Here is a 60083-nt window from a genome sequence, read left to right as displayed (position 1 = left end):
GATCTAACTCAGGTTTCTAACATTTCTTAGTGAGATAATGAGAAACCTCTTATAACACATGAAAAAGCATGTAATTCTAAGAGGAATTCAACGCTTATTTGATGAAAATCGGTTTTGAAATGGCTGTGATATCCAAAATAGAGCTATCCTGATAAAAGGTCGGACCCACCTTTTATTACGATCGCTTTGTTTTACTTTGTGTTTGGATGTCTCAGCCACTCCATAACCGATTTTTATCAAATAAACTTTGAATTCCTCTTAGAATGGTTAGCTATGTATATGCTATATCAAAAGGGGTTTCTTGATATCTTGCAAAAAGTTGAAAGCCTAATCGTCATCTCAACCAATACTATAGCATCCCTTTAACATTGGTGCATTAAATCAACCCACATATTTGGGCGTAAACTTTCCCATTGAAGGGATGGTATAGTCTTGGTTGAGATCTGGCTTCAGGTTTCCAACATTTTTGGTAAGATAATATGAAACCCCTTATGAAATATAAAAGAGCATGTAATTCCAAGAGGAATTACAGGTTTATTTGATGAAAATTGGTTTTGAAATGGCTGAGATATCCAAAACATAAAAACTAACTTATAAAAGGTGGGACCCACCTTTTATTAGGGCATCTTTGTTTTACTTTGGATATTACAGCCATTTCAAAACCGATTTTCATCAAATAAACTTTGAATTCCTCTTAGAATGATATTCTCTGTAACATTTCATAAATGGTTTCTCAGTGTCTTGGAAAGTTAGGAGCTCAACCCTCATTCCCACCAATAAACATTTATGATCCCTTTAATATTATTACGCGTATATAAACAGGTGAAAAAACAATCGAAATGTTATCCACTTGTGGATACATGGGAATTTACAAAAACGTTTCTTGGAATATTCAGACCAAATATCAAAATATGCAACATACAACCGACATTACTGTTGTTTTTTTGTAACTCTTTCACTTAATTCCACTTCGATTTCGACTTCGATTTCGACCAGTTAGCATTATAATAATTACTGGTTGCAAACCTCTGAAATAGCTCGTGAAGGGCAATTCTACTTGTTTATGTGATAATGCACTTTATTAGTTACAAATTCAATGTTTACAGAACAAATTTGAATATACTGCTTTATGATTTCACATTACGTGCAATTTTTCTATTTTCTTCTTATTTTGAGTAAAATACAGTGTGTAGTGCATAGTTTAGGTAGTCGATATCGTATAACTTAGAACTATCTAATAAATATTTGGCGGCCATTTTGGCGGCAATTTTAGATATCTAAAGATCCTCAAGTGTACACAACTTGCATTAACCAGATTCGGATTCAGCACCCTAAAACATTTCATTTTTTTTTCACCATTTACAAAGTTTAGATTGTGGCGGCCATTTTGGGGGCCATCTCATATATCAGTAATTATCTCAGAATTTTTCAGGATGCAAGAGTTGCATCAACCATATCTGGATTCAGCACCTTTAAAAAAGGGTAGAAATATTTAGAAAAAAAAATCTGCTGACGGTATAAACAAGGGTTCAGATTCTCTCACCTCTCACGTACAGGTTGATTTTGCCAGTTCACTTCATACAAGACTGACAAGAAAGCAGCAATTCTTCAGGTTCAAATCTCTCATTCAATCAACTCTTATAACCTTGCAGTTCTTCTGAGTACGCTGTTCATTAACTGAGCATTCTTAACATAACATTTGCCACAGGCTTTGACTATGGATTATGATTATAATATTGTTATAATCACACAAGTAGGAAAAACAAAATGCCAAAGACTCTATGTGTACTGTTTAATCTCAGGTCAGTGTAGAAATGTACAATCTTGTGAATATGAGTGACAGAATGTGGTGTACAGCATATCAAATCAAGTTCACTGAACCAAAGCTGTAGGCACTTGACACAATATCATTACATTTTCACATTTCTTTTGAGGAGGAAAAAAAAGTAAAATTATAACTGAAGTCTCGTAGAATAACACTTTTAAAGTATTCCTTTAGTCAGCCTGCATCACAAGTAATACAAATATGAAGACATGACAAAGAAAGATTGTTTGGAATCGCATACCGAGAAAACACAGTCTACCCACAATGTTATACGGATATATCGTGGTCAAGTTGAATGGTGTATTTTCGCACGAATATTTTCTTGCCGCAATGACCCAACTCTATCTTTCCTAAATCAATAAACGACCCAGTACCAGTATCAGTATAGTGTGGAGACTTACACTGCCTATGGTCTATATCTATTAACATGTACTGCTGGTCTTAAAAGTGGCAGTATCCCATTCTCAACAAGTGCTTTAAAATTTCATTGAGATCCTATGCATCACATCTGGATCTAAATTTACGGATATAATGTAAAAATACAATTCCATGCCATTTTCAAGTTCACTGTCATAGCGTTTACTAAAAAAAAAAAAAAACAACAGTCAAACTTCACCGTCGTAATCGGACACAAAGTAAGAAGTTAAGGAATATCTATATCTTCACATGGTACAGCCCTCTCTTTCACTAGCTTTATATCGCTGTTTATTGCCCAGGAATCACCTTACAAGATCACTGTTTGACGATCGTGTCTCAGCTTTATTGCAGGCTAAAGCTATGTAGCCCTTGGAAGACTGCACTAAGTGCAACCAGAGGTTTACATATTGTGCACGTACATTAGGCTATGAAGTACAATACTCGCCACTTAATACGTAATCGCAATATTTTCCAGCAATCAGTAGGATTTTGAGCCCTTCAGTCCCAGACGTTCAGTGAAATGTTGGATGCAAAGTCCATCCTTGCAACTCCATATATCTGCCAGTCAGTGTAAATTTGGTACTAACTCTAGTACACGATGGACCTATACGGCATCACAGTGAGTAACTCAGCCATGAACTACGATGTGACAACAATACCGCTCCAGCTCACCTGGCTGCCTGGATTCAGTGACACTGACCCAGATGTGCATTTCTTTTGACAGGGATTCTTTGACTTTTGATTCGTTCTTCGGTGACCGCACTCTGCAACTATATACGGTATACCAACAGTCTATAAGACTGCGTTCACATAGAAGTATTCGGTATTCGGTATTCGGTATTCGCTATTCGCTATTCGGGCACCGAGTACACCATCACCCGCACCGTTAACTCACCATCCCATGCAGTGAGGATTTCTTCCTCCTACATCCCAGCAAATCTTACTAACAATTTCTAAACTGCATCAGAATGTCAGTCTACATCCTTATTTTTGCTGAAGGGCAAATCCAGACCAAAATTGCCATTATTTCATAAACGAGAGACGGTATACGCTGCAAGAAAATCCAACAAGCTCGATTCCCACTTTGCTATACTATTCGCAGCTATTCGGTACTTTCGAATAGTGCCCTCTTATGTGAACCGGTGTGAGGAAATCCTATCGTTCGATTCAAGCTATTCGCGTGCCCTCGAAAACGAGCCCCAAATACCCGAATAGTATACTTCTATGTGAACGCAGCCGTAGGCTGGGTTCACATAGAAGTATTCAGTATTCGGTATTCGGTATTCGGTATTCGGTATTCGGGCACCGAGTACACCATCACCCGCACCGTCAACTCACCATCCCATGCAGTGAGGATTTCTTCCTCCTACATCCCAGCAAATCTTATTAACAATTTCTAAACTGCATCAGAATGTCAGTCTACATCCTTATTTTTGCTAAAGGGCAAATCCAGACCAAAAGTGTCATTATTTCATAAACGAGAGACAGTATACGCTGCAAGAAAATTGAACAAGCTCGATTCCTACTTTGTTATACTTTTCGCAGCTATTCGGTACTTTCGAATAGTGCCCTCCTATGTGAACCGGTGTGAGGAAATCCTATCGTTCGATTCAAGCTATTCGCGTGCCCTCGAAAAACGAGCCCGAATACCCGAATAGTATACTTCTATGTGAACGCAGCCTTATGGAAAGACACTCTTCACCTGTGAACCACACTGCACCGACTATTATTGACAACTAAGCACACAAGCCTACGTGACCGTTTCACGACGAGACATTCATTCAGTCTCCAATATGACTGCCAAAGGGTCTTTTGCCGTAAAAACAATTAAATCAAGTCACAGCAAAACATTATGTCAACTGTTATCAGAGTCATAGGGGATGAAGCCATCCTTACCATGGTCGAATAACAAGCCTGCAAATGATTTCAAGATTCAAACTGACAAACAAGAACAAGTAGAATTCTGGTCCTAGAAGTCACCAATGACAAAACAATTTAAAGAAATTGAGAAACTCTCAAACAAAGTTTCCCAACAGAACAGACAAGATCCATTATGTAAAAGTTGAAACACCACTTAGATCTTCAGGAACAGTACTCCCTAACTGCCTACAATTTTTTTTTTTGTGCAAATGACATCAAAAGAACTCTTGATGGTCTTCAAATGACATTGATATTCATTGATATTCACTCTTGAATTATCAAGGAAATTCTTAAGTTATTGGGGAAGCCTTGAAGACTTGAATTATCACGAAATTCTTGAATTCTTGAAATATCACGGAAACGGCGTAGAAATGATGCTGTCAGATGCCAATTTTCAAATTATTGCTTGTTCGGTCGCTTATCACTGCTTATGACTTATAGTACAGCTTCCTTATAAAAGTGCATGTGTATTACTTTGTAAGTCTCTTAAGATAATACAGTCAACGTTGTAATTTTGTTCAATTAAATTGCCAATTCTTGCTGCCTTCTGCTTCACAGAAACTGAGTTCTCTACGTTCCTTCTGAACAGTCTTCAGAAGCACCTTCTTTACGCAGCTTTTCCAAAAAAAAAAAAAATCTAGCCTCAATCGGGAGGCCCTCCTTTCAGTTGCTTTGCTGTGTAGATGGAGCTTCCTTGTCCGGATTACATCCAGGGTGAAGTACAGAAACTGTGAGGGCTGCTCCGGGTTCATCTCCTTGCATAATTTCTTGACAAGGCTCAGAGGAAGCAGGTACGTCTAGTTTTGATTGTTCGTGTGCTTCACCGCTGACACGTCATCCACGAATATCGGTGCTGCAGAATCGATGCTGCTTGCATCGACCGTCCTGCCGGCCACTTCTTCGCTCGCCCGGAAAGGTTCCTGCTCCCTCTCTCTTGCCACGCGCTGGGAAGGCGGACTATCAACGGCGTGCGAGAATTTCGTGTAGGACTCCTTGGCGTTGCTCAGAGAGTTGACGGAAAGCGTCAGTTGACCGTCCGGGTTTCGAGGGATCTCCAATTTGGAGTGCCTGCCGGAGAGCGAGTGCAAGACGACACCAGCTAAGGGGTTTCCCGCCCCCTTCTGGGTCTTCTTAAGGAACAACGGGGTGCTACAAGGATTGTCCTCGTGACCTGTCTCCCGTGTGAGGGGTCCCCTTGACTGCAACACCACAGTAGTAGAACTGGGGTCGCATAGTTGATCGTTCTTGGAGATTCCTAGCTTGTAGCGATTGACGATGCTTCTGTTCACCGGGGCTAGTTTGGCGATTTCTTTGATGTCAACCAGTTCTCTCCGCATCCTAGTTAGCTCATCCTGGTTGTGTGGAGGAAAAAAAAACAACGAAAGAAAATGAAGAATCATGTACAGAGAAAATTTACCTATTAACAGAAATGTGGGTAAACATGAGAATAATTAAAAGTAACTGGGACGGGGGGGGGGGGGGATTAAAAATCGAGAAATTATAGCTTTATGCAATCTGCCATGCGATTAATGATAAGAAATGCACAAATGCGACAGAACTCGGAGTTTCCATTTTAATAGCCTAAGTGAAATCACGATCGTACATTAAACATTACACGAAAAACAAAACACCTTAAGTAGGTAACATTATGTTGATATACAGTGTACTTATGAAAGTATTACAGTCCTAACATAAAGGTATCTTTCAATAGTATTCAATTTTATTCTATGAATTAAGCGCTTTCAAGAAACAAAATTTCTTTAATGCATCATTTCCATTCTTGCTCGGCAATATGAGCCCAGAGTAATAAGTGTCAGGTTCCAAAGACATGATTTTAACAAAAGGGAATGGTGCTATTAGAGAGACGTGGGGGGAGGGGGAGGCATTAAAGGGATGGTTTAGTATACTATTGTTGGAGATCGCGGAGATGAGGATTGGGCTTTTAACTTTTTGCGAGATACCGAGAAGCCACTTATGAAATAGTACAGAGCAATACCATTCTAAGAGGAATTTAAAGTTTATTTGATGAAAATTGGTTTGGGAATGGCTGAGACATCCAAAAACAAAGTAAAACAAAGTGATCATGATAAAAAGTGGGTCCCACCTTTCATTCAGATTGCTCTGTTTTGCATATCTCAACCGTTTCAAAACCAATTTTCATCAAATAAATGTTGAATTCCTCTTCGAATGACATGCTCTTTCATATTTCATAAGAGGCTTCTCATCATCTCACCGAAAAAATGTCTTAATTAAAGCTATACGATCCCTTTAAGCACTAGGTGGACTATAGCAAGTGCACCGGAGGACTGTACAAGTTGACATCGAATTTTCATATATGACCGCCTTTTGTGTGGCTTTTCCAACGGAATTTTTTTGTAGGCTTATCTCTTCCGACTGTCCTGAGTCGTTTTTGCTTTTTTTTTTTTTTTTTTGTTGGGGGGGGGGGGGGTGTTTTTGTTTTTAGTAAACATGTCCTTCTTGTTTAATACAGTACATTTGGTGAAGAGATGTGTTCCCAGTCCAATCAGAGCCTTTCAATAGTCTGCTCTGATGATCATGGATGTCTCCTACATGGATCCGGTCCTGCGATCGGATCAAGGGACGTCCAGACGATATTGGACCAAGAGAGGATTCGAGGTATCGATAATAGGACCACGCACTCACCGATACTTCTCGATTTTCATATGTGAACTCTATCTTGTGTTCAGACGTATCGATGGTGAAGACGAGTGGAGTTTTCCTGCCGCTATTACTGGCTGTCCCGTCTGACTGTGACTTCTCCGTCTTTATCACTAAAACAATCTGCGAGGAGTAAGAAAAAGTCAGGAAACAAACACGAAAAAATTAATCTTAAAAGACACATACACACACACACACACACGCACATGCACATGCAATCAAATAGACGGCTCGTCACAGGAGCAACCCTGCGGAAAAGAACACTGTGTCCCACAGTGTGAAACACAATGAGAAACACAGTGGGAAGACGTTGCAAACGCAGTGCTGAACCTCTTCACATTGCGTTTTAACGTTATGAACGCATTGCGAATCATTACAGTGTGAATCATCAATATATTCACGGTGTGAAACAGAACATTGCTATGTGAACTCCCTGCGAAAATCCATACCACAGTGTGAAATCATCTTCACACTGTTAAATTCGAGCGTTTTCACACAGATGACTATGTGAACACATTGTGAACACAGTGTGGGACACTGCGTTCTTTCCAGCAGGAAATTCAGTGTGCATGTCTCTGCAGTTTGGTATGACCTATGTTGACTACTCGAAATCTTCTGCAATTTTCCCTTTTAGGCACAGTACAAAAACAAAAAGGCACGGATTTTACTCAAAAGGATCGAGCGACTAAAGTATTAACTGAAAGAGCCTAAGTGAAGATGCACTGCTCTGGACGCTGAAGAAGTATTTTAGCTGGAGATATACATTAGTAATGATCTGGTAATGATTAAAGAAATCGTACAGTTTTGGTGGAAACTTAAAGTTTGTAACATTTTGGTGCAATAATGAGAAACTTCTTGTGAAATGTGAAAGAGCGTGTAATTCCAAGAGGAATTCAATGTTTATTTGATGAAAATCGGTTTTGGAATGGCTGAGATATCCAATAGAGCGATCCTAATAAAGGGCGGGGCCCATCTTTTATTGCAATTGCTTCGTTTTACTTTGTTTTTGAACGTCTCAGCCATTCCCAAACCGATTTTCATCAAATATACTTTGAATGTACTTTGTACTGTTTCATAAGTGGTTTCTTGGTATCTCACAAAAACGTAAAAGCCCAATTCTCATCTCCACCAATACTATACCATCCTTTTAAACATATTTTGTGGTGGTATCAACACCATTTTCAGTATCATTATCAACATCTTCCTAATTTCTATTTCTATAGATACTGATATGATCATGACCCTGAGCAAAACCTTTAGGCCCTATAGAAGACGAAATATCTGAACTGAGAGAACGAAGAGATTCAGAAATACGAAGAGTGGAAACGGTCTGACCTTTGACACGAAGATAAGGCACGTCATGACCGTGAAGGTGAGATGCACTCGAGAAAAGTCGATGAGAAGAGAGGAGTCCGGACCAGATACCTCCTCTGGTAAACTGTTCAAAAAGAAACAAAACCCATGATTAGTCAAAGGCACTACCGAACTCTCTGATGCTTGATCCCATTTCTCTTTCAATCAAGAGACGATTGAATTATGCTGTAAATTGGAATGTTGTTCGCTTATCTGAAGGTTCGTTCATCCGAAAATGAAATACGGATCGTGTCTCAGAAGGTTCGTTATTCCGACACATGAAAATTACATGTTCGTTCAGTCGAGAGTAAATTATATGTCGATTCTTTAATCGGTACATTTGGATCGTTATTCCGAAGATTCGTTGGTCCAAAAATGAAATAAGATTGGCTAATGGGAAACTGAATAGAAGATGCGTGCTAACGAACCCCGTGAATCAAGAATCTTATTTCGTTTTTGGATAAACAAGCCTTTGTGGTAAACGAACTTTGTTTTTAAAAAATTCATCTCCGGATTAGCTAGTCTTCAGAAGAACCAACCTTTGTGATAACAATCTAATCTTTATTTTCGAATCTTTATTTTCGAATCTTTATTTTCGAATAAAAAAATAAGGTTGTTGTTGTTTTAATACAACAACCTTATTTACAGCTTTCGGATTAACAAACTTTTAGAATCAAGAAGTGCAACCGGACAGCATAAAAAAGCAAATATAATTAATGCGATAACCTTACACCTCCCGCTAACACAAAACAGAAGAAAAAAACCCAAACTACAATATCTCTCTGTCTAGATTTCAAGAAATATCGTTGTTGCCGGTTCTTTATTTCGTTCTTTCGACATTGCTCGATCGAGGCAATTAGGAAGCACGTAAATAATCATCCAAACGGCCTTCCTCCAATCACAGGCTGGCAATGTCGAAATAGATTGAGCTTTGGCTTTAGTAATCTACGTGGTCGACTTAGCATGCTGTGAGCTGTGAGTCAGTGATGTGATATAATGCCTCATTTAGCATTATTAGTGTGCAGTATTTTGTTTGGAATAATGCGTTTTACGCAATCGAACATGATCACAATAACTTTATTTTTTCACAGGCGACTACATTTTTGATTCTCATTATCACCTTATTTTGTCAAGTTACATTTACAAATATGTTCTGTTTATACATTGCATTCAATTTTCTCTGTTATTTTGATTGAAATGAAGATGTATTTAAACTTAAAGTTGATCTTCAAAGGGAACAAGTGTCATGCTCCACTTTGAAGTCGCAAGAAGACTTCGCAAATAAAGGGTAAATTTACTGGCCGATAAATGAAACACTACACTTTTGTCATTTCTTATCGCGTGTATCAGAATGTCTGGTAAGCGATAATGTGGTCATCTTTCCTGAGCTATATCACTTTCCCTCCCCGTTTGTAATATTTACCATGAAGTTGTTTTATCTCCATGGTTATAAATGGCTCTTCCAGATGATTTTCCCCTAGCCCAGCATTGCTAGGTACCCAGAGACATCAACAGAAAACAGGTTGTCTAAGTATGTCAAAGAAATGGGTATAGGACCTGGGCGCATTAGTTCCTGCATGTCCTGTATGAATTATTCACTCATTTTCGCCACTAGTGGTCAAAGCAGCGTAATTTTGAATTCACCCTTTGAAAATAAAATAAAAACACCCTCTTATCTTTCCGGTGATCTGATAGTAGTTGCAGGCACAATCGCAATATCTTGAACTGTCACTCGAAAATCGGTAGGACATCACGTGGTTGGTCATATAAGGGTAAGTACTGATTTCTTAGATTTCCAATGCACGAGTCCTCACGCACACACGCAGTATGTTCGTATTAGCTATACATAATCTCTAAATTATGTACAACATTCATACATGGTAATATGTAATAACTCGTGCGTGGTATCCAAGTATAGAGCATTTTTCAACTTCAATTCTAGAATTTGAAAGAGGGCTTTTCTGCTTAAACCTGAAGTTCAAGGTTTTGAAGACAGACTGGAAATTATTTTCATCCGTAACATTAGAAAATATAGACCTACAAGTTGTTTGATTTTCTCTGAAATGATAATTCCTCATGATTGTGCGGATGTTGATATTTAGCATTTCTTTTGAGGCTAGTATTCTCTATATCAAAGCGAACCTCCCTTGAAATTCAATTTAGCTTTATTTGGTAGAGGAAAGTAATGAAATTTCGTACTCCTTTGTGCAATATGGCCCCGTATTATAACGAAATAATATCTGACATAAGTAGCTGCTGTGGGAAGAAACAAAAACTCTCGAATTTTAACAGAAATAGCTACTAAATCTGCAACTTTCAATATATCAGTATGTTTCTGTGATAAAGATCCTCTATCCAGAATTAGGGTTAACGACAATGCAGATTCGTGGCAATCGTGGTGCAATAAATAGTGATTTTGTAGCAAGTTTTTTCCCACACATAACTATCTTTGGCAGGATACAGTATTGTCATACTGCTCTCTTGCGATATAAAGCATTCCAACAACATCAAATTACCACTGTACCAGCTTCAGTGAGCTCTCTTGACTTTGCTTATCATATTATGTGATGATGTCGCCCCACTTTTCCTTTCCCTATACCGATTCACATTATTTGCGCTACTCTGACTGCAGTGAGTAACAGTGACTTTGCGTAGAATGCGGAATAAAAGTTCTTCCATTCATTTTTCTCCAGTATTTATCTCCGCGTTTCATTATGGACGAATAGAAGAACTGATAAATAAATTGGTGAATAATGCATTATTTCCTGTTACTCTATCTCTGTCTTTACGTATTCATCTACTCTGCTATTGGTATATTCAGCAACTTTTCTCTTTATTCAAGATCAACGGTCATATAAAACATGAAATATCACCACCATCAATGAGTTATACAATCCAAAATCCTAATAAGTTGAGTTTATCCTGACGTCTTAATTGCCTTATCTTAAAGACAGGCAGACGAGATGGTTTTATGGCATCAATACAACCCAGCGATTGTTGACTTTTTGCATAAAAGGGAAGCAATATAACCGAAATTCTGTTTACGTTCTTAAGACTGGTCGAGTAAAACCAAACAAACTGGTAGGCGTTCGTCGAAATTGGACGTAAAATGAGACAGTTATTGCATTCTTTAGATTTATCGCGTCCTTATTAGAGTGATATTAGTAAATCTAGTGCGCCATTAAGAGGAAGCGATAATAGCATGGCCTTTCAAATCTCCACTGAGCTAATTAAGTATGCTCTCTTGAGATCATTTTTTTTTTAATATGAGATAAGTTCTGCAGTTTTATGCATTGTTATTAAACAATACAATGAACTTGCCCGGTTGTTTTAATGATTATTTTGTAACTCATAGAAGCCTAAAACCATCTACCTAGACCTACTACTCGAAATTTACATAACTTTTATTTACCTTTTGTGGAGTGATATTATTTTTTTTTTTTGGAATTGCTATTAGATACAAAGATTCTGTTATTTAGAAATAAATACCATATTTTGGGTTTTTATTTCAACCTGTTAATGACAACATAAGTGCAAATGTTATTGTCGTCATTATACCTTATAGGCGATCATTTGTATCAGCCAAGATGTCACTATCTTTTTAACAGCCCTAACTTCACAGGAATGATAGCAATATGAATGAATGCATATTTACATCACATCAACGTTCATGAAGTCAATGTCATATAACTGGTATCGTACTCTCATTGAATTATCTGACAGAGTGGAGGGAAAAACGTTGTCTTAAATCAACCTTCAGGGGCGGATCCAGGGGGGGGGGGCGCAACCGGCGCACGCCCCCTTTATTTTTCGTTCAAAACAAAAAGAAAAAAAAAGAAAAAAAAGATGATATGAAACCCGAAAGTGGCACCAGAAATATTAGTCACGCCCCCCCCCCCTCCCCTTTACAGAATTCCTGGATCCGCCCCTGACCTTGAGATGTATCTCTAGGCTTGTGGGAAAACTTGAATCTCAATTATATTAAGCAAGGAAATTTAAGCACCCTTCTCATCCGTCGGATTGAATTACTGCATAGGCCTACATGATAATATTGTAGAGTACACATATCAATGAAACAACCTCCTCTAATATAAATTGGAGGAAGATTGAAAAAAAAATGAAGAAGATGAGTACAGCATAGTTTTGGTTGAGACCTAATTTCAGGTTTCTAACATTTTTTGGTGAGATAATGAGAAACCTCTTATGAAATATGAAAGAGCATGTAATTCTATGAGGAATTCAACGTTTGTTTGATGAAAATTGGTTTTGAAATGGCTGAGATATCCAAAACAGAGCAATTCTAATAAAGTGTGGGACCCACCTTTTATTACGATCGCTGTGTTTTACTTTGTTTTCGGATGTTTCAGTCATTCCAAACCCGATTTTCATCAAATAAACTTTGAAGTCCTCTTAAAATGGTATGCTCTATTCCATTTCATAAGCGTTTTCTTGGTATCTCCCAAAAAGTTAAAAACCCAATTCTCATCTCCACCAATACTGTACCATCCCTTTAATGTTAACATGGCAGAGAAAGATGAATATTGTATTATCAATGTGTATTCACCAACGAAAACGTCTGATAAAGACATATTTTACAAAGGTTTAATTTCCTGGGTTAACGTTTGAGATATTTCGAAAAATAAACTAATATTTGGTGGGGATTGGAATTGTGCTCAACATGGACAGTTAGATACGCAAGGTATATCCCATCCGTATAAACCCCCAAAAATGGTTTCTAAAATTTAGCAAAATATTGGATTTGATAGATATTTGGCGATTGGTTCATCCAATTAAGAAACAATTTACATGGCGTCAGTTATCGCTCGGTCTGTTTTCAAGATTAGATTATTGACTTATTACGTCATCTTTACGATGTGTTGTTCAGAATACTGATATCAAACCATCTGTTCGTTGTGATCATAACGCCATTTCATTGAAAATTAAGATTTGTGATACTACACGGGGAAGAGGTTATTGAAAATTGAATAACTCTTTATTGTTAGATAAACTGTATAGGGAATGTATTATAAATATGATTGGTAAGATGCGTTTTGAATATCAAAATTTTGATTCACAATTGAAATGGGGGATGTGTAAGATTAAGACAAGGGAATTTTCACAAAAATATGCAAAATATAAGCAAAAAATAAGAAATCAGTATTTGATTAAACTTCAACAAGATTTGAATATGATTGAAAAAAAAGTTAATGAAGACCCTACAGAGATAAATATACAAGAAGTAAGAAGAATTAAAATGAAATTAGAAAAAATATATCGAAATAAATGTAAAGGTATTTTTGTTCGATCCAGAGAGAAATGGATTGAAGGAGAAAAATCAACGAAATATTTTTTGAGGTTAGAAACGCAGAATGCAAAGAGAAAGGAGATTAATGCTGTTTTGAAGAAAGACAAAGTTATTGTTGATGAGAAATGTATTTTAGAAGAGATTTATCTATATTACAGCAAATTATACCACTCAGACAAGTTACATAATTCTTGTAAATATCTGCAAAATTTGAATTGTGTTACTTTGGAAGAGAATGACAGTTTAAGTTGTGAGGGAATCCTTACAGATAAAGAATGCTTTGAAGCCTTGATGTCGATGGAAAATAACAAATCCCCCGGCAGTGATGGCTTAAGTGCTGAATTTTATAAGATTTTTGGGTTTATATGAAAGATTTATTGTTAGACAGTCTGAATACAGGGTATAGAAATGGTACATTATCTGATAGCCAAAGACACTCTATATTAACACTGCTGTTCAAGAAGGATGATAAACGAAAACTTGATAATTGGCGCCCAATATCTTTGTTGAATATTGATTATAAAATAGCTACAAGGGCGTTAGCGAAACGTTTACAAAATGTTATTCCGAAACTAATTTCTTTTGATCAAATGGGTTTTATCAAGAAAAGATCTGCAGTAGAAAATATAAGACTTGTACAGAATTTATTAGACTTTTGTTCACAGACAAACTTAAGGAGTATTTTTATTTTTCTTGATTTTAAGAAAGCTTTTGATAATGTCGATCATGATTTTCTGTTTGAAGTTTTGAAACGGTATAATTTCGGAAAATCATTTATTCAGTGGATCAGAACTAAACACTAAACAAAGAGTAAGTTCCCCCTAAAACAAAGATCAATACTTTATGAATCAGGAACCTTTGAGGAAATCTGAATACAGGATCATGTAGCTGTAGCTCTCGGCTACCTTTCATGTGAAATTCAGCGGATATCACTGGGTCACGCTTGAGTGAGCATGACTTAAAGTCAAAATGATCACTTTTTGAAGTTCACAAGTCCAATTTTGCAACTTTGATTTGGTGATATCGGAACGAATTTCAATTTCCCAGGATAAAAAGGCATGCAACGTATAATTAATGTGCTTCCTATCGTACCATGTGACTTGTGCACAAAATTTCACGGTTGAGTGAACACGGGGTGAACATTACCAAAATGGCCGATTTGCCATGTTTCTCGTAGTAATTTCCATCAATTGAGATTGAATTCGGGTGTTGAACAGTTTTTATACACAATTCACGTAATTTCACGGTTGAATGAGCACATTATGAAACAATGATTTATCTTATTTAAACCATCCAGCAGGTGTTGCATTGATCTTCTGCATTTAAAATCAACTGAAAAACATTTCATTATTGCGTTTAGGACCGATGTAAATGTCTCAGTGATCCTTGACATTCCTTCAAGATTTTACACGTCAAAGAGTACATGGTGCCGGAAACCCTCCTTATAATTCATGTCTACCTTTGATTAAATATTGAAGTATTCGTGGGGAAATTGGTCTGCCTTTAGTTTGATGAAATCCCCTTGTTGGAGCACAGATGAGAAATTATGCAAATTAAATCTTCAGGCCTTTGTTCTCGCTACTGAATACTAATTTTGGCATTAAGTTCTTGATCTTTGTAAAGTCATGAGGTCATGCATTTACTCAGAGGGAAAATAAATGCAATTAATCATTGACATGGTACCAAACTTCACTTTTGTTCAACATCAATATCCTCCCGTGCTGCACATATGCACTGAGATTCGGGAGACAGATATTGATTGTGGTGAGAAACATGTAGTGGCCTTTGTGATGGTGATGATAGTTAAAAAAATGTTGGTTGACTATTATGCGATTGTTATGACTATATAAGACAGATTGGGGAGCATCTGCACTCACTTTAGACTCTATCCACTAACACCGCTGAACACGTCTTCAAAACCAACCAAATGTAAATCTTATGGGAATTTCAGCCACGAAAATGGTTTTGACCTGCACACTGCACAACTTACGTGATCACTGAAGCATGTCACAATGTTATTCTTTATCGAAAAGTTATCTTTTTCATTGAAATCAGAGTAATTTCCCAACATATCAACTAAAACATTAAAACAATGAATATTTCTTATTATACAGGGCAAAAAAGGGTTTTCCAGCCCCACATGCTCATTGAAGCGTGACTAAAATGTCAGGTGATCACTGTATGCACAGTGGTATTAAACACAATACAAAAAGCAGTAAAACAATTGATTTCAGTGCGCAAAATTATTGCAATTCTTACTGCACAATTTAAATTGTTATTTTTCTTTGTTTTTAATGTGCTCATTCAACCGTGAAATTACGTGAATTGTGTGTAAAAACTGTTCAACACACGATTTCAATCTCAATTGATAGAAATTACTACGAGAAACATGTCAAATCGGCCATTTTTGTAATTTTCACACCGTGTTCACTCAACCGTGAAATTTTTTGCACAAGTCACATGGTACAATAAGAAGCACATAAATTATAACCTTGCATGCCTTTTTATCCTGGGAAATTTAAATTCGTTCCGATATCACCAAATCAAAGTTGCAAAATTGGGCTTGTTTAAGTCATGCTCACTCAAGCGTGACCCAGTTGATCCTGTATTCAGATTTCCTCAGAGGTTCCCGATTTATAAATTACACAAGTTTGTTTTAGGGGGAACTTACTTTTTGTTTAGTGTTTATTTACAAAAATGCAGATTGTAAGGTTTTGAACAATGGTTGGTTGTCCAGAACGTTTCCAATTACTAAAGGGGTTCGGCAGGGATGTCCTCTTTCTGCATTGCTGTTCCTTTTAGTTGTTGAAGTACTTGAAATGAAGGTACGAAATAATGATAACATCAAAGGTATATGTATTCCCCAATGTGAGCAGTCAAATTTATAAGAAATCAAAATATCTCAATTGGCGGGCGATACAACGCTTTTTGTTGATTCTATCCAATTCTATACCACGTGCACTTTTCAAATGTTGGGTAAACACGTTGATTTACGTAGATGCCAAACATTGAACATGGTGCAGAACATCTGTGGGTTTCTCAGATTTGTTTATATATATATATATATATTTTTTTTTTTGATCCTCACGTCTCTATGGAAACCTGTTCCAAAAGATATTTCCAAAAGATATTTGAAAATCTTAACCGACACTTAGGAATTTTGATTTATGATATTCTTTATCTGAGTTTCATTCAATATCAGGTCCATGTTGACAATGAAATTAATATGAACAAAAAAAAAGCAGCTGTATTCTTCTTTATTGTGCTGCTAAATCATTTTTTCCAAAATACAATACAATATAATGAATTTTGTATTTTTTTCAAATCATACCATGTTTATATAAGAGAAATGACATGAAATTCTGCATAACTCTGAGAAAAAAAGGACAGACGTCAGAATTGCGCACGCACACTCACACAAACTGAATGATCGCGCCGAATATGTTGATGAGCGTTTCATTGTAGATGGAGACGCTGATAAACCTGGACTCGTTGAACGATGAGGGCGCTTTCCTCACCTTGATGCACAGATAGATGCCCCAGCCGAGCAGTAAAAATTCACCTGGAGATGATACGAGAGAATTTTACAATGAAGAATACACAAACAAACTAACAAACAATTAAGCAAACAAACGAGCTTACAAATTGAAGTCGCTTATAGCACTCCAACAAATAGAGAAAGAAAAGAAATCAGCTTGACAGAATGTTCGCAGTTTCATTCAGTTTCTGGAACACTAGTTTCCATGAACATAACAACTTTGTTATGTCGTGCTTATGTCCCATGCCAACGGAGGATCTGCACCCCTCTTTTCTTGTCTATTCTGTTAGCTAAAATCAACTTGAGCACGTAATGGTGTTGCACTCAAATCAAATGACCCTATCTTGCAGGAGCATTACTGTTGTGTAAGAGATGTCCCATACACAATAAGTCGATGAAATGCAAACATGTTCATGCAATTTTATCCCTTTAATGCACTATTGCTAATAAAAAACAAAGCAAGAACTTTCTTTGCTGTCTAGTTACAGAATACCCGCGATCTCAACCTCCCCTGCCAATACTAAAAATGTAAACAACAGTGTAAAAGTGCAAGCGCGTCAGGGAATGCGTGCATAATGTTCATTACTTGTCGTTTGCTTGTGCTGATGGGTTGGTACATAAACACCGCAAGAGCAAATTGGTTCGTTTATTTGGTTTATTTCCCCTAAAAAGACCAAACGTCAATTCTCCTAAAATTGCGTCGGCTTGGAATCTGGGATGCTGGTGGAATCATCTTATGACCATTTTTTTTTTTTTTTTTTTTTTTTTTTTTGGTCACAAAGTCATACACCGCTTCAATCTGGTTTTGCCTTCAGGCTTGTCAACAGCAATTCTGTCTAAAGAGACCACGACTGACGTAAGATAATTCGAGCCTTCAGGCTTATAACACACCATCCGCTAAAAGAAACCACTGACTTTAAATAATATGAATAGTCGACAAATGCTGAAATTTATGTAAATATTCCATACAAGACTAAAATGAAAGAGAAATTTTGTAGATGTAGCAAATCACCTTTAAACAGTAAGAAAAGTAAAAGCATTCATTCATCGTACGGTGATTATTATCAATAACATCGTCATCATAATCATAATCATCACCGCAATAATCTTCAATACCGTATTATACTGAAGAGAGAAAAGAGGTAAGAAAAAAATATGGAAATGGAAGGAGAGACATAACAAAAAATAAACTCATACGAAAAAGAATAAACAAGGTTACTAGGAAAACAAAAATTTTCGACGGCAAAGGTGCAGACGTTTTTGTTTTGACATATTGACTTTTTCAGAAATGCTGCTTTAATACAGAAACCATGTGTGTGTGTGTGTGTGTGTGTGTGTGTGTGTGTGTGTGTATGTGTGTGTGTATGTGGTGTGTGTATCTGTTGAATATCCACTTTGCGTCGCAACCCAGTTATTCTGCGTTTAGGAGATGGTGCCAGCACGCCAGCCAAATTGCCCAGTTGAGTGTAACAAATATGTCAATTAATTGAAATGTGACTGTGCCTAGTGAGGTAGGAAAATTTTTGAAATGGGCTGTCGGTGCTCAGGAAAGTGAACGTTTCAAAACCGCTCATATACGTGAAGGTGAGTCAGTTAGAAATAAAGTCCCATCATTTTGAAGTTGTCTTGTTTGAAGTATGAACATTTAATCAGGGGTTTCGTGATATGTCTTGGTAGAATTATCCTTCCAGTATTTCTGGTACCCTTTTCATTTGGATCTTTGCATGCATGACTGAATAACGGACAATCTTAAAGATTGTAAAATGCAACCAGTAAACGTAATAACAATTTGATGTAGAAAATTAGTCAGTATTTTTTCCCCGGGCCCGGGGGGGGGGGGGGATTATTTTGATTGACTTACCCCCTTGCCCGACGTAGTCCCATGTATTACGTGAGCATTCGTAGAATTTCAGTCCATCCTCCTTGTACCCCAGTGTAGGCGTGGATGGATCCAGGAACGTCCAGGCCGATAGGTAGACGGCACACACGGCGAGCAGAATACCGATGCGCGCGTACAGATTGTTGTCCGTGATGCGGACGGGCTTGGCGCTGCGCACAGTGAAGACTTTTGTGATTCTGCAATCGTCGCAAACACATCGAAAAAAGAACAATGTAACAAAGAAAAACAATTTAGGGCCTACTTAGCCATCGACACGCACATACTGGGATACTTCAAATTTGATCAATGCTCATTCTAAGGTTGTGTATATGAAATACCCTCAATCTTACAATACTTACTAGTATTAACGTAAACAAAACAAAAAACACGTTTTCCTTGTCTCCTTATTTTCTATTGCTTTTAATACTTATAAGTCGAATTTCTCCTAGATTACGTGCATAATTACAACTGTTTCAATCCCAAGAGATTTTTATTCAAGCCTAACTGTATCCTGAAAAACAAAAAAGAAGATTCATTTCATAAAAGGAAGCACATGAAATGGAAATGTTAATGCTTTATTTTTACAGCCGTGACGCATGCAGAATTTTATCTTGCTTTCAGGAATGCCAAATAAACGGCAGTGCTTTTGATTTGACGCGTATACCCAGCACTATGCTGTCATTGGGGGATTTCATTCTTAATTGATTAAAGGGACATTCCAGACGATTTTTATAATTTCACATCATTTAGTACATAAATCGACAACTCCATGTACAGATTTGTAGAATTTATTGTGGTTCTTCAGAAGAGAAACAATAGTTTGAAAAACCTTAAACAAATTACACTGAACAAGGATGATGACATAGGAGGTTCACATATTTCAGAAATGTACCAGTGTAATTTCATTACAATATAACCGCTTGCTTGCAAGTTCACCTGTGTATAATCTATGCATGCCTTCTTCTTTTGTGCTGCTTCCTTGAGCCCCCAACTCATGTATTCTTATGGTGACTCTGCCATGTCATCTTCCTTGTTCATTGCAATTTGTTTTAAATTTTGAAAGTATTCTTATTCTTCATCCCAATTATCACAAATTCTGAAACTCTGTCCTCAGTATAACTAATTTATAGTTGTTCAAATGTAAAAATCTGAAAATCATCTGGAGGTCTCCTTTAAGTTGGAGATATAGATTGGTACCTCTTTTCATAATCACACCGTGTGAGTTGGACAAAAATCAATGAAAATGTTATATTGGACAGGAATAGCACTGTAAAGTTCAAATAAGAAACAGCGCGGACAAACAAAGTACGACATCGAAGCAAAGCACGATTTCTCAAGATCTGTTCATTTAATACGCCCATTTTGGTACCTATTGGATTTCATTCCGTCTGGACTCCAGACAATAGCAGACGTAATCAAAGAGAATGAGACGCAATGCATCGACGTGTGTACATTGTAACTATACGCTTTAGTAATAAGTACGAGGTTCGGTGAGGTATAAATTTTCTATAAACTTTGCACTACCAAGCTGCCAATATCACTTAGTTTCCTCCCAGTGAATGTTAGTGGAATACGACTGCACATGAGGTCGTCGGGAGTATTACGCTTTCTTATCAAATATACCCAACAAGTCCGTCGCAGAATCGTAACACAATGGTCACAAGAATACGATCATGCACCAAACTAGCTTTCTTTTTGTTTAACCACACGAAACATTCGACGTCAAGCGCGCTCATTGCCATGGTGACGGCCGAAGTGGTGGACATTAATCAGTTAATTGCCTTACCTCCATGTCTTGTAGAGTAGGGCACCGTAAGCGAGACAAAAGCCGATATAGCGACACCAGTTCAGAACTTGACAGGTAATGATGTTGAGGCTTAGAACCACAGCCGCAATCGTCTAAAAGATACAAAGTCTTTAATAGTCAACGGTTCGTGCCATTCTTTTTCGGGTACACATGATATATAGAGGGGAGACATTCTTTCTGTTTCATGTTTTGTGTGCTTCTTTCAGTGTTAAGGGATATAACATATTTTTGAGTTGTGGGTTCGGGTTGTTTTTCTCATCAATCTTGATTTGTATACCACAAATAGTCTCTAAAAACAAAACTCGTACAGCCATAGAAAACATCTCTTTATAGCTGACACACAATTTCCCTACCATTCTTGTTTAATTTCTATCAAAAAAGAAAAGTACATTTATTGCTGTAACCATTAACGTCATCAAAAAGGTGCATGCCAGAAATAGATTTAATGGCTACGAAGTGAAAGTAACAACTCTAAGAATATTTAAAATAGATTGTGTTTTCTCGGAATGTTATTCAATTCAATTCAATCAATTCAAACATTACTCCGAAAGGTTCACGGTTCGAATTCAACAAACAAACAAACAAAATAGATGTGCACTTCACAACGAAACTTCGGAACTATAATCACTGAGCCTTCGGTATATCGCACCTTTCTTCCACTTTCGGATTAACGAACATTCGGTCTAAACGAGGCAGATTCATGTGTGTGATATTAACACTTTCTATGCCAATGCCTCAAATGTGCACAAAGTGAATACACAAATTTATTGACAGGAAATGAGTGCGGCACGCAGAAGGTTAAAGGAGCTGTTTTTGTCCATTACCTGACAGTAGCAAATCCCGGTACCCACGAGGATGACGTAGAGTAATCCGGGACTCGCTGCTTTGAAAACCTGAAGACATGAAGACATAAACATGACAATGACATACTCAGGTGCAGGAGAAGGCAAAGAGGTTGTAAAGGATGATGTATATATGAAGAGTTTGTTCGCAAGAACCGATAAGTCCATTTTTGAAGATTTTGAAGTACGGTCTCTGTCATAAAGTAAAAAATAATACCTTTTAAATGATATATTGGTCACTACATATAAAGGTACATTTTTGAAGTTATGGTCAAAAGAAACAAAAAATTTCTTATTATTCTCTTTATTTTTCTTGACCTTTAATCGCAAATATCTCCATTTGGCAAATATGGACTTACCGGTTTTTGCGAACAAACTCTTCATATATATATATATATATATATATATATATATACATACATACATACGTGTGTGTGTGTGTGTGTGTGTGTGTGTGTGTGTGTGTGTGTGTGTGTGTTTGTTTCACCTGCTCACCCTGTTCTCTCTCAGCCGGTATGTGTAAAAGGCCAAGACGAGGAGCATGACCATCCCAAGGGTGTTGACGGCGAGTAGACTCCATCGGAGGACGACGTTCGGCTCGGCAAAGCATGGACTAGCATCCACGCAGTCCTCGCACCCATCCAGGCAGGGAAAACAATCGAATGCACTGCATTAGAGGTGAAAGAGATTAAACAAATATTAGCTTGCACTCAAGACAAAAAAAAAAATAAATCATGAGTCATAATAATGTGTTTCAAAATGAATTGGTTAGGGTCCATGGTTGAAATGTGATTATGAGCGTTCATTGGCAAACCTAAATATAATGATCAAACGTAAACCTAGATGAACGTGATGAGTTAGGGCGAGTTAAAACAAGGTGGAAAAATGTATGAGTGTGTGTGTGTCTCTGTGTGTATAACGTGTATCATGTGCGTTTGTAATAAAAACCAAGATAATTGAAATTACTGTGCACAGCTTATTTGGCATAGCACGGGCAAGAGTAAAAAAAACTAATGGGCGGAGCTGAAAAATACCGAAACACCTGATTGTACAAATCATTGAGTATTGAAAGTAGCTCGGGTTTGATGTTAATATAATGAATTATTGTAAGGTAATTACATCATCGGGAAACATGCATCAAACTGTCCCTTTACATCGCCATTTCGCCATGATTGCTCTTTCGCGTAATTAATTTTGTCTCAATGTTTTTCGTGTGTATGAGTTATATATGTATGTATGTATGTATGTATGTATGCATATGTATGTATGTATGTACGCGTGTGTGTGTGTGTGTACATGTGTGTGTATATTATATGTGTATGTATGTGTGCATGTATGTAGTATGTATGTGTGTGTGTTCAGGCATGACAAACCATGGAACCCATCTCAAGGCCATCCATTGCTCCTAATGACTTTCAGCTTGATTACCCGTATTTACATTAATGGTGATTAAACCCTCGATAAAATTCCCACTCTACATGACGGATTTTCAGGTGACATCGAAAATAGACACCTTCACTCCCGATCGGTTCATCCATCAGCGATTTGTTACGTAACATCTCATTTACATTTGTTACGGACAAGTAGGAAAAATCAGGAAGGCTGTGTGAGACGAAAAACTTGCGTCTGTCCATTAAACCGTACAACGCTCTTTTCGATACACAGATGGTTAATGATTGAAGTAATGCAATGTAACGATATCGGCACTCTTAAGAAATAACACACACATATTCTTCACAGAAAAAAAGTACTAACTCTGAGATTGAGATGAAGAATTAGGCATAACAGAAAGGATATGCTATGAAAGCTGATTACGCGTGAATGGTAAGATGATTTTACATTATTTGAATACTAAGATGAACATTTTATAAGAATTGCAGTTCAGTGGGTCCCTTCGTATTTTTTTTTAAGGGGGGGGGGAGGATAAATGTTTATTTTTTTTTGATTTTTTTTTTTTTAGTGGGCCAGACTGATATTGTTCTTCTATAAACGATAATCTAAATTCCTTAGAATGTATCGTTACAGTTTCCTCCTTTAATTTAAGGCTCAGTTGACAATTCTTAAATGAAGTTGACTTGAATATGTACTTAATTTTCTGTGTGTGTGTGTGTGTGTGTGTGTACGTGTGTGTGCGTGTGTGTGTGTTATCAAGCGTTATCACTTTACATTTGTATACGCAGTATAATTCCTCATGTCATTTTGTACGATGATCTTGGACTCACAGGCCACTATTTTTTTTTAATCTTTTTTTTTCACGCGATGGAAATTACAAGGTAAGATTGATTTAGAGCAAAAATGAGGCATCGGCACATAACTGTGTGCTGAATCACATGTCGCCTCGCGGTTGTCATCATTTTACGCCCTCTTTTGTCTCGTTAGGTATTTGTCTCGTTTTTTTCTTTCTCTCTCCCTCTCTCTCTCTCTCTCTCTCTATGCTCATGAATTGTGTATGACATCCACTTTAACTGCGGGGGGGGGGGGGGGGGGCTATTGAGTAATCGGTTCAAAATTTCCGAACGAAAGCTAACTGTATTAACGTCGGCGGTTTTATTTCTCTCTTCTTCTTTTTTAGTCTTGTATGGAATATTTACATAAATTTCAGCATTTGTCGACTATTCAAAAGCCTTACATCGAATATATGTGCTTGTTGAAATTCCAATCTCTTTGGTTCATTTTCAGATATAGATTAAAAACGTAATCTTCATGTTTGTGTTTTTGTTTGTTTTGTTTGAGATTTTTAGCAGTAGTAAAGCATATTATAAAATGGGTTCAAGAATGTAGCCAATTGGAAGCGCTGAAATGAGTCACGTGTGCGTGCATTAATTTCTTCAGGTATGCACTAAGAAGAGTCTCTCTTCCACCTCCCTGGCCTGACGTACGTCACAATGTTTTACACTAGCAGTGCGCACTCAATCAGTTGTTACAAGTGCGTCACGCGCTACTATACGCGTTGTCAATCCTGAAACAACTTCTAGTTCGGGCCGCGGGCTGCCACAACAGCCGGCGGCCTTTCTTGTGCATAACAGTACGTGGCGTACGTATACTCTTATACGTACGTACAGTACTTATGTGCGGGATTTCCGAGTGCGACGTGCGTAAATGTTTGGGACGAACATCTTCGGACATCTTGACTTTTGAGCGAGTGCTACATGTAGCTGACTGGTATTGACCCACAAAGGTACGTGAATAATGCTGTTAGTTTTCGACCCATTTTATAAAACAAATGATGCACAGGATTATTTCGTGGCGTTAGTGAAGGTGCGGCGCGCTCGAGAGTATTGACAATGGTGCGACATGCACGAGGCGCAACACACTCTATCCTGTGCATCATTAGTATAGTGAAGACTTTGATCGAAAAGAGGCTTAGGCGCCATTTTTCAAACATTTTAAGGTGAGGTCATCAGAAGATAGAGCAAGTTAAAACCTTTCCAATGATATTTCACTTGTAGCATAAAAAGGAATATTCTGAAGTTATGGTTATGAACATCCCAAATTTTCTCATTATCTTATCTGTTTGTGATTTTCGCAGGTTTAATCGCAAATACCTCAACTTTGCAAGAACGGAGTTGATTCGTTTTTCCATCAAACCCTTCGGTTCAACCCCTTACCTGTCGTAGAGATTGTCCTCTCCGTAGACTTTCTTATTGTACTCGGCTTCTATGACACTTCCGGAAAAGGCGCGATGTTCTTCGCTGTCGACGTCGAGCAGGTAAGTGGGAACGTCGTTGACCGGAAAATAGTAGCCCGGCTTACACTCGCAACGATAGGCACCACGCTGAAACCCCAGACCAGGGATGTGAGTGCACTACAACGAGATCATACGGCAGATGACTAGTTAAACGGACAATAACTACAACAACTCAAGTAAAGAAAAAAAAAGAAGAAAGGCAAGGAATATAAGAGAACAGGACAAAACAAGAGAAAGCAAAACAATGTACAGCAGTTTTGTCTCGCGACGCTACATGTACAAAGAGGGAGATCATCGAATTACATTGAATAGTTTAGTGACTCGGATGCCACGGCCTATTTGAAATATTAGCCATGATTCCCTACAATCAGGTATGAGTTGGCATACCCTGATAAAAAAAAAAAAAAACACGCACATGCTCACACTATTTTTGATAGATTGTTATTTATAAATGTGACATGAGGCAAAATATGCAGCTTGAGTGATGTTTTCGTTGTTGTGACATCGACAGCGATCATCAGGAACAGTTTCAGAGCAATTTATGACTCCTGAATAACGCCGTAACTCCCCTGATCTGTCCCAATTTACTAATTCATCCATTAATTCATTCAGATAGACATTTATTACTTCTTCCACAAATTACGAGATGACACAGATCTACAGATCACACAATAGTATTAAACACAGATGTGAAAATCCCGTGCGTACAGACTAAATTTACCGTCAGATTTAGGGAAAGCACCGAAATAAGTCTTAGTGTGCGCCATTTAAAGATAATATAAAGTTTTGGTACCTCAAAAGTTTCCCTGAGTTTCCTTGTCTTAGTTTGTGTTTCAGGTTAAAGTACCTTTCATATAACTAACACTGTGACTGTGAGACTTACTCGCCCCAAAGTGCTCTCATGTCTTAGTAATCATGCAATAACAGATGATGGTTTCGTACAATACGTGTATATTGATAGGCGCGGTACCGCGTCGAGTCAAACCAACGGCTCGTTCGAATTTTTCAGAGCCCGCTCTGCTCTGGTATGAAACCACGAGTAAGTCTCACAGTGTTAGTTAAACTAAGACAAGGAAACTCAGGGAAACTTTTGAGGTACCAAAACTTTATATTATATTTAACGATCTCTTTTCATATCTGTCTATCTTATCTATCTTATCTATCTATCTATCTATCTATCTATCGATCGATCGATCTATACCTATATCTATCTATCTATCTGTCAGTCTACTATCTACTATGTATGTATGTATGTATGTATGTATGTATGTACGTATGTAGTATGTATGTATGTATCTATCTATCTATCTATACTTATATTTTTTCGGGGGAGGGGGAGGCAGGGGAGGTGACTTCCCGCTAGTCACTTTCTAACAGGTTTTATTTCAGGTACAGATATATATGTTCCTCCGAAACAGCACAGCGAAGTCGTGATTTTACACAGCTACTTGAGAGTACATTCGTAACCATGGCAACAGGAAATATGAATTAAAAAAGAGATAAAGCAAAGACGAAAATATTGACCTCTTGCCTGTGATTGTTCGTCAATCATGCCAGCTTGTGCAAATATAGCATACTATGCAAACTCTTTCGACTACTTATGTATGTGGATCGAACTGCTCATATATGACAGTCATCAGTCTAGATCTGGTGTTGCTCAATGATCTAGCACGTCTTTCGGCGTCGGCCAGTGTCTGTGCAAATACCGAACTGTCGCATGTCCAGTCTAGAATTGATTGCGACCAGTACTTCGTTCGTGAGTTTTATCTCATTTATGGTCCTGATTATTCCAGAGTTTACCTAAAAGGACCCTCGACGTTCTTCTCCCAGCAATGGCTATTACCGTGGGTTTGAGAGGACGAGAGGGAGAGCGGTCACGAGGCCTTCTCATTCTCATTTTGTTTAGTCTTTTCTGTCTTCAGTCTTCAGTCTTCATCTTGGCACGTGCTGGTCACGTGATGGTATGCTTCAAATGGACATGTGTTGGACACGTGCTGGTTTTATCTAAGGGGAGCGTTCATAGTTGCACGCGACTGTTTAACTTTTCAATCACATCGATTATACCTATTTGCTTGCTGATTAAGAGGAGAGTCATTTCTTGTTCAATTTTCTTCTTTTTAAGTCTGACCTGTGCGCTCTGAACTGGATAAATCTTCAGATATTTCACCCTGTAATGTTTTATCAATCACATGTCTCTTATTCCAGTTATTCAACCAAGTACCAAGTTATCTTGGCAGACGTCTGTTGTACAAGTGTTCATTCAAGTGTGAGAGCTAGCTTCAGGTATAGATGAATAACTGTCAGATTTCTTTTTTTGATTATGTCAAACATCATACTTTTTCGTTTGTTGTTGTTTGCTTTTGCTACGTTCCCCTGACATGGAAAAGCTTAATGAATAAGGGAATATTTAAATTCAAACCCCTATTTTAAGTGGGGACACTGTGGCATAATAGTGGATAAGACTCCCGACTCCCAATCGGAGGATCCGAGTTCTAGTCCCGCCCATTGCTTACGTCCTTGGACAAGATGTTTTTGCCACCATGTCCCTCTCGATCAAGGTGTATGAATGGATACCTGGCAACGCTGGGGTAATAATAACGGCTGGGCTCTCTGGTAGAGCAGTGGCAACACTGAAGAGGCTACCCTGGATAAATAAGACCTTATTATTGTTATCATTATCATTATCATTATTATTATTATCATTATTATTATTATTATTATTATTATCATTATTATTATTATTATTATTATTATTATTATTATTATTATTATCATTATTATTATTATTGTCATTATTATTATTATTATCATCATTATTATTATTATTATTATCATTATTATTATTATTATTATTGTCATTATTGTTAAGTCATCATCTGGCTCCGGCAGCAACTCCGTGAGCGACGGGAAAATCTTTGGAAAGCCAAAAATTAGCCCGCAGACGTGACACAATTTCATTTTTATGATAACAGATTAATATCTGCGTGTAACATTCTAGTTTGGTACAATTAAGCTTAATCGTGTAACCTCCTGCAGGCATCACATCTGCTTAGGCTGTTGAGTGGCTTTTAATCAAGTTCAATGCCAACTTTGTGCAATTTTTTTTTTTTAATGTAACTTTGTGCAAAATTTTTCATATTCGTATGAACATCTTGTGTCAAATCCAGGACAGTGTGACGCCGTTTTAACCGGAGTCATTAACGTGCAACTCTGCTCTCTGTTGTAGTTTCATTTTACATACGAATACATGTACAGCAAAATCAATTAAACACTTATTCATCTGTGGATATGTCATCAGGCACGACATTTAATGAGGTTTTGCATCTTTTCTCTGAAAAGTGATAGTCATCCCAGTGCAGTATTAGCAAACTACTTATAATTAAAGCGATGCTGTCATCAGCGAGAACACGTCCATTGCTTTGTGCACTAAGTGATTCTAAAACTGCAATTTTAGTCGATATATTAGAAACAACAATCGAGTGTAGGTCAATGAAAGACTATGTAAATCCATGAAATCATCATCTCATTCAATTGAGTGCATTGATATCACGAGAATGGTGCACGAGTAATGCATCCCACGAGTTACACAGCTCACGAGTCATACATGCCCACAAGTCATCAGCCCACGAGTTAGATTGTACAACTCACGTGTCATACAGCCCACGAGCCAGACACTAAAATGAGCAAGGCCCACGAGCTCGACGTAAGATAAAATAGGTCCACGATCTATATGGTTCTAGAGGTAGACACAAGACTTTATTTGCCTATAGTGTCTGGGCTGTGTATGACTCGTGGATGTGTGTCATATGAGCCCTTTTTGTAATGTCTAGCTCCTGGGCCGTATAACTCGTGGGTGGCTAGTGGGATGACTCCCACTCACTTGACATATCAGCTTGCTGCTAATAGTTTCGGGAAAACATACGAAACTTCAGAATCCATGTAAACAGGTTCGATTTCTATTAGACCCCTTCCATGTGCATGTGTTTGTTCGATGTTCGATTATATTATTTCTTATTTTCGAGAAATCCAACGTTGATATTGTGCACTATCATATCTATAGTCAGCTGGGTTTTTTTTTTTTTTTGCAATTTCCATGATTCCTGAACCAATCGTCTTGGTGTTAGAGCAAATGTAGAGTGGAGTGCTGTCCACAGGTGAAAGACGGTAGGCCTAAATGAATGCATTTCCTCAATTTCCCTCTACATTGACCTTGACACAGCGTGCAAAACAATCAGATCCATATGTAACATTTTCCTTCATCAATTTCATCTCACGATGATGTCTTCCTCATGGGTCATTAAAGCGAAGCCGAGCATATGCATCAAGGTTTCTAAATCATGGCTACTAAACTTTACATCATTCCACATTTTGTAGAAGCCTTTTGATATTAAAGACTTTTCTTCTAGAAGTAGGCCTATTACAATGTGATTGTGTAACCATGCCAACCTTCAACCGGAACGCATCAATCCGAACAAGAAAAAAAAAGAGAGAAAATAAACATACAAAACAGAAACCACCATTATTTTGTAAAGTGCATGAGGCACAGAGCAGCACTATTAATTTCTATTTGATGTAACCTTGAGGATAACGCTCACCGTGCTGACGCCCTCACTAATTGTGGTTTATGATGTTAACCTTGCCAATGACAGTTACGAGATGATTGCGATATCCATCAAACTCTTTACCAATGATAGATGGCTAACATTTCGTAATTTTTTTCCCTTCTCATTCTTACACTTCATATATCCAGTCAGTGTTTTCTGCGCCTGATATTGTTACTGTCATTACATCAATATCACTATCAGTTACATACTGCATACTTTATAAAAACGTACCACATGATGTGTATTAATGCGTTGGAATAATACATATGATTTATGACAAATCGTCAATTTTTTATACATTGTACTGAAAACGGAACGCAGATATAAACTGAACTGAACTGAACTATGATATATAAGAAGAGATATCCATAGATATCTACAGGTGTAAGCTCATCACTTAGGTGAACAAAAAAAAAATGGCGCTGTGGCACTAGATTAGGAAACATAAATGCATATATATACACTGCAAAAAGTCCGGTGTTAAATAGTGAACACCGAGCTTGTGTTAAATTTTCGGTGCTCATTTATGGTGTTAAATTAACACCTCCGGGTGTCATTTCCAAATTTTAAACTGTTTTTGAAGAGTTTCTTAGTAACTGCACTTCTTGTTGATTTTTAATTTAAACAAGACGATCAAGAATTTTACAATAAAATACTAGATTTTTGAAAAAATGTGAAAATAAATTTACACCACAGTAACACCAGCTGGTGTGGTCTCTTATTGAAGCTGGACGGGTGTTAAACCATTGATATTAACACCAACAAATATCAAATCAACACCATGTGGTGTCATTTTTGAATTAACACCAGTACAGTGTCAAAATAACACCAGGTACAGTGTCAAATTAACACCACGAAGTGTCAGGTGAACACTTTTCAACACCATCACAGGGCATTTTCAACACCTGTGGGTGTGGTCCTCTATTGAAGTTTGATCGGTGTTAGATTTAACACCCGTGGTGTTAAATCTAACACCGATGTTTTTACAGTGTAAAAAAGGCCTTGCTGGTTTGTGTTTGGATTCATAGTTCCGCGCTTAATCATGAGCAAGTAACCACAGGGGCGACGGCTTTGAGCCACTTCCTAGGAACTATAAAAGGCAATGAGGGGGAAACACTGCAGGAAGAGAACATGGTCATATAACCTTGAAGAAAATAATGATGCATTAATTTTGCTTTTCGTATTTAATGGGTGGATGGAGAACTTTGGTTCTATATTTTCTTTTTGTTTTTGGCTTGTTTATCTTTCAAAACCATATCATACAACAACACTAGCTATCATGCATTGGCCCTAATGTAGGCATTATCCAAAGCACAGTCACATTAGTCTACGCAAACAACAACAACAACAACAACACCACCACCACCACCACAACAACAACACACAAACGCACGCATACAAACGCACGCACACACGAAAAAAAAACCACACACACTCTCACATAAACAGCAACACGCAGACAATACACTACTCTGTATACATAGTATCAGAATTTGTACCCTGCATGTCTCATCACAAATCTGTCTGAAAGCGAGCGCTTTCCAGAGATTACAGGGCACTCAAACAGTGCTCAGTCATTCGTCCGTGCCACTCTGATTCTTCATCCATTATGAACGCGTTTGAAAGAATGACATCATCAACGCTCGCGACGAATCAATCTCATCAATTATTGATTATAAATACCTTCGTTGTGTTTTTTGCAGTGATCTGTTCCCACGAACGGGTCGAAGATTTCGCTGTCCCCGCCCGTCACTGTGATCGGTGCTGTTTACAATGGGACACTGGTAGATGTCGAGGTAGTCCAGCGAAATGTCAATCGTCCGTCACCCCGCTGTAAAGGGAGTAATGCGGAAGACCATATGACACTGATATTTTTCAAGATCCCCATGGAAGGTTTCACTATGCATTTCAGTTCATAGAATCGGGGCACCGTGATTATTGCTTCATTTAAAAATGGGTTTAATCAACGCCAACCCCCGCCCCCGTCCAGCCTCTTTCGAACTGTTAATTCCTCCAGCATGCTTATCAACTTACCATCCTCTCCATCGATTTTTTCTCCTCCAAACACAGTCATCACTTGATTGACTTCAATGCGACCTGATTAAAACGATTTCACCTACATTTATCATCATGCAGGATTGAGGCATTGGACTACGTATTTCCTTAGTCAGATTCAACTTGACTCTTGTCATATTTTCATTCTTTTCCTAAAGTCCTGCATTTTTGCAAAGCCATTTTTGACCAGGCTACATTCGTAACATGGCGTACACATGTACCTAATTCAAATAACAAAAGATCGCATGAAGGTGGTCCTTGGTTTCACTGATGTTTTCAGGATTCAAATATTGGATTATGTTCTTTCCCAGTCCGATTCAATTTAACTCTTGTCATATTCACATTCTTATTCATGCGCCCTGCATCTCCGCAGAGCCCGATTTGATCAGTTTTACAATCGTAACATGGCGGACACATGTATTTACTTCCATTAAAGTAGAGAAAAGATCACTGTCTTGGAAGTGGTCCTCTGTGGCAAAATAAAGTATATATCTGTCATCCCTGATTATGCAGAGATGTTATATAATGCAGGTCTCATTGTTAAAGACACTTTTTTGGTAGCCACCAAGAAAAATATTGCAACGTTTACATGGATCTGCTACGAATGCGTAAGGATTTGTCTCTTGTGATTAGGAGTATTACTGTTGTAATGTTCCCCTCGTTGATTCGTTTTGAGTTTTGGTTAAAATATGACTATTTATTTATGGTTTCATATGCTCTCAGAGTTGTGAGGATAATAAAAGTAATCAGAAACATTCAAAGAGCTGTTTGTTGTTATTTGCCCTCTGACATAGTGCTTTAATACAATTCTACTAGTCTAGTATGCCGTGCAAGGGTATAGATATTAAACGGTCTCTGTGTAGAAGATCGGGCTTGCCTGCATTTCTGAAATTACCCCCCCGGACCATTAAACCAAAAACGATTCAAAGGGGCTTTACTTCGACATTAGCATTACACGTAGCACTCGACCAGCCTATATCGACGGCTGCAAAATAGGAGCTCAAAAATAACCTCGACTTTTGATTGTACTCACACTATGCTTTTGTTTGTGTTTTTTTTTTCTTCTCCTATTCTGAAGTCATTAATTGCCGCGGGATCTGGAAAATCGTCGACTTCAATTACTAACACATGTCACCTTGCAAAATGCACTTTTTATAGCTCAGAGACACTGGAAATGGCAGCGTCGAGATGTCGATCATGGCAATTATATTGCAGATTGATGATCACAAAAATTGGTGGTCACAAATTGGTGCATGGTGGAATTGGGTCGCCGATTAATGCGAGAAATGACCATACCGAGTATAAAGTATTAATGCTTCAAATTTCCTTTCTTTTGGAGGATGAATTTGGTTTCTGTTATATTCTTCTATTTCGTTTTTCGTTTTGTTTGCTTCTCCATAAGGGGATAAATATTTCAGAGTTAGGTAGCGCTATACTAGTTATGAAAGGGCTGGTGCTTTTTAGCTGGGCGTTACATTGATCTGCTTTCGTCTTGAACTTGAATCCATATTCATGAAACCTTCCATTGTCTTCAAACAAGGATAAATTTAAAAAAGCACGTATTGTTACTTGCCAAATTGATAAAGCGGATGTGTACTCAATACAAACTTACACACACACACACACACACACATACACACACACACACACACACACACACACACATACACACACACACACATACACTTAATGCATACTGTATTTTCATATTGTGGTGTGTGTGAGGGTGTGTGTGTGTGTGTGGGGGGGGGATATTTTCTTCGTATAGTACATATCGCCTATCAACAAATGCTGGCCGCTTCGATTTCTTTAGAGTGCATGTGACATTTGAAAGCGATTTGTAGTCGTTCTCTCTCTCTCTCTCTCTCTCTCTCTCTCTCTCTCCATTAACGCATATATAGCTGTGAATATTTCATTAAAAGTTAATGGACTTTTCCCCCTCTAAAAATGGATCGTTGAAAATTCAGATCAAATAACGATATGTGTATTTCAATACTCATATATCTAATGACGTTTTCTTTTTTCTTTTTTTTTCTTCTTAAACCTTCTTAAACAGCACATCTAATGCATCACCTTAATATAATATTCTACCAGTAGCAATCGCATTTTATACTGCATATGTTCAAGCTGTCTTCATTAGTTCTATTTGCGAAGCGCAGTCATGGGAAACATAAACGACTAGTGTTGAGAGAAAGAGAACGAGAAAGAGAATTAATACACACATCCCTTTCGCAAGAGTGGTTGGAGCGAGTGACAGGAAAAATGGGCAAAAGAAAGACAAAGAAGGAAAGGAAAAGAGAGGGGGGAGTATATTCATCAATATTTGTATTACTCTATTCTTTCATATCAAATATGATGATTTTGTAATCATAGAATTCGATGTGATGGAAAATGAATATGACATTTTGCTGCTCTGCAAGTGAAGAGTGAATAAACAGACATATAAACACATACACACATATACATATTGATATTAGGTTATACATATTGTATATATCTATATATCTATAACTATACATATATCTATCTGTACACAAGAATATGGAAGATGGCGAACATAATTCTTGACAATATAGAGTGTACGGCATCCTAAAATCCATAGGAGACACTGATTGTTGGCGTACAAGGGTTCGGGCTTTACCAGAGTCCACTGTGCGATTTTTGTGAGCATTGCCTCTGTAAAGCCAGTTATTGTCTTCTCAAAAACCGACTTGGCGTTGATGAATGCAAATACAAAAATTAAATGGAAACTCTCTCTTTTGTAAATTCACAATCTGTTTTGTATGCACAGGTTATAGGATATGCATGGACAGATATAGAATCTCGAGTGACAAAACTAGCAATTAAACAGGATAACACGAGCAGAGCCTGCAAAAAACAGCAATTGTAACCATGGCAAACGTCTTTTTCATTCGACTGCGTTCCACTTTAAAGTTTTAAACATACAAACTGATGAATACAATAATGTCATTAACAACATTAAGCTTTCACATAATCCAGTTCAATCCATTTTCCCGCATTTTAAGAATGGACTTATCTTCCACAATGCATATTTCATGTATGTTTGTTTGTTTTTTTTTACTTAGTAATTCGTTTTTCTCTCAACTCTCATACCTATTCTACCAATCTCCTTCCAGCCATCAGAGCGTTCAAGGGTTAATCTTAGCATGGTTTCAAATGACGTGCATATAGAAATGGGAAGCGTTTGAAATGTGTTTACTGGAGACAAGTGGGAATAAGATGGACAGGAAGAAATGGTCAGCCTGTACTGCCAATAGATTTATTGGTGTAAACCTTCTTGATGATGTCAGTTTGGTGGTATCATTTTCATGTGAATGGAGAGTAGTGTTATAACTATTGTTATAGCATATCTAATCGTTTTTCGGTGCTTTTTTGTATGGAGGGGTGAGCGTCGGTGGGGATGTTGAATTGAATTAACGTTAATAATGCAGGTAAAAATGATGGTATACAATTTCGGTTGAGATGGGTCCTTCAGGGATCAAACCTTTTTTGATGATTTTTTTTTTTTAGATAATGAGAAACCTCTTATGGAATATGAAAGAATATATGATTCTAGGAGGAATTCAAAATTCATTTGCTGAAAATCTTTTTTTTTTAAATGACTGAGATATCCAAAACAAACCGATCCTATAATAAAAGCATTAGGATCGCTTTGTTTTTACTCTGTTTTTGGATATTTCGGCCATTTCAAAACCAATTTTCATCAAACAAACTTTGAATTCCTCTTAGAACTGCATGCTCATTCCTTTTCATATAAGTGGTTTCCAAGCATCTTACTAAAAAAATTTAAAAGCTGAATCCTCATCTCAACCAATACTAAACAATCCCTGTAAGTAATCTTATGATTTGTGATAAGCCGCCAAGGGAGCATGCAGTGAATGCTTGTTAGACCATGAAATTAGCAAGCAAGGTGTACACTGCAGCATCCAGGGGACTTGAACCAGAAACCTCGTTGATTGACAGTCCCGGTGGCCATGTCCCACTGAGCCAGAGCAGCTCATATCTGCTCAAATGCACAAATTCCACAGGTTCCAGAGTTTTTTATAGTTATTTTCTTTAACTGCATCGACCGCTGTTTGACGATTTCAACTGACATGTAATATTCTGCTCGCATGTGAACACAGATGAATGAGGAGTTACGTTATGCAGAGAGAGATTCACACATCATCTATAAGCACCTTGTTAGTGTGTGTGTGTTGTGTGTGTGTGTGTGTGTCTTCTTCTTCTTCTTCTTTTTTTTCTCTTGTGTTGTTTTGTATTTTTCTCCCCCTCCTTTCCCATGCGTTTCCTGTCAGCCTGTTGGCGGGCTGATTATATAACTATATTTACTATATTGTGATGTGTAGGCAAGAGCAGTTAACCCAAATTAGGTGCATGTGTATGTGTGTGTGTGTATGGGTGTGTTTGTGTGTGTTTGTGTGTTGCATGTGTACAGATAGGGGTGGGGGAGGAAACAGGAAGGGAGGGAAATGGTGGGGGTGGTCATAGGGACTCGGGAAGGGATATGAGTTAGTAGGTGGGCGGGTATTGGTTGATAAATAATATGGTTCCATTATTTATTACTGTATAATTTTGCTGCATAATTCATTTGGATGATTATTAAGATTAATGCTAGAAGAATTGAATTATCACTGTTAAATTCAAGCAATTTTTTTGAGAGCATAGGGGAAGTGACTGTATGTAAATTGATAATTGTTTCATGAAAATGTAATTTTTTGTTATGTCGTTATGTACAGCAATAGCAAATTTTGCTATTATGATCACAAATGTATATTTTTCGTCATTTCAATTGTAGCAAATGAAAATTGCTATTACTTTGAATGGAACAGAATAAACATCGTTGAAAAACAAAAAAGTGTGTGTGTGTGTGTGTGTGTGTGTGTGTGTGTGTGTGGGTGGGTGGGTGGGTGAGTGTTTATTCATCATAGAATCATCCTCCCGATATGATTACTCCAGTATGCACTCTGCATTGCTCAGTAAATGTACTTTTGTGTGTGTGTGTGTGTGTGTGTGTGTGTGTGTACGCAAATGAATGCAGCGCTTTACACACCAGCACGGTCAACTATTATGGAAACGACATGTATGCAGCCATGCAATTATTTTTTTCATTAGAAGAGGTTTGACGCAGGGTTTCTGGACGAGCACACATAATTGGATAATTAAGCCAGACTTAATTGAATTTTATGCATTCACTAGGGAAGGTGAGACTTTATGGACTATATATACTATGCATTTCTATAGAAAATCTAACCAGGATAATATTGTAATAACGATTGTTACGACGGACGATGAGGATTAATTATCTACAGCGGCTATGCTTTTCTGTCCCTGTGCTTTTTATGTAAAATTGTAGTAGCGTCTTCTAGTTGAAAGCCGCTGTATTAATGCAGACATATTAAAATGACATATATGCGACGGAGCTAGTGGTGAGGATGAATACAATTATGCGTAATTATTTCATTACACTGGGTCTGATAGATTCACATGCGCTATATAGACTACATGGTGCTTTTGTTATTGATTTGTAGCCCCGCATGCAAGCCAAACTATTAATCTTTCACAGTGAAACGCTGCAAGTTCATAAAGCACTAGGCTGCCACGTGATCTAAACTGATAGCGGAATTCTATCTTTGTCAGCAGACGTATAATTACATTATAGAACGAACAAAGAAACAAACACAAAAAATCGATAAGTCTGCTTTATTGACTGCAGCTTCTTTTTTGACGCAACGTCATGAACTTCTGAAAGGTGATACTGAATAAAGGTCTTTGAGATTGCTTTCAAGGTAATGAAAATAATATATGAGTTGACAAAAGCAAGTCTGGAGTATTAACCCCGCAAATTGACTCGTTGTAATTAGTTAATTACCATTCAAGGACATTACTGTCTTTCGGGTGAATTTTATCGTTGTCCATGCTAACATGCAGAATTTTAATGCTTTAGGCAGTCACGGGCATGGTTTTTTATAAACTAGCGCTCTTTGTCATCCATTGCTGAGTTGCAAGATAATTAAAAAAAAGACACATAAAAAAACATAACATTAACAAAACAACAACAATAACAAAATTACAACGACAACAGCAATAGCAGCAACAGCAAGAGCAACAGCAACAGCAGCAACCACAACAACAACTGTCAGCCTTTTACGAGAGCTCCATTTTTTTAAATATAAAGTATCCTGATTCATGTGTGGATGATTAAGATATGACCAAGAGTACTATCAAAGCTGCCTCTAACATGACTAACGTCATCAAAAGCAGGCGATATACCCGATACACTATCTAGGCATTAGTTGAGTGCTGAGAGTCTCAACTTTTCATTTTCGGGTATCCCCTAATTCTTGTCCCTTGATTTCGTTTCTGTCTGGTTATATCCCCCTCAGTTGTGTTGTCCTTCTCGGTCAAATGACACTGAAAATACTCGAGAACTCACATTATTTTGATATTCTGTGTATCATCATGTGTTTTGTTCCTTCAGTTGTTAACAGAGAAGTCTGACAAACCATATCATCGAGATACCGTTATCGAAGTCAGGCGAATTGCTTATAGATACGGTATCCTCGACCTGTAAACTTAAATGAACTGTATAGTTTTGGTTGAGATCTGATTTCAGGTTTCTAACATTTTTTGGTGAGCTAATGAGAAACCTTTTATGAAATATGAAAGCATGTAATTCTATGAGGAATTCAACGTTTATTTGATGAAAATTGGTTTTGAAATGGCTGAGATATCCAAAAAAAAAAGCAATTCTAATAAAGTGTGGGACCCACACTTTATTACGATCGCCTTTTTTTTTACTTTGTTTTTGGATGTTTCAGTCATTCCAGACCAAATTTTCATCAAATAGACTTTGAATTCCTCTTAAAATGGTATGTTCTGTACTATATGATAAGTTTTTTCCTGGTATCTCGCAAAAAGTTAAAAACCTTATTCTCATCTCCTCCAATACTGTACCATCCCTTTTCCATGAACTATATGTACATATTATTCACATGATATTTCTGATAGGAGTATAGCCTTGTTTATATTTTCATGCGACTGTTCTTTCTTTATTTTGTCATAGTGATTTCTTTCATACAAGTGGAGAAATAAAACTGACTGAAACTGAAACTTAAAGAAAGGATAACGATGTATATTCCTACATCATTATCGTCTTCCTATCATGCCTATATACTTCGTCTGGCCGAATTTGGTGTACCTCGTATATCTCTTTATTACGATAATACTGATACTAATTACGACAATGCATTGGCAGTTTATAACCTTCGGATTAACTCTCATCATTTCTGACGCAGACGTTCCCCCTTCTGGAGGCACACCCCCCCCCCCCCCATAAAGGAGATAACTGAACGATGAAATCGATTATCAAGTAGGCTTTAATTATCATATATGTAGTGAACATTGATTGTCAAAAACATCAGGGACTCGAAATATATTAGATAATGGAGTTAATACAATGTAATTCTCTCATTGACCGGCTGCAGTTCCAGTAAAATCCATATCAAACGTCTCAAGCTCACGCACATAATTGTACTTGCTAGATGAATATTTTATGAGTTCAAACTCTAATTATCAAGTCCAATGTATTATGAAAACATAAAGCTGGGCACGATATGATTTCTACGGTCCATAGTCCGTCCGCTCGTGTCTTACCGTCCACAGGAGCATTGTTATTATCATCGTCATTATTTGCACTGTATATCATCAGTATTATTGATATCATTATTACTGATGTTATTAAAATCACTATCATTATTACCATAGTTATGTATTCGTGTGTGGGTGCGTGTTTGGGTGTGTGTGTGCAGAATGTCAGTTATAATGCATTACAGAAGTATTGATATATATATACTTTTTCTCATCACATTTAAATTCATTGTGATGCCAATTCAGGCGATTACACTCATGTTTTTACTAATCTCTTTTATATATTCTCATTACTTTTATTTAGACATATGTGTGTATGCATGTGTTGGTTCACATATCCACGCCAGTATGTGCCTGTGTAACTTGTAAAATTTGTGTTTGTTTGTTTGTTTGTTTTTTGTTTTTCTTTGCTTGAACACGAATAAAGGAAGACATAGAATGATTGTATTTAGGACAATAGAATGATTATATTTAGGACAATGTCATTTAAAATTTCTCTGTTCAGTTTTCTGTTTGTATTGCATTAATGTAATCTATTTTAGCTGTAATAATTGGGATCAGCCATAGAAAGACCAATGGTCTATGTTGATCCCCCCACTGACTGAAATTACTGCTTCATGTTGTGTTTGTTTGTTGTGAAATTGTAATAGGTTCACCATTTCCTCCATCGTTCCAATGTTCTACTGTGTATGTATCGTTCCCAGTATTCTTTGTAAATGCTTTTTATCAGGATGTGGAAATAAATGATTATATAAAAAAAATAGGATAAGAATGTGCGTACAAACACACATACTTCCATTTGCACTACATGTAAGTATACATACAAACTTTGCAAGTGAATGTATAGATCGTTGTCTTTTTATTCATCTTCTACGATTACCTAAACTTCCCTGCTGGACAAAACCTGCCCATTTAAAGCACTTTCCTATAGAAACACGAATCCATTCACATCACAAGGCCAAGCGTCTGTTCAAAATTTGCTCCCTTTTTGCACATTTGAAGACTTCAAGAAGCGTTTTGACAGCATCAAACTCCCCGTGCTTCTCCGGAACACGTTCTCCTGTTACTCGCTTTCAGTCAGTCTGCCACCAACATCCATATCTCTTTATACGACGGAAACTGATTTCATTCACAATCCTGTAGTGATTGGTCTTGTCAGCATGTCATTTATGTGAATTGTTATTGAATTCGAGTGCCTCGACTTGAGATCTATTGTGTGGCGAGTATAATGCGGAAATTAACCTTCAAACAGAAATACAAGGCGGAGTTCATGTAAGGTACGCCTTATTTCCAATCAACGTTGCTGCTTTCATTATGATAATCTATGTTCGTATAATACATGAATATGAACTAAAGAATTTGAATCGGCCTTGAAATGTCGGAGTGTGAGAAAAAAAAATGCATAAGTAGAGGTCGAGATATCTGGCAAGTAAAATGGAATAAAAAAATTGCAGAGATTGAGTAAAGGGTAGATATTGACTTGTTGGTCACTCCTTTTTCTATTACAAAGATTTAAATTTAAATTTTCTTGGAGAGCTATCATTATTTCATAGCCATTTATGATGTTTTCAAAAACCTGAAATCAGCACGAAAATGAACGAAAATTCATCCCATATAAAGAAATACAATTTTATATTTATGTATATCATATATATTTTCAGGAATCTTTACTTGATTTCATTCGATACACTATGATTGCACGAATCATAAACATCCACTTGAATGTGTAAGGAACAGGCTATTGAAAATGTCAGTACAATCGTCAATCATCTGAAAACAAATTTACATACCTCCCGGCATACAAACATCATTTTCAAAAGTATATGAAATCAGTAATCCAAATATAGTCCGTCCTTCGGATCCCCCGTCAATTACCCATCGCCACATCAACCCCATCTCATTTACATACATACACGGACTAAACTATTACAACGCAACACCCATCCTCACACACACCGTCACACACACTTCCTCTCGCATTCGTGTTTTATAAGCTCATAAAATCATCGAAGTGAAATTATACGCATGGACCAGTTCAAAGGTTTTTTTGGGTTTTTTTTTGGAAATTCAGTCTAACTTACATTTTTCCAACTGTGAGATAGTAGATGTAGACACACACACACACACACACACACACACACACATTATATATAATATATATATATATATATATATATATATATATATATATATATACATATTCTACCAATTCTAACATGGTTTTAAAAACCCGCTTGATTTACCTCTTTCAGTAGGGGATAGGGGGCATAAAATTTCCCTTTATCATGTTTACATAATTACCTCAGTGGCAAGTCGAAGAGATGTGTAGGCACCTATTTGTACTGTACTGTCTATGACAAATGAAATCGGAAATGTGACAACTTGAAATTTGAAAAATGCATTTTCTTTACATGGACGCCCTACCGTCACGTAACGAAATGTTGTAATCTTCTCATCTATAGCAACGATGACACAGTGATTTAACTAAAATCTTGAAAAACAGTTATATATGACTAATTCATACATTTTAATGTATAGTCCGATTTTCCCGAAGTTTCGCTGGTGCGAAGCACTGCTCTTTCTGCCTTCACTGAATAAGCCAGTTCGCAGTTCCACTTTGCGCATGAGCAGAAAAAAAAAATGATTGGTACCAACAGGTTTTTAAATTCACCGGGATAAGCATCTGTGATGTAATTATTATTCGTGTAATCCGTATAAATGCTGCTCTCCAGCACATCCACCTGATAGCAAAAGTGGTATTTGACAAGATCAATAGAAAGAGATTGTTAATATATTCAGTGCAAAAGAATGAAATAGATGCTCCCTCAAGTGTTAATTGATGGATCATTCTGGTCATTTCGGTCTACACAAGTTCATTGTTTGTTTGAACAGGGTTGATGAATCCCATAAATTGTTACGTAAAGCGTATGCATTATGTCTTCTGAAAGCAAATGAAGTGTCCCTAACTGACTGAGAGAGAGAGAGAGAGAGAGAGAGAGAGAGAGAGAGAGAGGAAAAAAAAAGGTCATTCGTATCACTGTGCCCATGTACTAACTCTGAACTGGCCTATTCTCATGTAGTTTTGAGGTACACTTGAAGAGCTTTATTCCAGAACGAGTTAACTCCATTTTTGCTAAATTGCGATATTTACTGCTGAAGCTGCTTAAAAAATAAAACAAGATAAAAACTCCTGGAAAGATGGGATATTTTTAATCATTAACTTTTTAAGAATATACCTTGTTATGACACAGTTAAGGTATCACCAGAAAAAATCACTGGAAAAGTTTTGTTTTGCTTTGATGATAGACGTACTCTAAAATGTTTACAAATGGCACTTATCGCGCATTGTGACCAAACTCTTCATTTGTATGTTCTTCTTTAATAAGTGTGACGTGTTATCGCTTTGGATATGACATGAAGGGTTACTTACGCGAAGGTGAAATATTCCAGTCCCGATGGATCGGCGTCCCATTTATCTAGGTCTGCCCAGAAGAAAGGGACGGAGAAGGTTACCATCCACACGTCCCCTCCGCCGCAGTCGAAGTAGGGCTTCGTCCAGTAGCCGTCTGATAGATCAACAAACTTCATGGATTCCAGGAGGTACACCCCTTCCGTCGGTCCGATAGTGGTGTCAATCTCCTTCGCGATGCTGGTGGTGGCTTGACTCGCGTTGCCGGGAAATGAACAGTTACCCGGTCGTCGATTGCACCTATTGACGTTGGAGGATGAAGCATCGTTGAGTCGGTCCATGGCCCAAGAGGTGAGTGTTTCTGGCAAGAGAGCGAGTCGATAATCCTTGTAAGAGTTGAACGGAACTTGAAACCAGTCTGTTTCCTCTTCTGTGTAGTTGTACCCGATGGAGAGATCCTTGGCGGTGATCTGGTCCGGGGCTCGAAAGGCGTACGGACAGAAGATGGCGTAGTCGCGATAGAAGTCGCTCTGGAAGGCGATGGCAGACCCGAAGACGTCGTCGTTGTTCTTGACGTTCGATATCACGATCGAGTAGAGGAGATCTTCGTCCTCGGGATGTTTGCCTCGCATGTGGTTGCCGGTGCGGGAGAGGGTGGACAGGAGGTTGGCCGCCCTGACGGCCACCTCTGCCTGCGATGTCCATCGCGACTTTCCGTACTGCAGGTCCAGCGAGGGACCGAAGGAGCAGTTGTTCTTCTGCCGGGCGATCTGCTCGACGTACTCCAAAGCTTTCGTGACCGGATCGACGGCGGAGTGCTCGGCTGCTGATGCGGAGCCCAGAGCGCGGCACGCCAGACACACCAAAATACGCAGAAACCACAACAAACACATCTTCGCGGATGCTGTGGGCTACGACAATGCGTCAGCGCATGTCACTTGAATTAGTGCCGAGCTGCGCAAACAAGACTTCATGTACTTTCTCGTCACGCATTTATATCACTAGCAACGGCCATTACGTCACATGTCTGTTTTTTTAATGATGATATCATTATTCTTGTTTCTCGTTTTCCTATCCGCTCTATGTCTCTGACAATGTGCGGAACGCATTCGACGCAGAAGCTCAATCGGGATTTTCTCGAACACGCAGAATTCATGGTGTGCTTTATTAGATTCGATTACTCGCCAAGCGGAGATCACTTATAACAACGGATCGCCTGACCTCACTGTTGAATGGACAGGGCAACGAACTATGCCGGCGGTAACATTAATAAGCCAATGTTAGTCTCCATCCCCAGACGATTGTCACGGATTTGTGACTAAAATTTATGATGTCATACGCAAACTGGTATCATGTATCAGTGTATAGCCTGGATAATCTAATAGCACTCGTAAGTTCTCTTTGCTAAAGTTATAGTGATTATATCAGAGGATAAGTTAAAAGAGAACTTCGACATTGTACTGATGAATTAATCGTTTCGATGAGGTGAAGTTTAAAGCTTTTGATAACACAATTATGAATTATTTTTGTTTATCTTTATCTGATCTAATTCGATGTTCTCCTTAATCATATAGCGCAATTCTCATTTACATAAGAGCTCGTAGGCCACAATGATCAAGTTCAATTTCGCACCGTTAGAAGTTTAGCAATCCTTCTTCTTTTTCCCGAAAAACGAAACGTGGATCTCTAGTCCATGGAGTACTGGCATGGCTGGTGTTCATCATTGTGACTATTTTCACTATATTATTGTCATTATTTCTATGCATCTGTTCGTTGCAGCTGCAACTGCGTTTATCATAATCATTATAATGTTCATCAACGTGACTAATATCAACTCATTTCATGATTATTACAATCAATTCATGATTATTACTATCGAAGTTGTTTTTATCATACCTAACCTTATTCCTGACTCCAATGTTTACTATAATGCTGTAAACCACCTTGCTATGTCCATTGCTGATGCTGGATGAGACAGTTCTATGACATTTGCTCCTGCGACAATTGCTCCTATGAAATATCTGCACGCTGTTAAAGCAGAATATAAATTCTACCCACAAACATAACCCTAACCCTAATCCTAATCCTCACATCAAACTAAACCTAACACCCTATCACAACCCTAACCCGTAGTCCTCGAAGAAAACAAGACCGGAGCATTATCATGTCGCAGAAGCAAAATCAAGATGTCTTGTCACCGGATGCGGCACAAGTCACCAAAAACTATTCATATTGACGTCAAGAGAGGGCGTGATTACGCTTACCCTCTTTTGGGGGTTGCAACTCTTGAAGAACAGATAGCACTGCTGCTGCACATTAATTTCGCAGGACGTATCACCGACCAACTTAATGTGTTTTCAGCAGCCTTCTCAAAACAGGTGGTTTAAGTGACATGAATTAAGATGAGACGATATCTGCGGAAAAATTATAGCAGCTAAGGTTAAACGGCAATTAGACCGGCAATTAGCTTCCGTTTTCGTGATTTTGCCGCAGCCTTGGTCTTGGTTTGCTTTTTTTTTTTTCGTTTTCATGCTAAAGTGAGCGAGAGCAACACTTTGGAAATTGCTTGTACATTTCATGACAACGCTATTGGCTATGTTATTGTTATGTGATCACAATTCTTTCATTTTATAACTTTTTAGTCATAATGACATTTGTGTTTATAATGCTGTAGCTTGTTTCTGGTGTTGACAGGAGTACTTACAATAAGTTTTGATAACATTCCCCATATTCATTTCAGTAGTATGTATTTATGACATACCCATGACGATGTAGATACTGTGCAAAGACCCTGACACAAAAAGGGCGAATGTATTTTATATATTGCACTTAATCAAACTGATGAAATTATTCCATCGAATCGTTTTTTGTTTTAATTGCAACTAGTATTCTCAAATTGCCCTAAATCGACGTGAATAAGCATTCAGTTAATGAGTGTTTTTTGTATAGTAGCCATGACAAAAAACGTCGGGTAGGGCAATTTGTCAATCAGTTGCAAGTTGAAAAAAAGAATACTCTTAGTCTAAAGAGGAAGAAAAACAGAGACAATAACAACAGTGAAACTTTGATCAAAACTGGATCAAAGTTATGAAATTGTAAGAATTCCCTAATTCCCTAACAGTTCTTGATTAGTTGATGTTGATATGCAAATGAGTGAGCTGATGATGTCATCATCTTACAATATTTTCCATTGATCACATGTCTACAAAAAATACAAGAATTCAGATCACTTGGTGTAGAAATATGATCAGTCGCGTATATTACGATTTGAGACCAGGACATAATTGCGTTTTGTTCAAATAAAAAAGGAGAAATTTCAAGATTCTAATGCAAGCTATATGGCAAGATGCGATGACATCATCAACTCACTATCTGTATATTCACATTGACTGTTAAGTAACTCTTCAAAGAGAATTAACGAAATTTCAGTCACAACTTCATAACTTTCCTAATCTTTATCCAATGTTGATCAATTTTCACTGTCGTGCTTGTAAAACTTCTCTGTCTTTTCAGACTAACTTTTAACTGGTACAGAATTTCCCTCCAACGACACGATGAAATATTCCACTATCATTTATATGTCGAGTTTCTTCTCAGCCAATATATGAACGTTCAGTCAGTACGATATATAGAAGTAGCTATTCTTCATCATAAATAGTATTATAAATATCTTTCAATTCAATAGGTCAATAGTTCAATAGTTTATTTATTTCCATCATCACAAAGAAAAGAAAAGAAAAAGTTGACATAATCCAAAGTGATACATTTTTTTTTTTCATTTCTCTTACACTCGTCCGATAAAGGATTTTTTCAATACAATATAAAGTATATTATACACGAATGATGTCGTAAAAAAAAACAATGCACTTTGTCATGGCAACAAAAATAGTAAATAATCACAATGATGGAAAACAGTGTTCCACTAAAAAAGCCACGCTTGTAGAACGTGGAACACAAATCTTTATTTCCAGTATAATTATTACCATTGTCATAAAAAAGCACAACATTCAACTGGCATTTGAATGGACTTGTAGCTGAATATGGACCATCCTAAACCATCTTCTCAGATGTAAAATGAAACAAACAAATTATTCATTGGACTATTGTTACTTTCATTCAACCCGTAAGGTTGTATGCTGTTGTTGTTTTCTCCGGAATGAAACTAACAAACGAAACAGAAATAGGGACTGATGCAGGTTGTCCTGATTATGTCAGGGCAAATAATTGTCACGCTTACACTCACGCTCTCCGGAACAACGTTAGGATATTGTTATCTACCATGCACGGTAACTGGCTTTTGATTATAGTCTGTTGAACTTTAAGAGAACCTGAATTCCACGATCAACTATACGTCTCATTAGATGAATTAACAGAATATCTGAATTTGATCAAAGTCAAAACACATGCGACAAAACATGTGTGGATCTACACAATGCATCACATTTGCAACAAACAATGCACACTGGCCAGAAAATTATATCGCAAATCATAAGTAGGACAAATGGATGAGGCAAAAATGCTTTACTACATTTCTTTTCCTGTTTTGCACGATTTTGTCCTTCCACAATTCTCCTTTTCTTTTTGTTCTCTCTCTCTTTTCTTAATTGAGCTCAAGTTCATGAATCCAAGAACAAAAAAAAAAAAATAAATCTAGAAACAAAAACACAGCAAAACCCAAAACGGAAACACATGAAACAAATTAGAAGATTCAGTCGTTAACAATTCCTTTGGAAATTGTGATGAGATGTAATGATAATCGCCGCCTCCCATTACCAAATGCATGGTCAAGACGGTCATCGTCGCTCTTTATCGAAAACATGCGAAGCGTGTATAAATGCCAGAGTTTAGTGGCTAGTTGTTGTTGTTTTTTAATTCACCTTGTCGCTGACGTCAGTGGAGCTATTACCTTCCTGCTACATTGTAGTTTAAATGCACCTAAACAGCAAAGTCATTTTGACAGAGCATGGAATGGAATTCCCCTGTAAAGATAAATATACCCTGTAATGCAAGTGGTGCGGTGTGACAGTCGAGATTAAGTGTTGTATGGGGAAAATTATTTTGCTCTGCCAGGTTATTTTGCATGGATGTGCAGGGAATGCACATCTATGTCATCTTATAAACTACTAGTATAGCTAGTGGAATATTTAGGACTTAGATTGCTTTAGCTATAGAAATTTCCTTTGGGAGAAAGTGTAAAATAGTGTATATGTGGCAGAACATCACAAAACCAACAGTAGATGCACACTCTGATTTTTGCGTGAGTACTAATAGGGTGGTGAACCTGGTCGACCTCGTCTTGAATTGTTTCTGAAAGAGTAATCCTTCTTCTACATTACATTACCTTACATTACATTACATTACGTCACATTGCATTACATTACATTACATAACATTACACAACATTATATAACATTACATTACATTATATTCTAAAGTTTTGAATCGTTTTTTGACAATTTCATTTGACATCAAACTGACATCAAAATTTGACATCATTTCATCAAAATTTCATTTGGCAATTTTTTTTTTTTTTGGTAGGAAAATGTGTTGAAAATGTCTTACAGGCCTCTCTTCATTTCTTAAAAACCTTTTATACATTCTTCTTTTATAACTTTTTAAAGAATAAAGCTGCTGCTTTTAAAGTTGTTATCAGTCGTGGATAGCATGTCTTGATAGAGCATGCTCAATTTCAGTTTAATCTGATAATTCCTTCATCGTTCTTGCGAAGGCGTTTTACATCATTTTTTTGTCCCTTTCATCTTCTGTTCTTTGCACAGAGCACAACATGGTAAGATTAAGCCTTTGATAGCCTGTTTTTACTCCCAAGCGTCTTTTCTAAGTACTCACTCTTCCAGAGCGTGTGCCTTCTGTCCAATATTTAGATATTAGGCTTAGGAGAGTCAATATGAATTGAGTTATACATCATTATAAAGCTTGATATGTGCTTTTTCAAAATCTACCCTCAACGACAAATCCATGTCCTGGGACTTTTTGTTGTTGTTTTTTAGATTTTTAGTATTTTGTTTAGCATTTTTAGTCAGGATATCGTTACGAAAGCGATAACATTCTCCAATCCTTATCTCCAACCAACTTTGATAAAATTAAAGAAAATTAAACACAAAAACACAAAAAAGTGAGTGAATGACAATTTTCAATACCATATGTCTGACAAGAAGTATACTTTCGCGTTAAAGTATGTCTAGATGTTGATTTCATTGAGATAGTTGGTCCAAGTTGTGTTTGTGTGTGTGTGCTTGTAAATGTAATGATCTGTGCGCGAGTGATGGTTGTTAGAGTGATTCCGAAGATTCGTTAATCACTACCGAACCTTCGAAATTGTGAAGCTTATACAGAAAATTGCGTGATGTTTCTAATCACCATGAGGCATATAACCATGAATATGAAAACATATACATGATATAAATGAAATTGATTGGTAAAAATTATCACTATGTTGTGATTCGTGACAACGTTTATGTATCTTGGACACGTAAAGATGCACGGAACAGTTAACAAACCTGGTTAAAAAAATGCGCAAATTATACAAATTATCGTTCTGACAAGCGTTACAGGGGAAGGTGAGCACTGCATGAGGGAAGGCAGGCCCGTAGCCAGGATTTTTCAAGGGGGGTTGCGGTCACTAAAAAAACGGACCTTCGGTACCAATACCAATGATGACACACACACACACACACACACACACACACACACAAACACAATTATATATAAATATATATATATATATATATATATATATATATATATATATTCTTTGGACGACCGAACTACAAAAGTTGTATAAGAATTTGCGCGCGAAGCGCGCCGCAAATTGTGAATTTTGACTGTTTTAATGACGTTTTAAAGTCTCGAGGAAATTTGTATTTTTGTCTGTTGCCTGCAATCGCGTTACGGTATTTCATCTAGGAAATAGTAAAAACTCATTTTGCCAGGAAGTTGCAAAGTTTAATTGTGTTCGAGACTCTGCGCGCGTAGCGCGCCGCAAAATTGAGAATAGTGATTTTCCTGGTGTTGTTTTAACTTTTATTGTTTCTATTGTATACCCGCGTTAGCAGGCCTGAAGCCAGGATTTTTAAAGGAAGGGGGGATTGCTTTAATTAACAAAACGGTCCTTTGATACTGTCCCGGGAGGGGTAGCGACAATTAAAAGGTGGACACCATGCTCATACATGGACTTTCAAAATGGCCCCTAAACGAGTAATGATCATATGATTTTTTCGGGCCTTAAAAACAAGTATTCCTTAAATGTTTCCTGCACCCTAAAGAAGTACTTCATCATGATTGAACAATATACCATTTTCCCAAATTTCGGCCTTTTTGATACCCTTTGATTATATACGCTCGTACATCACACTTTCCATCTAATCCGTGAGAAATAACGACCCCTATTACGCGTTTTCTTTAGCGAGTATGGTCACGGTGTCCACCTTTCAGTTGGAGTTTTCCATCCCATTGGATGCTGTTTGGAAGATGAAACATTCACTTTACTATACAGTATATCAGCCGTTGGTATGCGAGTTTGTCAAAAACGAAAATAAATAAGAAAATTTTTAAAACAAAATAAATTTTAAATGTGAACCATTTATATTTTGCCTCCTTGTGGTAGGATATTTCCAGCATTTCCGAACTTTCAAATAATCATTTTAGATTTAATAATATTAAAGGTAGTAGATCCGATTCGCAAACATCTCCAATATCAGTCAAATGTCATATTAACCATCATGCTAAGAAGGTTTTCTTTGTGAAATTTGGAGGTCAGTGAAATTCAAAAATTAAATATCCGTTAGCCATTGGAAGAAGTTGAGTGCAAATTCAGAACTCAGGCTTAGTGCTCAGATGTTTTCCTATTTGATTTGATCTGTCTTACTGTGCACACTAAGATACATACTGGAATGGTTATTTCTTATTTATTAAATTATAGTAGCATATTTGGTTACTAGCTGTCTCTAGGCATTTTCGAATTTGGGCTGCAAAGAGATCCACTACCTTTAAGTTAGAAGAGAGATAAGTAAATAATGATAAAATAAACAAACAAAAAAGAATGAGTTTCTTTTGTAATACTATCTGACAAACTTTTTACTTTACCATTTTACTTCATAGCTCAGCACTTTCCATTCTCTCTCATACCCTCTTACCCATTATATTTAAATGAAATACAACTAAAATGAGTTTGCGTGCCTGCATAATACTCTTTGGAAATTATAAGTGAAAATGTTCTTAGGTTTTGGCTCACTTTAAAATGAGAACCAATAGAACTGTCTCAACATGAGAAAATGTATAAGTAATAATCAACACTACATTTCCGAATTTGGCCTGCAAAGAAATCCGCTACCTGTAAGTTAGAAAAGAGATTAGTAAATAATGATAAAATAAACAACAAAAAAGAATGAGTTTCTACCACCGTATCCAGAACAGAGCCTGAAACGGTGCAGGCTCAAGAAATCGTTTGTACTAATACGTCTTGAAGTATACTGTGTGATACTGTTGACTCAGACTTCTACAAAGCTGTAAGTGAGAATTGTAATCCAATCCGACTCATTACCTGAGATATTTATGAAAACATATCAATAAAGAATGTAAATTAAATAACGATGCGTCACAATGCAGTCTAACGCTCTCATAATGCTATCATACATAGGGTTTTTCACTGACTGTTTTTACTCCGGAGCTCTTGCAATATTCAGGCTTTTGTAATACTATCTGACAAACTTTTTACTTTACCATTTTACTTCATAGCTCAGCACTTTCCATTCTCTCTCATACCCTCTTACCCATTACATTTAAATGAAATACAACTAAAATGAGTTTGCGTGCCTGCATAATACTCTTTGGAAATTATAAGTGAAAATGTTCTAAGGTTTTGGCTCACTTTAAAATGAGAACCAATAGAACTGTCACAACATGAGAAAATGTATAAGTAATAATCAACACTACATTTCCGAATTTGGCCTGCAAAGAAATCCGCTACCTGTAATTTAGAAAAGAGATTAGTAAATAATGATAAAATAAACAACAAAAAAGAATGAGTTTCTACCGCCGTATCCAGAACAGAGCCTGAAACGGTGCAGGCTCAAGAAATCGTTTGTACTAATACGTCTTGAAGTACTGTGTGATACTGTTGACTCAGACTTCTACAAAGCTGTAAGTGAGCATTTTAACCCAATCCGGCTCATTACCTGTGTTTTTTATGAAAAATATGAATAAAGAATGCAAATTAAATAACGACGCGTCACAATGCAGTCTAACGCTCTCACAATGTTATCATATATAGGGTTTTTTCCTGACTGTTTTTACTTCGGAGCTCTTGCAATATTCAGGCTTTTGTAATACTATCTGACAAACTTTTTACTTTACCATTTTACTTCATAGCTCAGCATTCTCTCTCATACCCTCTTACCCATTACATTTAAATGAAATACAACTAAATTGAGTTTGCGTGCCTGCATAATACTCTTTGGAAATTATAAGTGAGAATGTTCTTAGGTTTTGGCTCACTTCAAAATGAGAACCAATCGAACTGTCACAACATGAGAAAATGTATAACTAATAGAGAACTGGAGTAAGACAGGCCTTTCATTTTGTTTTGTCTCTCCTGATCGTTCGTAAGAAATGCTAATTCATGACCACCTTTTCACAATTTGATTGGAGCATGCATTCATAATGGAAAATAGTTGACATAATAATCTATCCCCAGGCATTATCATGCCAACATGTACTTATATATACATGTACTATATCTTTGTGAGACGTAGATATAAAATGTCTCAGGTTTTCGATTATAGTAATTTCGAGGAAATTTCTTTAATTTTTATCATATATGTAAACTTGAGGCTATTAGATTTTCATCCACTTACCTCTGTTCCTGTGAAAAAAATGCAAGTGTCAACCTCAATGTCATCCACGAATCGCACGTACTCGGGCGGCCAGTGGAAAAAAAAACACCGGTCACACGCGCCAAGGGCCATGGTATGCAGTGCCAATATAATAATAGCTCGCACAAATTGATACATAACATTTGTGTTTGTGTGCATGGGGACGATCCGATGGTTCATACAACAAAAGGGTTTCGTACAATTATTTTTAACATTGTTAAACGTACTCTTCCACATTTACGTAGCATATAATGTGTCTTTATATTTATTTGGATTGTTATCTTGAGAATTGCTAAAAACCGTTATAATGAAAAAGTGGACCTTTCAGAATTTGGGGGGGGGGGGGTGCGTACGCACCCGACGCACCCCCCCCCCCCCCCCCCCCCCTGGCTACGGGCCTGGAAGGGAGATGGGGCAAAAGGGATTTCACTTCTGGGTAGCAAAGGGGGAATCCCCTATGATGAAATTCTATGAAATGCTGCACATATTCGCTTGTATAAGGAGGTCACAGCACGTCAAATATATAACATCCTATCGACGGAAGTGGCTGAGGATTATTTTGGTCTATTCCCCATTAACAGAGTCGTTTAGCAGGAAACTTTCATTGTCTTCCATTGTAGGGGTTTCTCAAAAAAAAAAACAAGAATTCCGATTTCTCAAATTTTTAAGCCATCCGTACAATGCATGACATACTCATGTGCTTTGAAAGTACATACTAGCGTAGGCTACATCCGACGCGTGGGATGTGACCTGAGCCGTTTCCGCCGTCGCGACTGTGGAAACGGCTCAGGTAATTTCTGGTAGATGAAATGCACATCCCCGACTTTGTACTTAGGCCTGCTTTGACAGTTTATGTCAAACCTGCTACAGAATTAATTCATTTTCTGATGTTACATAAATTGTCAATATTTTTGTTTCTATGGCTATTGTTCAAAATAACAATTAAGGAGAGAGGTCACATTCCTCGAAATTCTGAAAAAAAAAAAAACCAGTCACAAATAACAAAACAAAAGAAATACAAACCGAAAAAAAAAAAACAAACAATCAAATAATGCCATGGTAAAATCGTGACAGAAGTAAGTGCTGGTTCAGGTCACTAGGTATGACATAATCGAATATGAGTGCATAACATAGTTCTCATACGTCTGCAGTAACAGTTGAGTGTTGCTGTAAAATTGAGAGATACAGTACGGAATTATAGAAATTTGTGAAATAAGACATGGCGATTAAAGTTTGATGTTACAAGACACAAAGGATAAAATTACCCCAAAACGTACACCAGAAAAACTCTCATTTGAGAGCATATCTATACCCGATCGTTGTTGCTATGTGATGAATAAGATTCGATCACATCGATTACAATATGTCTGGCCAAAATAATTCATCTCTTTCTCAACTTTTTCCTTTTGGTTTGATCAGAGGAGGCGAGAAATCGATTGTGAGGTACTATCTCTTCTTTTCGACATTTCTGGCACGAGAAGGAGAGAAGTCGAGAAATGATATCTCGTCTAATCGACAAGGGTCCGAGAAGCCAAAAGGCAACTTGCGAGATCTCCTCTTCTTGACCGTATAATCAGGGCAATTACCCCACGAGGGCAATTACCCCCCGGCTAAATACTGGTTAGTAATATTAGGTTAGAGTAAAGATTAGGGTTTAGGGTTAATAGGTTTAGGGTTAGAGTTAGTTAGGGTTAGAGTTAGGGTTAGAGTTAGTGTTAGGTTTAGGATTACGATTACGATTAGGATTAGGGTTAAGGTTAGGGTCAGGGAAAGGGTGCGGGGTAATTGCCCAAGGGGTTCCTTCTAGTTTTCAAGCCTCTTGAAAACCTCCAGAAAGAATACGTGGTGCAGCATTAAGCCATCTTCCACTCACATAAGATCTTGTCTTCTCGACATCTCAGGACGGAGAAAGTGAAAGAACCAGATATGAGGCGTCGCCCTCGATCTCGGCTTTTCGGCTACTCGGCTTCTCGTGACGGAGCAGGACAAGAAGCCGAGGAATTAGCTCATCTTCTCGGTGACTTCCGTATTCTGATGCGAGGACAACATAAGGATTCTGAGCCTTTACTTTTGAAATGATGCAAACAGACGAATTGTTTCAGTTACTTCTTTTGCATATACCTCTGAGAATTTCTGCCTCATTTGAATGGATTTTCATTTATCTGATTAATGATCTCCCACTGAGCTAAATCAGAAATCCGTCAGCAGCCATGTAAAACGCAATACTAGACTCTATTCACGTGTTCGTATGCATTCGTCTAGTGTTTGCCTTTTCCTGTTTAATGAGATGTTCAAGGTTCGGCATGTGAACGTGAGAAATATTGTGTTAAATGTGTGGGTCACACGTTTTTTGCATGGGGTCCTTGTTACGATGCCTCGATGTGTAATATTCTACATCATGTTCCAGCTGGTGATTATCGTGATTATGGCGTAGAATCGGCGGAAGTTTTTACCAAATCGGAGAAAAGATAGCAAGCATCATGACTTTTAAATTTGCTCACACGTTTACGTCTAAAATGATATGAAACTTTACAATATCAGCTGAGGTGAAGAGGCAATCAATTAACAAATCTGTTACGAGAAATGAGAAGAGATTACATAGAATTACATGCAAACTTTTCCTGTTGATTTCAAATTAAGAATAAAAGGAAGTGAAATGGGGACTACACAACCTTTTTGGGTTGACTTCGGGATGGGAAAGGCGATTTGGGAGATCTCGTTTTCTTGACAATTAATTATCCATGTTATATCTGAGAAGGAGACAGGCTAGGGCTAGATAAAAATGAGCATGCGATATTTGTTATGACATTTCTCATGCGGAAGTTATTGTTGCTCCCATGAAATATAGGCACGCTAAGCTAAACACACATTCTACCCAAAAACATAGCCCTATATAGCCTTAATCATAATCCTCACATCAAACTAAACCTAAAATCCTATCACAACCCCAACCCTAAATCCTTGGAGAAAATGAGAACGCAGCGATTGTTGAAGGAGCAAAATGCTGAGTCACCTGCGATATTAGATCACCTTCTGTAGTCGGTGAAAGCATGGACATAAGTAGTAGGTCCATGGTGAAAGCAAAAGAGAGATTTGCGAGATCCTAAGTTGAGCAGGCGGAATATGAGACCCTGCTGTAAGAAGTCGGGAAGACACGAACTTACATCACGCCTTTACGGAATTCTCGAAATTATCTAGTCTTCTCGGTGACAGAAGCTTTTGCATACTGCAGACAATAACTGGCGGCGGATGTCTTTTGCGATTATTTGTAACTCTGTATCTCTATGCCTCTTTATCTCCCACGCCACAATTGTATCATTCCAGGTATAAGCAAACTTTGTCACCTGTGTTTGTTTTCCTCAATATGCATGATATAACAGTTAAGGAGAGGACAAAGGAACGAAACCCAACCCCTCTCATGTCAAAAGAATGTGTGTGTTTAGTCAAGGTATCGATTCCTTTTGAATAAATTCAACGCTGAGCCTTTCAAGCGTGTTGATTTGTTTTATTTGTCTTTAATGAATTACGCCTCTGTTTGTTGCAAAAACGACAGGGTGAAAGACATTTATACAATCACAGTACTGCATCCATGATTTGGTCCACACTTGTTAACATTCAGGGTCAAAGAAGAGGAATATACCTCAAGGAAATGTGTCATAGCCTTTCATTCTTTCGTACATGACATTCGCATTGAGTTTGAATCATTTTTACATACTCATAATGTGATATTCGCATATTTTCGAAGTTAACATTCATAACAGGCGGTGAGATTGGCTCAGTCGGTAGGGCGTCTGCCTCACGATCCTAAGGACCCGGGTTCAAACCCGAGACTGGACTGAGCAATGTTGTGTGTAATCATACCGTCCCCTCTAGCAAGAGGTAAAACACGCCGTCCCTCGGATAGCACATAAAATGGAGGTCCCGTGTATGAGAGAGTCACAACTCATGCACGTAAAAGATCCCACCTAATTCGGTCATCGCAAAGAGCATGGTGTTTAACCCGGTGAAGTGGTCCCACCTCACATTCAACTGGACCCCATGGAAGAACAGCTTAGTGTAGCTGAATATGGGCTATCCAGCCATCTTCTCAGAGGGAAATGAACAAACAAATAAATAACTTGCTTCAATTGAAGCAAACCTGAAAGAAATAATTATTCCTTCTAATGTTTCCCCACCGTCTATACATCACTATTCAATAATTCTTCTCTGCTTTGCAATTTCACATTTTGTTCAAGTTGTCTTTAACAAGCTAAAGCCTTAACCTGTTCCATACTGAATACGTAGGCCACCAGGTTTCCGTACCGAACGGGTTAAATTAGTCTAAAAGAATGAGAGAGGTATTATTGAGAAAAAACAATGAGATCGATATTTTCCATAATTTCAAATATTTCACATCATCTGTTGTAATAAATCAATTACATTACTCGCAACTAATCTCCGCATTTCTAAATTGCAAAGTTGGTGATTTATTTTTTCTTAGATTATCACTTTCATTTCTATAATCAATATCACTATTGTTGCTTGCTCAGCCGCCGCCCCCCATGCTGTTGCTATAATTTCACTTTTTTTCCTTTCTTTATCCTTCTGTTGTTCCTTATTGTTTGATGTTGCCTCCCTATTCATCCTTATCCTTCAAAGGTTGCTTGCCCCCCCCCCCCCCCTTGGTCCTCAGGATCATTAGTGACCCTCCTCTGTCTTTTGTCTGTCCACCCTCCTGCTTTAATCCCCCTCCCTTTACCTGTTGGGCTCCTTGCCCAAGACCTCCTACCCTCTCCTTTTGTTTTCTTTGTTCTGTGTCCCTTGCCTGTCCCTGGCTGTTCTTGCTATGTGAAGTCCTTATATGTGATTGCTTTACCTGCCTGTTTGTCATTTTGCCTCTGACGACGATTCTGCTAGGATCGAAAGCTCACGCCTCTTCTGACTCCGATTTATTTTATCCTAACAAAACCTGCAATTACATAGAAAAAGAGAGAAAAATGGGATTTATGTAGATTAGGGTCACTCGGATGTGTGCAGAAGTGCAATAAAAATCACAGCGAAAGCAGTGCCTATCCGAGACAAAGATATGGTCCAGAAAATTTGCTAATGCCTCGATTTTGGCTTTATTGAAGACGCCATGTAGGTAGAGAGGAGATTACTCTCCCAGGTACGATGAACTTTAAAAGGTTGAATTGGTCAATTCAAATGACTGTTTTGGTCAATTATAGACAATCATATATAAACCCATCAAAAAAAGTTTGGAAATCTGATTTGATCAATCATTTCTCATCTTTCCTTAGAAATTATTCATTTGTGCTTAGTACCTCAGAAAGATTGTTTAATTCTCTTTAAAATGATACCATACTTGTTATGATTATCGTATACATGGAGGTGCAGTGCTTAAGCCCCATTTACACTTTCACGGATTGCTTCACGGATGACCACGGATCGTCATCCGTGGTGTTCCGGCATGCAAAATATCAATTTTCCTCTCAATGCCGGTGTGAATACGATCCCAACTAGGTGTCTACACGGACAAGTACGGAGGCTACACGGACAAGTACGGTGCCTACAACAGACAGGCAAGGAACGAACGTGGACCAAAGCGGAAACGATACGGACCTAACACGAATATCAAGGAAGAACACGGATGCAACTGGGTCCCTTCGCGGTCTTTACACGGAATTCTCTAAAATGTTGACAGATGACATTTACTTTTGCTTTTGATACTTTATCATTCTCGGGCAACATGCCTCCAGAGCTAATACCAAGCACACCGTGAGAAAATCTACAGCAGCCTACATACGCGTGTGTGTGGGTCACTGAAGCTTCTCAGGCTACAATTGTTCGAAGAGTATGAGGGGTTGCTGGCTGTACTGATGGGGGAAGATGTGAGCAAATTTCGTGGACTTTATGAGCTTGTATTGGCAAAACACACGAATTTCTCATCCCAGATGGAGCCGATGCTAATACGGAAGTCCCGATGTCTTCACGGATTGTCCCGGAATGAGTACGGAGGCAACTCGGAATAGCCGGTGCCTACAAGGAAGGAATTCGGAGGTAACACGGAGTAGACGGTGCCAACAAGGAAGAGTTCGTATCGATTTTCATCCGAGATGTCCGGGATGAAAAATTAAACAAGCTTAATTTTTCCCGCGGAGATGCCGGGTGGTCAAGGATAATGCCGGATGACTTCACGGAGTCAACACGGTCATGCCGGAAACAGTACGGATGATCCCGGATCGACGATCCGTGGTCATCCGTGATGCGATCCGTGAAAGTGTAAAAGGGGCTTAATAAATATGAGGTAAAGTTAGAATTGAAAAGCTGCAAAATGGCCCAATCTTTGACGTCCGTAATGCAGTTTCCTCGTGATGAGTGAGTTCCCCATTTTTTCTTTGGTGTTCATTTACTGTAACATCAGCATTTTTATGGAATGAAATATGTATGCGTTCAACCAAACAGATAAACACACACCCACACACACACACACACACACAGACACAAACACACACACACACAAACGGTCATGACTCAAACCATTTCATCTCACAGAACCTCGCCACATTAACCGCAACAAAGTCATAAAGAGGTGCAATGGCATGGTCTTGACTTTATTTGGAATTTCATTCTTATTTTGTCTTCATTTTGTCGTTGTTTTGTGTTTACTTTATGTTTACTTTGTCTTTGTATTGTCAATGAACATGATCGGGGCTCAGCATGTGGTGGACGAGCCAAGTGCTTGCACCACCGCCTGGCACCGTGTCCTCATGCTGTTGATTGGCGTCAACCAGTATCTGATGGAGTCCTGCCTATATATCGTTGCATTTGTGACCCTCTTCCACTGGCGTAGCCAGGGGGGGGGGGGGGGGGGGGGCGATGGGGGCGATCGCCCCCCCCCCCTAAGATTTGGACCGGGGATTTGGGAGGCGGAAAAAAAAAATGCGTGTATACTGTATGCATGCACATGAAGCGGGTCTCCTTTGCAACCTTTCATCAAATAAGATATTTTTTTTGAATATTTCACTCAAAGTGTGCACCAGATCGTTGAATTTCAAATCAAAATATGCAAAATCTCTCGTGCTTGGGAGGGGGATACCCCCTCCCAAACCCTCCCCCTCTGTGCGTCTTTCCCTAGCTTAGTACACTTTTTAGATTTACAAAAAATTATGAATAATTCTGAGTGCACAAGACTTATCACTTATATTCCGAAAACTCAAGGTTC

General features: G+C 37.8%; 1 pseudogene; it reads right to left on the bottom strand.

Moving 5' to 3' along the window:
- Nucleotides 1–4959: 4959 nt before the first annotated feature.
- On the bottom strand, nt 4960–43882 carry LOC139712374 (uncharacterized; annotated as a pseudogene).
- Between the last annotated feature and the right edge of the window lie 16201 nt (nt 43883–60083).

The sequence above is a fragment of the Diadema antillarum genome, unplaced genomic scaffold (genome assembly GCF_040938485.1).
Source record: "Diadema antillarum isolate AM-2024a unplaced genomic scaffold, OU_Dant_1.0 seq00001795_RagTag, whole genome shotgun sequence".
Classification (NCBI taxonomy): domain Eukaryota; kingdom Metazoa; phylum Echinodermata; class Echinoidea; order Diadematoida; family Diadematidae; genus Diadema; species Diadema antillarum.
Note: the sequence above shows the minus strand (reverse complement) of the source record. Positions and strands in the feature narration are given on the sequence as shown.